Here is a 72,089-nt window from a genome sequence, read left to right on the forward strand (position 1 = left end):
CTGTCCAGATATAGATTCATCACATATAATCCACACTCACTCACACGTTGGAGTATCAACCGACTCATACGCTGGACAGATGCTTAGTAATGACATATATTGATTGGATTCTTGAACGAAGGATGCCATGAAGGTGAAGACGTGGACCGCAGTGTTCACCAGCCAGACCGTGTAAACATGAAAGCATGTAGGTGGATTCAAGCCCGTGTGTGTGTGTGTGTGTGTGTGCATGGGCGTGCGCTTCGACATTTGGATATGCGCGGGTGGGCTGGGTGTCAGAGAAAGACAGAGAAATGGAGAGAGCAGGAGCAGCACTACCATGCATGCATACTGTACCACATGAGTGTACTTGTGTGTTTTTCGCACAATGGGGATTTCTCAGCGCTGATCTCAGCAAATTCTGTTGCGACTCCGGCAGCGTTGGCTACATGAATATGCATGAGGTCCTCTTGTCTTTTGTAAAAGCCTTGTGTTGTTCCTCAGAGGCTGCTAGAGGGGCGGTCAGAGGGGGGTCCAGGCTTTGTGTGCACTGTGCTGAGGTGAATCAATGTTTCATTGCAGGTTCACCTTTTGGCGTCTGGGAGAGCCGGGGGGAGGTCGTGTCAATCAAGGCTGAGTTAAAGTGTGTGTTCCTGTTTCTGTCTCTGTCAAACTCACTTTGTGACACTGAGAAGACATGGACACTGGCAATTGTGTGATCTACATTCCTTACTGGATTTATTTCCCATGTACCTGTATGTGTAATTATCTTCTTTACATTTGTTTAAAAAAGAAAAGCAAACACACCATCTGAATGTGTTGAAAGCCGGCCCTCAAGCTCTCTATTAATGAATAAGTAAATAGAATTTTCTGTCCAGCAGTGGCTCCATTTGCCTCAACCCGGCCCACCGCCTCTAGCTGTTTTTTTCCCCCCTCACATTGTCCTCTCTGACACACACACACACACACACACCTATCACCCCTCAGGCTTAACGGAGCTACTTTCACATCCGGCTGCAACAGCGCCAGTATGCCTGCATCTTCCATTCTTATGCAACCCTCGGAAGGAGGGCAAGCAGAGGAGGCTCGCCCTGTCTTTATGTGCTGGCTTCATTGAGCCTCAGTGATGCCCAGGGGTGCGTGTTAAGCCCCGCAGACTGCGCACTGGAACATTCATAAAGACACTCAGAGCAAAGCGCGGCCCCTTCTACCTGACCCATCCATTCACCCGCATACATGTTTAAAGCGAGAATGAATAGGCAGAAGTGTCAGCGTCTTTTTTTAATAATTTTTTATAAGGAAACGTTCTGTTCCCTTTATCTGTCAGCAAACTAATGCAGGGTGCTGGGGGAAAAAAGGGGGCTTTTATTGTGAAATGGATGCGTCCTTTAATGGGTTGGAGAGGGCGGGAGGGAGAGAGACTACATGAGCAAGAAGATGCAGAGAAAAGAGGGAGGAGGCACTAATGGAATCCACCATCATCCAATCATTTTCAAGTACAAATAATTCCAATAGGCTTTTTTTATAGCGACAAATTTGCTCTGCTTCTGAGACGGTTATAACTGTACATAGACTGATGTAACTATGTCTAATAATGGCATAATAATAATATGAGCGAGAACTTCCAAAAAGGTTGAGAGCTGGATTTTCCTATGGGGTTATTAAGAGTACACCTGCCCTCATTAATATTTCATTGCGTCGGGGTTAACACCAGCATCACCGGAAAATTCCAGCTGGTCTTAAACGCCCAAATGAATACCAGGTATCAGCGCTTAACTGCATCTATATGACAGGTCCTGGGTTCAAACCTCATTGCGGCCTTTCTGTTATGAGTTTGCTTGCACGTGTTCTCCCCCGTGTTCACGTGGGTTTCCTCCAGGTGACAATACAGACAAGCAAGTGAGCTGAATTGGTGCGAGTGTGAATGTTGTGGTTGTGTGTGATTATTGGCAGCAAATGACTGAGTTAATGACCAAAATGATTGATTGTTTCATTTATCAAGCAAAAACACCAAATGTTTGGTGGTTTCAGCTTCTCAAATGTGAGAATTTGCAGATTTCCTCTGTTTTGCATCAAAGTGAAAATCTTTGAGTTTTAGGCAGTTGCTTGGACAAAACAAAAAAATTAAACCCTTGGCAGTGATGGGCCTTTTCACTAATGTCTGACATATATACTAAATGCTTAAGAAATCTATCAAAATAAGATAGATAATTGATAAAGTAAAATAATAGAATAGAATAGTGCTGTTATTGATGAATCTGATGATAATGATTGAAGCATTTACCCAAGTTGACATAATCAAACCAGGGATGTTTTGCTTAAAAATATTATCAAAATTGCTACAGATTCATTTCTAGTTGCTGATCAACTAACTGATTAATTGAATATTTATCGCTGTTCTTTTTTTTGCCACATAAATGAATAGGGCTAAAAGCATTCCTAATTCTGATATGCGTGTAAATGGAATATAAATGTGTTCTTCCACAAATCCCTTTTTTATTTAACAAAAGAAGCCAATGCACTTAAAGGCTAAATGTCTTAACACCAGCAGCTTTACAAGAACATTGCCTAAATAAAATAGTCTAAAATGTGTGATTTAAATCAGGAACGTCTGTATCTGATGAATGAATAGGTAAACAAGAAAGAATCTGACCAGACATTTAATGCTAGCTTTTTGTGCATGACAGTTTGATACTCATTTCATTTCCGTTGGTACCAAAAAAGTATTGAGCTTCAGTACCCAGTTCTACTGCTGTCATGGAGTTTGCTGCTCACTGTACTGTTGGGTCTCATTATCACAATGACCCTGGCCCGGGCTCTGTGTCTGCTGGCCTTTGTTTGCCCCTCTCACTTGTTGCCACTCCCCTGAGGCTAAGCGTGAGCCTCTAAATGTAGCTGCTCCAGCCCTGAACTCAGCTCTTAACCACAGCCCGTTGATTGCACCTGCCCTCACCAGGCTACTGCCCCTCTATTATGCAGCAGCCATCTCCGGTGACCTCTCATAAACACTCTGTTATCATTTAGGATCCAATGTCTCATTAGCGGTCTATTCAGCTTCCTCAAATATTGCTTTTGTGACTTCAGCGGGCTGCCACCCGCTGCCCTCGCCTGACCGATTGATCCTTGGCTGTCTGTCATTCTCCAGCTGGCGCCGCTGAGCTGTTGTGATTGGCCCTCATCAGAGAGGCTGACTACAGGTGCTCTGCCGGAAACTGAAGACGCCAAGGCCGGTGGAGGCAAGTTTCAGCAGGCCACGGCCGTCTTCTCAGGTTTTCATCTTCATAGTCCCCCACAGGTGTCGTTGGTAACCGTGGATGAAGTGCATTTTCTTTCAACCCCTCCCCCAAGTGGCACCAGCTCAGTGGCTTTTAGTAAACAGTCGTGCTGTGTGCGGAGGGATTGAGGTGGACGTGAGTGACAAGTAAGATGTGTACGTAACTCTGTATTAACCCAGAGGAATGTAGAATAAAAAGATATTTTTAGTTGTGTTTAGCCTTTGACCCTCCATTAGCACTGCATTGTCTTCATTGGGACAGACCTTTGTCCACCTATAGGACTCTTGACACTCTAAGTACAGGAGCGCCATTACAAGTTTGCCTGGAGCAAGAAACATGAAAAGCATGGATGTTTTTGTAAAGCCTTGTATGTGTGTGTGTGTGTGTATGTGTGTGTGCGTGTGTTTTTTACTTTTATTCTTTGCAGTTGGCATTAGTTAAGAAAATGGCAAAGTCTATTTTCCTGTCCCAGGAAGACAAAAAAATCTTGTGATATACACAAAACAAATGAAACTGAAGTGACTGAAATTCATTATGAAATGATTATGATTAAGCCTTCTGACCTTTTCCTGTCCTGCTCCTAATAACATTGTACTCACCAAATCAGCTGCTGGGATCTGGAAATGAGGTGACATAGCTAAAAATCAGTCAGATGGAGGCAAGATACAGTTCAGGTGATTCAGCTCTACACGTCTTTTAGCTTGTTGTTTCGGGTTTTATGGCCCACAACTTTACTGTTTAGGTTCACTTCCTTCCTCAGCCCCGCGCCTGGCATTAACAAGCAACTGTTTTCAGCACCAAAAAAAAAACACTGTATGCTACCGGCACAGCAGCAAATGGCACACAGACAGAGTTAGCAACCAGCTGGTGAACATAGCGGAGCGTTTAGCGGCTAAAGAGCCAAATCTTTCCCTTAGGAGTTTGTCAGGGCTAAAAGAGGAGTGAATATTGAACTTTCGCTAGCTGGAAAAAAGTTGCTCCGTGTATGCTGTATGTTGAAATAGGCTACTGTTTGCTCACACTTTCGGTGTGTCCCCAGATCACAACAATTACTTTAGTTTGCAAAAGGTTATCATAATGAAAAGAAATAATGACTGAGCCCTCCCTTTCTAGCAAACAATGATGTTCTGTACAGACAACTGAGCAAGAGGAGGTCTCAAACATACCATGTATTTACACATAAACTCCCGAATGCATGCCCAACCACATTTGATGATTTCCCCCTTCCATTTTGATGTTGGGTGGCACGGCCTTTATTTGTCTCAATGTCGGCTAGGACTGGGCCTTTGTTAGATGCTCTCATCTTTGCCACAGTGTTTTCAAAAAACAAGCCAGAGAGGCTGCTAATTAAGGGCCAGGCTGCTGTTTTTATTTAACGAAAGAATCCTCATTAGTTTGCCAGGCAGTAATTAGAGAGAAAACGAAGAGAGAGTGAGGACTCTGCTCAGCACATGGCGATGTGCTGTAGCCTACATCAGTTAGGGTTTAATGACGACTGTTTGACCGGTTGCCAAATCCACAAGTATGTATCTAAGGTGTAAAATTGACCTGAATATTGATCGTTACACCTTTTTGATCCCATTTATGACAAGAAATTGAGTATATTATTCGTAGGAATGACAATAATAGTCTTAACTGAGCATTTACTAGCAACAAAACAGGACATACAGTGTTTTAAGTCACTCAATAATAAAAAAAAAAAAGGAAAAAGAATTTAAGAGATTAGAAGACCTGAATTCATTAAAGAGCTCTGACCGAGAGTGCTCGGTCTCCTTTTGTCTAGACAGTCGAACAGACAGAAGCACTTTGCCCAAGGACTTCAGTAGGCTGCCCAACAGAACATGATGTATTTTTAAATAAATGAAAATTAATAAATGAAAATAAAAAAACAGGTAGTTTACTTATATAATAAGTATAATAAAAAGTCATCTTAGCAAAGCAAACAGCAAGCTCTACTTTGAAAGACTATATATTTGCAGATAAATTCACAAATGTACAATATAGAGGTGCATAGAGAATGTGTGCTTGTATAAACATACAGACAAGAATGCTTCTTTCATTTTCAGTCCTTCACTAATGCTTTTTATGTCTCCACGACAGCCATGGCTGGAGGCAGTAAGTTTTCGGGCTGTTCGTTCGTCCCATTCTTCTGAACACGATATCTCAGCAACACCTTGAGGGAATTTCTTCACATTTGGCACAAACGTCCACTTGGACTGGCTGAACTAATTAGAAGCTGGTGGGTGAAGTTAGAAAACATGTTTTAACTCAAGCATTCATACGCCGATTATGGCAAAATGTCACTCAAACCTCTAATTGGATAAAATTATGAAGTGATGACGTTTGATATCCAAAAGGTCAAAGGTCAACTTCTTTGTGGCATTATATTGTCTTACAAAAAAGATGTTTATTCAACACCATATATCAGGAACAGAAGGGGAGATTGTGATCATATTTCACAGTTGGTAGGTGACACTTTTGACTCAGAAGTCAAAGGTCAGAGTGACCTCAAAACAGGCCAGATTTCACACACATGTTAACTATCAGAAATCAAAAAATACTTTATTGATCCCCGAGGGGAAATTCTTTTGTCGCAATTGCACACTTGTAAAGGTAGATAGATAAAGAGTATATAAATATAAGAGAATAAATATAAAATAACTAGCACGGTACGGGCTTTCCTCCATCTCGTCCATTCTGCATTTCACTTCCTGCCTCATTCTGAATTTCAAGTGTCATCAGAATCACATAACGGCAAATGGCGTATTGGAGTGCGTCTAGCAAATCGCGTCCTGTAAATGAGTGAGTTAGCTTCGCATCTAAAAACGGCAGGAAAAAACAAAAGCACCGCATTTTGTGTAGCTATATTTGAATATATAAGAATCCATCTTTACTTAGTAATCAAGTACATGTTTTTGTACTTGTTTAGCCAATATGTCAATGAGAATCCTTCAGTTCAGTTTAACAATGTAAATTCACTGGAATCATACATAATATGTATCATCAAATTAGTCACTTACATTTAGCCAAATAATAAACTACCTTTTATTCAATTCCTTCCAAGTATTCACTACATATAATATATGAGACTTGAGTGGTTGGCGGAGGCACACAACCGTAGGGTGATAGTTCTAGTTCTGTTTTCACAGGAGTGTTCAGGCTGGTAAAAAGCCTGATTAATCACTTTCTATGATGTGAACCACTTAGGGAGGTGTTTTAATGCTGCCCTTTGTGATTGTTTTTAACACCACTGATTTCCATTTACATTAACCACATCTGTTTCCGTTTGCTTGAACGGTACAAGAATGAGCCACGGTCTGACAGGCCTCGCTCACGATGACTAACATCACAACATTTCTGGAAATTCCTAACCATCGCTATAAATTCTCATCGAAGGCTCATCAAAGGAGAGTGATGGCATAACTATTAATATCAAGGTATTTCTCTGTTCTAAATCAGCCCCTGCTCATCACTTCGGCAGGGGTATGAAGAGATGGAAATCGTCTTCTTTTGGCTGGGAAAACCATGCTCTCGCTGTTTCCCGTGGACAGGCGGCCTCAGCTGGCCAATGAGAGTGGACTGCCAGCCGCCCACCTGGTGACTAGTCCTCTGTGTGGGTGGACACGGCGGAGAGGACACTGCTGCTTTCCTGCCTCGTCCCTGTGGTTGCATGTACAGACACACATTCACTTCCATATGCATAAGGCGGTACAAAGATGGGATTCATAATTTATTATATTATTGTAGTAGACTCTATTACATTGTGCAGATGTACTTTTAAATTTTAAACCAGGAACTAACTGACCATGTTGATTATCTTTCCATTATGTGTTGGTGTTCTCTGTTATATTTTTGGATTCCATAAACTATCCAATACATAATATTTTCAGTATTCGATCATTTAGAACTTTATCTTTCGAGTCAGATTTGAGATTACTGTAGAGGGTCATGTGAGGTCTTGACCACATCCTAACATGGAAAAAGTCACCTCCCATCGCTGCTTCAGGCTTCATATGGGCCACGTGTTCATGCAGGGTGATGCTATTGTGATGCTATTGTGCAGAAAAGCCTTAGTGTGGTGTTGAGAACAAGGCTTTTTCACTTCACTTGCTGACGGTGCCCCCTGTCAGTCAACACAGCTCTGGATTAGCCTGCGCTGACGGTTGGCTGACCGACCCATCCTGGGAACGATTGCTCTGCCCTTCCCTCACTGTCGCCTGTCAGCATCTTTCACATACAATATTATACAAATGCAGAGCCTCTCCATCCCCATCACACTTTTCCCCGCTGTCTCTTCCAACTACCCCTTGACAGCAGGTTTTTTTTCTTTTAAATGTTTTTTTTTTACCCCCACAGCACAAAATGTGGCCCTCGGCTCGTCACAGCAGGACAGAAAAAGTCTGAGTCGGCTAGTTGCCTCAGCTTTCTTGGCACACTGATATACTGTCAATGCAGGAAGAAGTGACAGAAAGACAGGGAGGTGGTTGGGGCTGTGGGGTTCTACAATTATACAAACATGACGAACAAATAAGGGATCTAAGCATAAACCAGGCTGTCACAACGTGTTGTCTGGCTAATTGAATTGTTCCTGGCAGCCCTGAGAGGGCGCACACCATTTTAAGCTTAGCTTTATTGAATTATTAAATCAGAAAATGAGGACGTTAACGTTTAAGGGAACATTCTCCAGACTTGTTCGTTGAGGGAAGAGGGAATGGGGTTACGAGTCCCTGACTGTACGCAGTCTGACAAGACTTGAAAAAAGGATCACTTCTGAAAATCGTATTACTCCGAACTGCGTCAACATAGATTGCCATGTCTGCATTACCTAAACCCCAGTCCATTTCAAGTAATGACTTCTTTTGTGTGAAGGTACATTTGATCCGTTTGTGTTTTGTTCAGACGTTGCGTACATTGTTAATGAATAATTGAACAGTTGGGCACGTGTGTAGATTTTTATGAGAGTGTGCGCCGGAGCTGATGAATGTTTATGTGCGGGCTCAGACGAGGCAGGGGTAGATGTTGGATATGATGCCGTGTCAATTAAATCTGACGTCTGAGACTGCAGGACAAGCTCTGGCCATTCTCACTTTCATTTGTAGCTACTGTTGCACATTTCCATTGCATAGAAATATGTAATTCATAGTATATGTCCATCATGATCAAGGATGCATTTCAAGAATCATTCCCTGTGCCCATGAGGGCTGGGAGGAACAGACTTCCCTTGGACGTCCTTGCCCTGTCTCATCTGCAATGCTTCCCCCAGCACCACTGCATTATGTTGCATTTGCATCGTGTTGCCTCTGCATTGCCTCTGCAAGACCCGGCCCCCTTTTCACTAGCCCCCCCCCTTTACTCTTGCCCTTTTATATCCCCCCTGTCATCCAGTGTCAAGTTTGTGCCAATCAGCAGGGGCTAGTTGGCAGTGAATTGTTGTGCAGACATGGGCAGGACTGGGCAGGTCATGGATCAGTAGGTCTGCAGCAGGAGGAGTAGTGTTTGAAATAAAGGTAGCATCGGGCAAAGAATATGCAATGAGCCCAGGAAAGATTACATTGCGGTTTAAAAACAAATAAGGGGGGGGGGCATCAGAGGGAGGAAATCCCTAGCAGGAGGATCCCAGCTCTGCGCTTTCTCTCTGATACCCCTCTCCCCCTCCTCCTCATTCCCACTTCTGCATCTCTTTCTTGTCTCTTTCGATTGGTCTCTCAGCATTGATCTTTTTTTTCCAGTCCGGGGGGTTTTATCCCCATTGGAAGTGCTGCTGATGCAATCCAGTCCCATTTAAATGTGTTGTGTGTGCATCACAAGGTCGGGGATATCCAGAGTACAAGCAGGGGAAAATAAAGCTTTACTGACCCTCTCCCCTTCACAAGAACAACGTCTCTCGTCCCTGCTTGTACAATATAAATATTAAGAAAGATTGTCCTCACAATGCTGATAATATTGACTGTTATGTACATAAGCCCTGCGGTGAAAGTCCCCACGTAGCAAGCAGGTCCGTGGGTGCTGGTGCCTTCACCCACAGGGCCCCATGCTGATGTACGGGGTCTCTCAGCCTCTGGCCACAACCAGCCAACTGCACTCCTGAAGCTCAATAGGGAGCAGGCTGTTCTGCCAGGCCATTATTAAAGGACTGTTTGTATTGCCTGCTGTTTTTTTTTCATTAGCAGGAATCTTATATCATCGCCTCTGAATATTGCATGAGGTTCACCGAGGCTTGGTTGTCGTGACACCACCATAATATTTCACAACAATCAAAGATGGATGAGCCTATTCTACTAGGTAAATAGAGGGAGGCCTGGCACCGATGAGGAAAAGCCCAAAGACGGTGACGGTGACAGGGCTGTAGGTTGAAGAAGACTGTGAGGGAAATAAACTAGAAGAGTGATTGGAGTCCATAAAAATGAAAATGCACTGTAAGACAAATGGAGCAGGCAGAGACGAGAGAGCAAGGTAAATGAGGGGGAAAGAGGGAGGGAGACGGAGAGAGAAATCAAGACAGAGGGAATGACAGAGTGAGGAGGATAAAAAAGCGAGAGATGGTGCTATTAGAGGTTGAGAGAAAGAGTTAGTGAGAGACCCACGCTGCTCCCAGTAATTGAAAAGGCACCAGGACTGATTTAGAGGGTAGCTTAGCTGGGTTTGTTGGGATGGTGGTGGTGGATGGTGGGTGGAGGGTGGCACACTGCATTGCAGAGTACAAGGAGCAAGAACAGCCAAACCCCCTGCGGAGCTTTGCTCCACCACCTCTACAGTTGTCATTAGCACAACACGGTGAAAACGACCCACTAAGGCCCATAATAAGCAGTGAGGCTGCAAAAACATCATGGCTAAATCCATACAAGCTAATTACTGGAGGTGTCTCTGCTTTTTGGCATGAATAATACAGTGAAATAAAGAATAGGAAAGGAAAAACATAAAATACAGTAATTAAGTGGGAGGAAAGTTCTTCTGTTGCCCAAGGTAAGGCCCATACAACACGAAACTTTCAAGATTAGCGTGCATTTGTATGCTCAGGTGTGTCCATGCACAGCATGAGTGCAAAAATGTAAAGATCAAGCCATTAGTAAAGGTCGTCTCTGCAGTTCTTTATTACAGTCGTACACTGTACCTTTAACTTGACCGACAATTGGCCCATTCTTTTTAAAATGTTGCCACCAGAAAGACAAATATGCTTGTTTAGCCGAATATAACAACACCCAAAACACATTAAGCTGGTGCTAATGGACTTCCACCACTGTGTGTGTGTGTGTTAAAGTGTGACCATATTGATGTTGTCCCTGGCTCAGCTCACCACCACCACTCATCCACTTCCTTAACTTGCTAATACAGCTGGACACTACATGGGTTCCATGTCGCCGCACACATGACCTGTCTGCACCCGCCCACACACACATGGTCCTGCTGTATGTCATGGGCCTGTCTCATAAGTGCGCCTGTTCTTTCCAAGGGCGCTGATACGTGATATCTCTGCCCAGTCAATCCTTCTCGCGTTACTGCCTCCGCAGTGTGCTGCTTCATTTACACGTGAAATATTGATGCTCTTAATTTAACCCCCAGGGTGCTCAAGTGTCCCATCCTCCCCTTAGAGGGAGGGGAGTCCTTTTTCAGGGAACCTGCAGGCTCAACAGTGAAACCACGCCCTTTCTGTCTTGGGAATGGTTGACAGGGGCGTTTAGCTTTGCTTCATTAGTTAGTTGGCGGGTAGAGTGGCAGCACAAAGTCATATCCTATTTGGTTTGTCTTCTGTTGGGTGACCCACCTGCTCTGCGCGTGTACTTGTGTTTGCAGGGTTGATGTACTTATACCATATGCCTGTCAGAGTGTGTCTAATGTGAGTGAGTTAATGCTGTAGGTGTGGGGTGTTAAGTACAACAACTATATGAAAACTGGCATCTCTCAAGCCAAATTGATTTCTGGTCTGCAAAAGAATATTGAACTCAATATTAAGTAAATAAGTAAATCATTATAAATTAAGTGAAATTAAGTGTGAAACATAAATGAGCCAATAAATTCCAAAATTATTGCAGAAATTATTCAACTCATGTAACATGTTTTAATGTCATTTTATTTTTTCATCTTGTGGTCAAGTGTGACCTGTGCCTGCTCCCTCACCTTTCAGTCAGTCCCAGACAAACATGTCTGTCTTAGTGAGCTAGTCCTTGTTAGCTAGAGCAACAATAAATAATTCCATATAAACAGTACAAAGACACAATGAACTCTGCTTTAATTTAACAAGGCTACACATGCTACAAATTAGCAAGGTTGGATTGTAAGCTTATACTTGGCATCAAACTTAAGTGCCAATGTTAACAGCTGGAGGTAGCTGGCAACTTGCCATAGTGTCGATTCAAAATGTGTTCCTCAGAAAGATACACAACTTTGTAAAGAAGGAAAAGACTTTCTCGTTTGTTTCTCATCGGCCACCTAGACCTTTGTAGCTAGCGAGGTCTAGGTGGCCGAACATTGAGAGAAGGCACTTCAATTTCAAAAGTGACATTATGAAATAGTGACATGAAATAAGTGTCACTGGGGAAAATTCCATTATGAAAAAAAATAGACATTCTGAAATGAGAATAAAGTAACACTTCACTTTAGTTTGAATATTTTGCTTAATTTAATTCAGAATTTCTTGGTTAATTTATCGATTTAACTTTATTTATTCAACACTTCAACTTAATTTCATAATGCTGTATTGATTTTCTAAATGTTGAACACATTGGAGCTCTGCTATTTTTCTTCTAATGTAAATCATGGTCAAGGATTTAGCACCTGACTGAAGTAACCTAGAACAGCAGAACTTCAGTCTCAGCCGTCGATCAAGGGCAGTTCCAATTGGCTTGGCTGCTTTTGCAGGGAGGAGCGAGGAAGGCTGAGTGCATTAGTTTGCCTGGTTTTCTTCAAAATAAACCACCATGGCTGTAATTAGGGGATGATGGACATAACTTCCCACTTACTGGCACAATTTGGGCAGGGTTTCTCATCCTGTTTCTTGTTACCCACCCTTTCCTTCACTGAACTTCAGTTCATCTGATTAAGGCTGACAAGGCTCATTCCACAGTGGCTAAATGGTATCTAATTTAAAACAGATCTACAGAGATAATGAGTGTATGAGGAATGCAGATAATGTTCTGTGGTTTTCCCTTGAAAGCAGAACCCATCTCCATCTCTGTTTAAAAAAGAATAAGGTGTGTATACTCCTGTGTGTAAGGGTATGATGAAGGGACATGCTCGCTTCATGCAGTAGGTGGGTGGAGAGCTGTCTCAGCCCATCTTTGCTCCTTTCCAAACATGGTCAAATTACAGTCCAAATATAGTAAAACAATGCATCCCTTACTTGACTTTTTAGACAATTAGGTAGTACAGTGTCAGAAGCAGAGACCTTCCTGCCTGTCCTCTGTGTGTGCTGTTTAAAAAGAGCACACGGCTGTTGTGGCCTGGTTTGCCTTACTAGGACAAGCCAACATGGAGTCATCGGCAGAAGCAGGAGGGTTTATTCAAACTCCCACTTGCCTTTTCAAAAACCCCCAACATCCCAGTTACAGCATGTCCCTGTTGCCTAGCAACCAGCTGGGTCTTGAGAGAGAAGAGAGGCATCATAGATGTGTATGTATATCCACGGCTGAGCGCGAGAGCAAACACTCTATGCTGCCTCTCCCTCCCCCTGTGAGCAACTCACTCTCTCCACAACCTCACTGCTGTGTAATAGAGTCCTGCCTCTGCTGAACATCACCCAATGACACTGCACATGGAGCATGGAGAAAACAATGCTTATAATCATTTATTATTGACACATTTGTCTAGCCGGTAAACAACGTACAGATGCTCAAGTATCAAGAAAAATGACATAAGACATAATAAAGTTCATGGTCTTTTATTTGAAAAAAAAAAAAGACTAGCATGTACAACTTGGAATGAATGTAAACTGAACTCAGATGAAGAGTTGCGAAGACTGGTGCACAGACACTCCTAACAGCATGCGCTGCGAACACAGTACACCCCTCACTATGCTCTTGTCCGAGTCGAGAAACAGAAGAAGAAAAAGAAAAGTGAAGGCCAGTGATTCTCTCTTGCAAGAAAAGAGGACAGACACTCCATCTCAGCGAAAAAAAGAAAAGAAAAGAAAATAGAAAGCTCACCGTAAGACTCTTTAAGTCCCCCCTCCTTTAAAAGGGCAGGACGCACAACTACTAAAATGGCTGTCCAAATAACATAACAAAAACAAAAAAACATGCCAAACATTTGAAAATGTATTTTTTGTACATTGTTTTTTTTCTCGTTTTATCTAGCATACAATTAAGTCCCATTCCACTTTTACGCTTGAGTTAGAACTTGGTATATTCTCTCATCTTAACAGTACAGGGTTCCTTTCCAAATACAAAAAACTGTACCAAACCAACAAGAGGACAGCTTATAGTGGAATCAGCACGCTCTGGTAGCCCGGAGGAGGGATGGGGGGGCGGAAGGGGGTTAGTGCTCCGGTCTCAAGCTGCATGCATGAAGAACAGAAAACAGAGAGAGAAAGAAGAGATGGCCAGCCCAGACATTTACCACTAGCAAATGGAACTGGAAGGAGTTCACCAAATGCTTTTGCTTTAGTCTGAAGGTAGTAGTTACAGGGTTTGTTGTTATTATTTTTACTTGTTAAGTACTGATGCTAAACTGATCTCCAGGGGGAGGGAACAGGATCACTAACCATCATTTTCATGCAGATATTTTTTGTATGTTTTTATATTTTTCCTGTGTGGACAGAAGGATATTTTATTTCAACATTCAATTATTTTCTATACAGAAACAGTATGAATAAATGAACATTTTTTTTCTCCAAGAGGTAAGTAAAACATTTTGATTTTTTTTTTTCCTTTTTTTTTTCTTCTAAGAGGGGACAGGACGGGGCGGGCAAGCTTCACTTTGCAGTCATCATCTGTACAAACTCTGCAGAGAAGGAAAGAGGACAAAAGACAATGAGGACATTAGGTTTAAGGCTTTGGCACAGCCTGTTGCCAGTAAGAGCAGTCACCTGCTAAATTGTTAAATGCTATATTAATTTTTTAATCAAGTTGAGCAGGTTCAGAACACACATCCTAATTAGTGTCCCCTTTCCAAACGGCTTCCGCGTTCATCTCATTAAACCCATTTGATTAAAAAGCTCTTGCATTGTGCTCACAGTTGTAGAGCAATGCGATGGCGACATGAATCCAAAATACATCCTAAATAAAAAGTAAATAAATAAATAAATAAGAAGGCTTTCATTGTCTGTAGAGTACATATTCTGTCCATGGTACAATTGGAGGGGAGAAGTAGGGCACTTTTTAGGCAAGACTTATGGACTGTTCATAATATATCAACAGCCTTCTAGAAAATGAGCGCAGTCTCTCGTGTAATGTGCCAAGGGACCAATCGCAGGGGGAGGGGAGAAAAAAGGAGAGAGGCAGCAAGAAGAAAAAAAGAGTGAAAAGGCTCCTGGCACACTCATGATGATTCAGATGGATGGCTTTCTCCCATCTCTGTTTCAGCAGGCTCCATCTATAGCCCCTATCTAATAACTAATATTATGTGTGGCTGGCTTGTCTTACAGTCGCCCTCAGAGAAATACACAGCTTGGAAGATCAAGTGCTCTGGCCCCCCTGTCTAATAAAAGCTTACACCACGGCCTAGAAACTGAAGCTATGTGTGCACCATGGCATTTTAGTATGTGCTTCCTTTACAACCATCCTGTTTATTTTACCTTCGTAGTTGACCTGTCCGTCTCCGTCAATGTCTGCTTCTCTGATCATCTCGTCCACCTCCTCGTCCGTTAGCTTCTCTCCCAGGTTCGTCATGACGTGACGGAGCTCTGCGGCGCTGATGTAGCCATTTCCGTCCTGGAAACATGCGGCACGGGATCAAATGTTTGAAACATGAAAAATCCCACAGGCTAACATTGTCTAACGATCTGGTGGGAGAGAATTCCCACCAGATCGATTAATGAGCAGACATAGGTGCAGGTGTTAAGCGAGCAGGGAGTCGGAAACTCATGACTTTGTTTTCCACTGGGTAAACTTTACTTACTGCTAGTACTGGTTAGTCATCAAGCTTATTTAAACAGATTCTCATATAACTTGACTACTTGCCCCAACATAAAATAACAGTGCGAAAATTAAACTAAAACTTGTCTAGCTTGCCAAGCATGGAAACCGTTATTTCCCTCATTCTGCTCTTTGAGCATTGACCTTATTTACCTTGTCAAATACCCGGAAAGCCTCGCGGATCTCCTCCTCGCTGTCTGTGTCCTTCATTTTTCTGGCCATCATGGTCAGGAACTCCGGGAAGTCAATGGTTCCATTACCTGGAATGGGTGATCAATGAGGCACATTTAATCAGCAAAAATTGCAATTACTTAAAAGCAATCTCAGATACATAGAGATAATATAACCCAGCATTTAGCTGATGAAATGCACCCAAATAAAGACATTAATTTAGTCCTCTCTTTTTTTCCTCCCTGTGTACGATACGAGCATTTACATTATCGTATGGGCCACAACCTCCAGTGACAGTGCAAGTTGAGACATGAGTGACTATAGAGAGGGGAGCAGCCCTCAAATCATTTTATAATACACTATCCTCCCTGTGATAAACACAGGTACGGCAGGCTGGGAGGAGGGGAGGGGGGGGGGGGTTGTGTATAAGTGACTTTGTGTGTATTTCCCTTTCTTCCTCAGGGAAGTCCTGGGAAGATGTTGCGTTTGTTATACACAGTGCAGCAGTACTGCATGGGGGTGGGGGGTCCTGGCCAGTCATCCATAATGTAGACACAAAGTACATTGTGCAGCTTGGCCTTCAAGGAGCCTGGATAAAGCAAAGGCTCATCTCTTGTGGTGGCCCTGTCGGAAACCCTGGCTGGAAGAGAAGGATGAGAGGGGGGTGGGAAGCTTCAGTCCAGACACTCAACCCCTCCTGTCCAATTGTATCTGCCCTAAAGTAATTTTTTTGTTCTCCTTTTTCAATATATGTATCCATGTGTTCATGGGTCATCCAAAGGCTCAAGAACTGAGATAGAGGAATCAGTGCTTTTGTTTCAGGTGCTGTTAATAGCAGCCGCTGTGCTGGTGGCACACATATGCAACAGGCTCAATAGGATCAGACCCTGTTGACAGGGGAAGGATCTATGAGGAGCTCAGCAGCTCACCAACTGCAACCACAGGAGGGTGCATGTTGGTGGTGAATCTAATGGTAGTGGTAAGGCTTTCTTTTATGTAGACCTCAAGATGTTGGGAGCATGTGTGTGTGTTATAATTAAAAATGGACAAAATTAAATAAACTGTCAGGGGATTGAAGTGAAGGCCGGGGACACCAAGGGCAAAGTACCCAGGAGGATTAGCCCTGGGTGGGACAGATGAGGTGGGGGGATTGTACGAAGATTAACGAATGATAGAGCACGCCTCAGAGAGCGAGATGGAGAGAACAAGAGAATGGAGAGCGAGAATAAACGTTGTGTATGTGTGGAACGAAAAGGGATGCAGTAATGTGATGGGGCAGATGGTGATCTCATGGCCCGGGGTAACAATCTAAGGACCTGTTATCTAACACAGAGAGACGGCCAGCAGTACTGAGGGAACACATGCTGCCACTGGGGGCTGGGGGGGGCGGCCGAGGCTCCAAGACTGTCTTGGAGAAGGACAGGACTGCAACTGGAAAACCATCATCTGAGGGGGACAAGGACTAGAGAAGCAGTGCAGCCCTGGAGTCACATCTGCTCAACTGCACCTCAAGCCAGCTGCTGCGGTGGAAGAGGAAGAAAGTGAGGCAGGGAGGGATGGAAGCAAGGAGGGATGAAGATAGGGAGGAAGGCAGGCGGGAGAGAGAAAATGGTGGGAGGGAAAGAGAGCGAAAATAGAGAGGGAGGGAGGGAGTGGGCGGTAGAGAGGGAGATGGAGATGAGGGAGATGTGAAGAGGAGAGAATATAAGGAGTGAACCGAGTGGGAGATGGTGCGATTACACATAAGAGGTGCTGACGCAAACTATAGAAGGCTGCAGCATCTCAGCGCACTTGTATATGTGGTCATCGTTTCCCTGCATCATAAAGCCAACTTCCATCCCTGAGATAAGAAAGAAGGGTAAGGTTGTGTAATGATGATGAGTAATGTGCACAGACTTAAGGTAATATGTTTGTCATACAGTAATTTAATCCATAATTAAATCGTTTTATCTTGTGTCATACATGATGTGATTGTCTTTGTTGACACATGGAAGCCCCTGGATCATTTCAAGCAGGTGTGGTGATCTTGTTTCCTGATCTGTGTGGTTGTAAGATCAACAGGAGCAATTCAGTTTGATACTGTACTGTTCAGAAATTCCAGTTTGGCTTCAGATAGACAAAAGACTATTTCTTTTAGCAGCTCTCCGTCTAGCAAAAGCCTTCCATCTTCTCTTCTCTTCCATTCATCGTAACTCTTTGCCACAGCCTCCTTGTTTGGTAAATAAAGCTGATTTTCAATGGGCCAGCTGACATCCCATGGCTGCCGATGTGGGTACTGGATGTGCAAAGCGCAGAGAGGCCTTATGTAACCACTTTTATTTTCCATTACTAGCTTCATTGCTGTCTGACCTAGATTGCATCAGCCAAGGGAGGCAGAGGCAGAACAAGGGGATGTTAGTGATTGTGTGTGTGTGTGTGTGTGTGTGTGTTTGCTCTTGGGTGTAACTGAGGGGGAGGGGAAGGGGGAGGACGCCGAGGATGGTAGGAGGACGTTTCAATAAAAGGGCAGCCAAGCTGCGGTGCAATTGATTTCTCTTGATCAATACAGTCCCATTTACAAAATCCTATAAGCTGACAGAGCACCACTGAGGTAAAGACCCCGCTGACAACTAACATCCTCCACTCCACTGACAAGGACGCACAGCTTGGGAGCAACTTCTCGGACACCTCTCTCTCTCTTTTTCTGTCTCTCATTCTCTCTAGTACTCTCTTTCAATCACAGCCTTTTGGGAGCCGCTGCAGTGGAGGATAAAGACTCTGTGAACCTCTGTTCATACGGTGAATAGAAGAATCTGTCTGAATTATGGCACTCATCACGGGGCGCCAACACTCAGTCTCAGTTGACACTTCGCCTGTTCTACTCACCAGCACTGAAAGCACCTCCTGCGCATCCATTTCCCTGACTTTGTCAACTATGATGGAGCTGAACACACAGTGACTACACTGCTGACACAGAGGGACACATCATCTGAAAATAAAGCTGGACAGACAGTTGGCTTGGACAGTTGGTTGACAGTTGGTAGGAAAGGGAGGAGGGAGATGGGACATTTTTCCAATGTGTTTAGAGATGGGGCAGTAATGGATGCTCTACCTAATCCCTTATGCATTTGTAACCTGGGCTTTTAGCACTGTAGGCATGCTACAAAATGGTTATATGAAATTATAGTTCTGTTTACCCAAAATGACTGAAATTAATGAATAAATCTCCCAAAGAACTGTGCCACCTTGTATTGAGCTAAAACCGCGGGAGGAGGGAGTAGCGTGGTTTTTACAGTGTTGCAGTTAGGAGCGGCAGTTGCAAGTCATTTCATTGATTAAAAATGGGAGTGGGAGCAGGAAAGGATCAGCTTAACTGCTGATGGGACAGGAATGGCATCACCTTATTAACCTAACTATTAAAACCACTGCCTCTCGCTTACAATACACTTAGTAAAATGTGAGAAAAATTTATGATTTAACTGCTTATTATCCACCTTTTAAATTCATTTCCTCAGCAAATCATACCAGAAGTGTGCACCCAGTGTATGTCTAGTGACATATTTCGCTTGCTTGGATAGAAAATGACTTACAAAATACATGTAAATTCCTGCTGTCTATGCAACGCAGGACATGTCTAGCATCCAGCGATGATTAAGTCCACTCTTCTGTTTAGGATGTTTCAGAAATATGAGGCCCCATTACAGATTTAAATTCTGACCTTTCAAAGAGGAATTTACTAGCTTTATTTCCTTATTTGGCACCTGATATGACCTCTTTAACAGAAAACGTATTTATTACTGGCATATCAGCAATGAGTAACTCACAACTGTTAACGTTGTGGGTAAATCCAGTGTGTATACTGACCGTCAGCGTCCACCTCATTGATCATGTCCTGCAGTTCAGCCTCTGTGGGGTTCTGGCCCAGCGACCTCATGACGGTGCCAAGCTCTTTGGTGGTGATGGTGCCGTCACCGTCTTTGTCAAATAAGGAGAAAGCCTCCTTGAACTCTGTGGGGGGTGGAGAAGTGAGAGTGAGAGGTTAGATTGCTGTCACTTTGTAGTTGCAGAAATGGGTTATGTTAGGGCGCTAGAGTCATGCTTGTCTGTAAGTTGGCCCACACGAGTGTGACATGACAGAAGGGAAGTTGTAAACGTTCGGAGCTGTAAAACCACACAGGGATTCTTATCTCACTGGAAGTTGAAAAAAGCAGACAGATTTTACTGTAAGAGCTTCGATGTCTGCACCAATTCTCTCTTAGTTCGAGCGAGCTTCTTAACTACAGGCCATAAAAAATCCATCCAGGGAAGTGCAGGCAATAATGAGCATTAGCCTTGGAGTCTTAGCACAAGCTAATTAGCCACAGAGAGGGTTTGTCTGAGTAGAGACTGTGCAGCTTCTAGTTTTAGTACCAAAGCCACATAATTTATTTATTAAAAATATCAAGGTACCTTAGTGATTGAAACTACTCATAAGCTCGCCTGGAAAACGGTCTTTTCACTGTGGCCTCATGGGTTTAAGCCCTGACTCATGACATTCTGTAAATGCTTATTCCTGTATTTCCTGTTCATTTTGAGACACTAATGATCTACCAAGGGAGGACGGATGCAAAGTCCTCCAACATTCTGTTCTATTTCACCTTGTCCATAAGTGACGTGGATGCAACCACAAGAGCTAATGAGAGATACTGCATTCCTCAGGTGAAGAAAGGACTTGATAGGAAGTAAAGGAGGAAAAAAAAATAAAAAATACTCTGTTCCTACCTGCAATCTGCTCCTCTGTTAGTTGGTCAGCCTGTGGTTGGAAAAACAGGAGGGAGGAGCGTTACAAACAAAGGAGTGACTCAACAAGGCAATTATTCCAAATCCCAACCTGTTTCGTCATTGCATTCCTCATCATCCCCACACACCAACCTCCACACAAACCTTAACACTGGACGCAGTGTTTAGAGGTCTGTTGGCCCTGGTGGGTGCTAGGCCCTTCCCAAAGGGAATCTGCCAAGATTTACCAATGACAACAACCCATATTAACTCCTAGCCCCATTAGCTAGCACCCAATGCACTGGGGATGGGGTGTTACTCAGTTAGATGACCCGTATCAGTACTTTTGGAGATTTCCTTTATTATCTAAATGACTTTTTCTTCTCTAAGCAGACTTATATCATACTAAACTGATTATGTGCCTGTAAAATTCAAATTCCAAATTGGAGGCCATCTTGACCCCAGTCCGACATTGACTGCCATAAAATTGATAGTGATGCTGGGAATCAGTTATCAGAATTGGCTCACGCTGATAGCAGAGGCTTATCAGGACATCTTTTAAAGGTTGTGTTTGCTTGACAGCTTGCTAAAAAGCTGCCACATATAACACTCTATAAAGGCACCGCACAAAATTACATTTCCAACGGATGAGAGGCCCCATGGGATTGACTTGTGCCATGTTTAAAAAGTAGGCTATACCATGGCGGTCTGCACAAGAGGGACAGCTGGGCAACAGGACACTGTAATAAAATGGATGAAAGGCTGTCTCCAGACCAGGAGAGACCTTTTAGGTGGGTTGTTTCAGGACAGATCAGCATGGGAGTGTTTTCCATGGTCATACCAACAGGGGGAAAAAAGGCCTGCTGGGCTGGCGCGGTTTGGGTCCCCTCCCAGCCTGTTCCCTCCGTTAGCTAGGTCTCTCTAATGGCTGATAGTGACTCACACAAGCTTTTTAAATGGTTTGGAAGCGAGCATCCACTGCCAGGCCTTTTCACATAGATGCATCAAGCTTCTTTGTGAAGGAGCAACTGATTTCAAACAAATACCCTCTGTGGTAAAGTGTGAATACAAAGCTTGAGGTGCAAACAACTCCCACAGGTACCCTTACCATTCCTGCTTTATTAAAAAAAATGTTTTTATTATAATTGTTAACAGACCACACTGACTTTGTGCTTGGCAGCAAAGAAGAAACACACAGACGGCAGTCACAGATGTGCACATATGCAGGCACACTAACATATATGTATGTGTACTCCTGCATGCACACACACACACACACACACACACACACACACACACACACACACACACACACACACACACAGTCCATCCTAATGGCATTCTTCCTCAACACCAATACTTTCCATCCCCGTGCTTCCTGTGAATTGTTCAGAGTAGCCAGTTCTGCCTCAAAACAAATTCCTCCAGCCCATCGGTGTGTTTATGTTTGTACAAGCAATCTATCCTCGGATACAACCAAGCATGTCCGAGCCTTGTTAAGTCAATGTTTGGAGGGGAGGGTATTTTATTTTGTAGCTCATGCCAGTAAATCGAATTTGTTTAATGACAAAATTTGGTTAGACTGGATAAGATTTGGCAGATCACTACACGCTGACCTTTAACTTTTCAAAAACAACAAAAAAGGCCCCTCCTCATGGCTTGAGTAGCAGCAGTCGCAGCAGCCACAGGACGGATTGATCCAGCCAGTGAGGGGTTCATGGATAACTTCAGCAGCGCTCATACGATTAGGTGGCCATGATTCAATAACCTGCCCCGCACACAACTGCTCTTGCTTTTCTTCTCCCTCGCTGCACCCACTTCCTGTGTCCCATTAACATCTGTGAGAATGGGAAATGTCAAGAGACAAAACAGCTCTGCTGATGCAAACATGCCACCCAGCTTGACCAATATTCTCAGTCTCATCTATGTATTTCCTGATGCCATCTTCCTGTCCCTTTCGGCTCTCAGGTTTTTTCCTCGTGTTAATTTCATACTCTTTCTCTGTCGTCTCCCTTCCTATCTTCCCCTAGTCACCCTCTTTGTCGTGCTGTGTCACTCCTGCTGTATCTTTGCTGTCTCTCTCTGTTTCCCGCTGTGTCTCTAAGTGGACTGGGTGTGGAGTTTGGTGACTCAGTGCTATGGATCCTCCCCTGGCATAGGCCCAAGCTGTTGGGACCTCATGGTGCTGTTGCACCACCAGGCCCATCCCTTCCCTTTTGTCTTTCCTCCTCCTTACCCTGGCACTTGGACATCAGCCAATAGCAACTCCTCCTCCTCAAAACCTTTCCCCTCTGTGTTTGTCTTTTTCTCTCTCTGTGTCACATACTGTTCAGAGGAAACTCCCTGTGATTCACCATCCACAGTGTCTTATGGACAAGGCTGTTCACTGCCAGGCTTCCAGTCTTTAATAACAGCTTGTAGAGGAATAGGTGTGCTTGTGGATGGGGGGGCTGCTGGCAGTGGTTCGCTGGCACGAGAGGGTCAACCACTCCCACTGTTGCCCGGGCAGCAGGCCCCAGCAATGCACTCCAAGCAGGACTGTGGGAGACAGGAGGCAGTTCCCTGGGCCAGCAAGGAATATCTTTTGCTCTCAGTTGATGTCATATTACCCTTGTACAAACATACTGCATCACTCCCTGTTCACACTAGGTTTAATTTGACAGGGTATGCAGAATAGTGTAAGAGAACGCCCACGATCTGCTTTAGCAACGCTGTGCACACTTTTGGAATTGCTTATCTGTGACGGTGAGGTGTCCAAACAATTCCTGAAGTGGCTTCTCTATACTCACCAAGTTAAAAGTGCACAACCAGCTGTCACTCTGACAGATGGGAGTGACACACACACACACACACACACACACACACACACTTCCATCCACCCTAACACAAACACAAAGAGTCACTGTGACACACACACACACTCTCTTTCTATAGATGCACTGAGCTCCACAGAGTACTGAATGCCTCTTCTCTTTGAGGCTGGACAAAAGACAGTGAGGCCTCATGGCCGGGCCGTGTCCGGAGGGGAGGAGGGAGAGGGGGTGGGTGTAAACAACAACAGCCTCCCGACACCCTGCGGACAAGGCCGGTCCACCATATGGCCTGGTTGTGGTAGGTGGCTGGGTACTCCGACGCGCCACAGAGAGCACTTTATCGCTCCTAGACGCTGGGAACATGGGACATGGCTAGGTGTTGCCGCCAAGCGTATAAATTATTCAGTGCAGCGGATCAGATGTCCTTCAAGTTACTAAACATGCATCAGCAAACAAGAGCGTAACAAGGAATAGGATAGGGCCTTAGCATGGTCCGACTACTTATTCGATACTTCCACCTCAATGGGGGAGGCTGTTTCCACTTCAATGGGCGTATTGATGCAGACAAGGAGCTTACGCCTCTGAACTTGACTTTTCAGAGATGATGATACGCAGGCTAACTCCATAACAATTCCACTTTGCACTCCAATTACTGCGCCACGCTGCAACGTGAAACTGCATCGCAGCTCGATACCTTGTATGTGATATTTGATCACAGCAGTGGGGGTGGGGGGTGGAGGGGGAGGTCTTCAGCTTCTTCACTCCCTTTATTAAAGATCTATCAAGCTTGGTCATCAACAGATTAGCTTGAAGGCCTCTTTTCCAATCCAGATCATTTCCACTTGGTAACTTCCTCCTTATGTGACGTAGCCAGCGGAGGGGCTCGGTTTCATTAGCTTCTTGCAGATGTCAGTGAGGGTGTGAAATGCCTGTCTCCCAACATCTGGTGAAACTGGTTAGAATGATGTGGTAATGTGCATGCTATTACAGTGTTTTTGCAAGTCACTGAGGCCTGTTTACACATTGTAGTTTCTCAGAATTTCAATTACTTCAGAATACTGCACCTTTTAAAAAATACAGGGCCGAAGAGTCGCACAATAGTCCTGCAATATTCATGTGTCACAATATTTGGTTTAGTGTTGGTTTGGAAAAAGTCTACTAAACTTGACAGTTGTTTATGTTTTGTCATGGCCAGTGCCAGAAAGAGCTTCTTGGACTTCTCAGACGGGTACCACATTTGCATAACATCGAAAATTTGCAAAGAGGCAACCAAATCAGCCGACATAACACAAAAAGATAACATAACCTGAGATAAACCCTCAGAGCCAGCAGTAAGCCGGAACTGCGTCTGGTATCGCTTTTGTAGCCTTTCCAGGCCGGGCGCTATACTGTAGGCTAGCTATAACCTTGTAATTACAGAATATGGTCATTTTCCGTTGCGGAACACTGACGAGATACAACAGTGCCGTTCTCAATCATGGCACGGCTCGGCTCGGCTCGGCTCGAGCAGCAAGATGGTGCAGCGTTGAAAAAGGGGAAGCCAAACGCAGCCGGCTCGTTTTCTTAACGAGAGGAACGTCGTTCGCGGGTTCCCCTCTGTTCAACCGATGTGGACAGCATTACAGGGCATAAAACACAAAATCTCTCTCTAACAAATGTCTTGAAACGTGTCTGCTCCGTTAGAAAAATGTCAGCGTAACGCTCTCGTATGTCTGTAAGGACTTTAGGTAACGTTAGGCTTCACAACACGCCTGAGCTCCTAAGGCGGATTGTAAAATGCACCCTAATGCATTTATGGCTGCAGAATTATGCTGTAATGACCCAGAATAGCTTGCTAGTTATTGCGATACCTTAAATCTATTCCAAGAATTAATTCGAGCTGCACCATGCTGCCGTGAACCATGCTACTTGACCCGATATAGCCGGGTAGCCCAAAACGCTCAATGAATTGCGCAGTTATGGGGAAATACGGTCCCATATGTTGAAGGTGAACATCATTTCAGACATAAATCCGCATAGACGAATATAGACGGTCCATAATGTGGCTTCACATTATCCCGTGCATTAAGCTTGCTAAAACATATCAAAGGGCGTTTTCCGTCTCCTCGTTACAGCTTATCAGAGGAATCAATGACTGATTATAGCAAATAGCATACAGGAACGGAAAAGCAATAAGCTACGCCGGGTTTACACTTGTAGTAACCGGGCACACAATTAAAACGCGTTTTCTTGCGACTACACAGAATGAATGACAATACATACCATGTCGGATGGGTTGTGTGCTTGCTGGTCTGTGGAGGCAGACTAGGAGTGTGGTCGTTCCTTAGATGGAGTTCCACTGGCGGGTTAGGAGTCTGTATATTGGCCGTGGCCAGAATGGGGATTGCCTATGTATCCCTCCGCCACACTAGCACTGATCACTCACTTCCTTATTTCAATTCAGGGCTGCTGCAGCAGGCCTTTCGCAGAAGACATGCCAATCACCGGGGCTCAAACGCCTGCAGTGCATTGAGAGCATCCTTGCATTCATATTAAACTAAATGACTGGGGATGCAGTGGATATTAAGTTAAATAATTGCTAAACCCATCTGTGCAGGGTGGTGTTTTTAAGTTTGTGCAGACTGTTGCCTATGTAACATCACTGGATACATAAAACACAGTATATACAAGGGTATCGAACCTCCAACAGTTAATATGGCATTGCTGTGGTTCTCTTCATGTAAGGAGAAGGTCCTGTAAGGACAGCCCGAATGGTAGTTTTTTTTAAATGCTGTTACTTTTAATAATGTGGATGTTTACTCTATGATCACCTACTGGAGGCCATATTTCTGACACTTTTTGAGATATTTCCTTGTTTTGTGCACTATATGCTGGAGACTAGCATACCTTACAAGAAGCAATATTTTATGGTCCTTTGGGAGCTTTTAGGCCAAGCTAGGCAAAGTAGCAATAAAGAGGCAAATTAGTTAAACCCAAATAGTTACTGAGGCTGTATGAACTTTAGTAGGCCAAACAAAACTAGTTTAACTGAGCCATCGTCATCCTTATCACTATTGTACTTGTTAAGAATATAATCTCATATGTAAATGGGCAGGGTAGCTACACTAACTTGTTTGTCTGGATTTTTTCTAATTGTCTCTTATCTAGAATGACTCAAAATACTGTCAACCTCTCCTTACGTGCCACTGCCTGATAATGATCACAAGTCATTATAATATTAGGATAGTCCCTATTATGGCAAAAGAAACCAAGAAAGAAAAAGTTACTGATGTGGAGGAGGGGGGGCATTTGGCAAAATGACTATAATTACAAATATGAGACAAAATAAGTCTATGGCTCCAAAATAAAGTTTAAGTCTAGCAATTATAGATTAATCCACTAATGACATATTTATTAATTTATTTGTAATTGCATTGTCATATGTTGCAATTTTTAACGCCATAATCAAACTCATAGGGGGAAAATGCAGACTGTGCCTTTAAATTGGAGCAGGTTATTGTGAGACCTCTCAACTCCACTGAATATATATATATATGATGAAGTTTATATCATAAACATTAAATCCCCGGTGGTGCATTATAAAGCTACATCTATTCACGTGGCTTCATATTACTCCAGAAAGAGCGTTAGATTCTCCCAACTCAGGGTACTAATTCGCAGCCGCGGAAGGATACCGCTAGTGTAGGAAGCGGCCCGGTTGACACTGGAGAATTTGCTGTGCCGGTGTGTGATAGCGTTTCTGATTGGCCGCTGCAGACCTGCAATATTATACTCCATGTGTCGGCCGCATCGATTGGCTACACGGGACCTGCATTGCACCAGGCAGTGGCACTTGATGTAAATATAATAAATATAAATACAGCAAAGTTAAAAAGCAATACACCTTTCAGCGCCGCGTTAAATCAGCTTTATTAGTGTCTATAATTATTTAGATGTGTCTGGTGGAGATGGAAGGAAAATGCGACAGGTCGTCACTGGTGCGGGGTAAATGTTTGATAGGCTCGATATGGGAAGTGCGCAGACTTACTATTGGCTACAACAAACCGTGGTAGGCCTACGTGAAATTAACAATGAAGCATGGCGGGGTTGCTGCGTGTTGATTTAGGCAGCACACGGCCGCGGTGTGTTATATGTCGTGAGAAAAAAAAGAAAGAGGCGAGCTTCTCGTGTCATTTACTCGAACGAACACATGCCTGCCTCGTGAACACAACACACTAAACCTAAAGGTAGAATGACGACGCAGAAAATTTGGCTGAGCTGATAGTATCGCTGTGTTGTCATAATACACACACACACACACACACACACACACAAACACACACACAACAACAACAAGTCCTCCAGCCTGTTTGAGTGTGTGAAGTGTGCCTGACACAAGCGCCACCCAGTGGACAAAGTGTAGAAATCATCAACAGTTAGCAGCAGGGCGGAAGGAAGAGGAGTCATGTTGGATCATTTAGTGTCTGTCAGATACCAACTTAAGAAATGTATGATGAGTCATAGACAGATTTAAGGTTGTTTGGCCTGATGCATGGTCTTATTGTTTATTGCAACAAGAATACAATGAGCAAGTGCATTGGACTTTATTATGGTACAGACTTGTGGTGTTCCTTGTTTTACTTAATTGCCTGTTTTTATGTGTAGGCTATGTATATGTTTTTATGTATGTCATGAATCACAGGCTATAAACCCGCCCCCTCGTAGACCACAGGAAGAGTAGCGTTTGCACTGGTTACAGTTAAATGTGGATCCAAGTAAATACACAAGAAAACCAAACCGGCGCTCATTCATTTTCCCCATGTTAATTCGTTAAAGATCTCCGTGAACATTTGAGCGCAACAGCAGCATATCCCTGCAGTTCAGTCAGAGTCCAGGCTGTTTGCGCTCCCCTCCATCAGGCCAAGTAACTCTAACTCATGTTGAGCTGCTTCACGTGTTAATCTACTGGAACTAATCGGGACTTCTCACTGAATTTGTTCAGTGTTTTGCCCTGTTTAACAGGAGAAATAGCTGTTACATAAGCATATCTAAGTCTTTCCCACTGCTTCGCGTCTCCCAGTCCCCACCTCACAGAAACACATATTTCTTTCTTCTTTTTTTTGCTACGCTCTTTGCAGTCACAGGCATTCACAATGAAGAGCAGAGGTGAGGATACGTGTTCATTTCGACTACATTTCCTAGACAGTGGAAATGGCAATAGTTTGTTTTTCTCATCTTAAACCCCTTGTTGCCCTTTAACACAGCTGAATAACATAAGGCCCGGGGTATTTGGTAAGAATTAGTCAGTGCCCACACACAAGGCTGAGCCAGTATATTAATGTTTGTATGATTTGTAAAGCAAGTACACTTTAAAAGGACATTTATCCTAAGTTGATTTTTGCAGTATTTCCAAGCAACTTTTACCAACTGTAAGCACATCTAAAAATGTTGCTTGACAGTAATATTTGAGCCAGTGTTTGGTTTATTGAAGCTTTTTTTTGTTGAAGGTCCTTATCACTTCATGTTTGGGAACTTTCTTTTATCATCAAAACAAGGCTTTTATGCAGAGCAGTTATGTAGAGCACAATCCGTACACATCTTGAATGAACAATGTGAATGTGACATTTCAGAGAATGCCAGCACCATGATCAGCTGTTATCATCCCCCCCCATCAGCATCTGTGCGCTCACGGGGGCGGTTTAGAAAAACCCAGCCCAGAGTTTGCCTTGAGCTGACAGGGCAAATGCCTGATTAGAGCGCACACCCCTCTTCTTGTAACCCTCCCGGCCTCTCCGGCCCAACACGCCACACTTTGATTTAAATGGTTTGGAGGGTGGGGGGGTGTTTACCCCCTCCTCTCCTTTCTTCCATTTGCTGAATGCGCTGCGATGTTTGAGCTGCAGCTGAAATGCGTGACTGATTTAATAAGGAGAGTATGTTTCCGAGGAGGGGGCTGCAGCAGGAGCTCAGTTCTCACTCGAGCCCAGAGATGGCCCTGTAAAGTGGTTCGATGCCTGCTGCATGGGGCCACATTCTGCTGAGCACTGAGTTACACATGGCACCACATCAAGAGGAATTAAATCAACGCTGCTGTTCGCCGCATGTCAGACTGCAGCACGGGGGAGCTTAGCTGGATTTACTTAACCGTGCTGTAATAACGTAAAGGCCAATTTGAATAGAAGACTGCAAAATCAAATCAGACTGCACTCATCCCTCTGCCAGATATATTATCATGCGCAGGGACCCAATCATGCACCAGAATACACTAGGACCTCTCTCTTTTGCTAAGCAAGAATCCCTTTAAACACTTTGGAGTGAAGCATTAGCGCAATGACATTCTGCTGTTCCTGGAGGCAACATTCAAGTAAAATGCTATACTCAGGGTGTTTTATCTCATTCTGTAACCCCAAGATTTAATTATGTGCATTTGCAGTTGTCAAGTATGTGCGAGTCGTATGGAATATTCTAGTAATTAGCCAAGAATGTCTTTTAAAGGAGGGGATGGGCCATTCCTTCAAGTCTTTTCCTTGTCTGTGGTCTCTTGCCCGGGTATTGTCATCCTCAGAAAGTCTGGGAGACACAAGTAAGGAAAAAGAGCCTGACTTTGCATATTGATACGACTGATTACCTTCATGGCACCAAGGGGCTACAACACAGAGACTGAGCTAATTGAATTATTCATGTGATTAATTATCACAAGATATTACAGCACAGCGATGAACTCAATATACAGGAATCCAATAATAAGCAGACGTCAACAGATGCTGCCTCTGTATAAACAAGATTTCAGAGGGTGCTGCAAGCCAGAATGTCCCGGCAAAATAAATGGATAAAACAGATGACTAACACACACACTTAGCCTTTCTTTTTTTGTTGTCCTTTTATTTATTGTCTTTACACATAACGGTAACAGGAGAGTGGGAGAAACCAGACATGACATGCACAAAATATATCAAAACTCTGGGGAGACAGGCAACTCAACAGCTGCCTCCGTTCTTTCACACAGCGGTAGATAGAGAAGGGGTGAGGGTGAGAGAAATACAAATGTTTGAAGGTTAGAGGTAAAGCCCCTCCGGTGTGCCCTCCTGTTTCTTGTACAGGACGTTTTCCTTGGACTTCTTGAAGTCTTCGTTGGTGACTTTCATACGGCGCTCCCGTAAAGCCATGAGGCCTGCTTCAGTGCAGATGGCCTGGAGGACACAGGGAGAGGAGATGAATTCAAACGGAGGGAAACAAGCAGCAATTTAAGCTTTGTTTCTGTAAAAGAAAATAAGTCATATTGCACTCTGCAGAAATATAGTAAGAATGGGTGTGGAAGCTCATTTTAATACTGCAAAATAAAGCAGCAGTGACAATACTCTGTTTTGTGCCTTTAATTTTTAACTATGTGTGTTTAGCTTTTTAGTGTAACAGGTTAAACTAGTACCATATGCAAAAAACAAAAACTACGGAGGGAAACTAGTGAAATGTGGAAACAGCATATTTGTATATATAATATAAATACAAACACTACTTTTCATTTATTTGACAATACAATTAACTTGTCTAAGTTAAATCATTTAAACTGACCACAGTTCAGACCAAAATATGAACTTTAACAGCCTCGTGTGCCTGAGAGGTGGCTGTTGACAATAAGAAGTTCTCACTTTAAAAGCATAAACATTGGTTCACATAAAGTTCTTGAACACTGACAGTGTCCGGTATCAGAAGAGCTGCTGAACTATTTTATGCTAAAACCAGCTACTGTAAATGACTAACATCATTTATATGATAATGTTGATGATGTCAAAGACCAAAGTAACGAAGTATCATAAAACCAGTCAGTGTAATTCTGTCAGCTTCCACATGAGGGCAGCAGAGATGAGTCAGTGAGAGGTAAAGATCTGAAAGCACAGTCAACACTTGGGATTGGATCTTTCTGACGTAACACAGTTAAATAAGTGTTGATGTTACAACAATTTAGAAAATCAGTCCTTGTGGCTACCCTTCAGACTGCGTCGTCTTGTTTCCTTCGTTCTGCTGAGCCGCTGTTTGAACGGGCTCACTGCCAAGAACTTACACAATCCATAAATGGCTGCAGTCAGAGAACCAGGCCGGAGCAAATTAAGAAAACAGACAATGCATCTGCAGTGATAGGACGCCGTTCGATTGGACACAACCCCTACAATGATGTTTAAACCCCTCCAAAGTGGGGGAAAAAACTCACTGGAAACATAATTCCTAGCCATCACGTTTTTATTGGTCTAACCGATATTTATAAGACCCTTTCTATTCTAAAGAACAATGCAGCAGAGAGAAACCCAGTTTGCAGCTGTTACTTGTCAGTCTCACTCTTACCTTTATGTCTGCTCCTGACAGGTCGTCCTTAGCCAGGATGAGGTCATCAAGGGTGACATCATCTGCTACCGTCATGCGGCTCGTGTGGATCTGGAAGATCCTCCTTTTGGTCTTCTCGTCTGGAAGGGGAAACTCGATCTTACGGTCGATTCTCCCTGAAGAGCAAACAAAGACATGATCAACTGCTGCTGTAAAGAGCTTCCTACAGTTTTGCCAATTTCAACTCTTCTGACATTGTATTCATTAGACCAAACAAATCCGATTAATCCCCACAGCAGTGCGCCATTTTGTCAAATACTGATCAAATTTGGTTAATTTATCAAATATCAATCATTTAAGCAAGCCAATAAGGAAGCTCCTTTGCCTATGATGATTCTAACCATTTTATTTTTAAAGTACAGTTTATAGTAAAGCATTTTAATAGCAGATATGAGTCAGTGATCAGCTGATTATACTGTTAAGTGTAAGTAAATTCATTTCTGATAAACAAGTGACCACCTTTAGCATCAATCTATGTTTTGAAGTGGGGTTGCCAAAGAGAAAGAAAATATCATTCATTCATTCTAAAAGCAGAAAATAAATATGACATAATTTCCAGTTTGTGCCATGACTCTGCAGAAGACAAATGTCTATAAACTTTACTGTAGATATGCAAGCGGTCAGAGTCAGTGACAAATAGAGGCAGAATCAGACTACTGACCAGGTCTGATGAGGGCTGGGTCCAGTGTTTCTATCCGATTGGTGGCCATGATAACTTTCACATCTCCCCGCGAGTCGAAGCCGTCCAACTGGTTGAGCAGCTCCAGCATGGTCCTCTGGATTTCCCTTTCACCGCCAGAGTTCGAGTCATACCTACACATCACGAATAGGAAGCATTTATCTATCACGATCCACTATATTGCCCTACATCCTCAGACTCCAAGGACTTGTCCATCCTGCAGTCTTGCTATCACTAACCCATTTACCTTTGTGTTTTGCTGTCTTTTCCAAGTGAGGTAAAACAACTGGCCCCCCTCTACAAACTCAGTTATTATTTAAGTGAGTCAACATCCAACCAAAGTCACATACAGGCTCATTCATTTAAGTCAGCCAATAAGTCCTACCTAACAGTGTTAGTATCTTTTTACATTTTGCTGCAAACAGTGACGCAAGACCGACAAATAAAGCCTTTGATTTGGTGTTAATTTCTCTGTTAACAGTCCTCTGTAGAGATGCAGCGATTTCACTACTGTGCTTTAAAATGTCACGGTTAAGTAATCGCAAAGGCTCCAGTACACAAGTGTTTCTGTTGCAGGGAAAGGAACTGTTGCAACTTGCACAAAACGAAAACAAAAAGTTAAACAAGAGGCAGACAAGCTTATAGTGCCGAGTTTATCAGAGACGTAGCGGATACTACTGTACCCTGGCTAAACTATGGTAGAGGGACCAAACTGTGAAGCTTTATTTCCACCAAAGAATCGGCTGAAGTCGGCAGTATGGGAGCATTTCGGGTACACCAAGACTGTTCAGGGCGTTAGTGAAGATGACAGATCACCTGTTCAAAAACATGCCGTTAAAAGGTTGCTGCTAAAGGAGTGAATAACTACATCAAATTTGATGCAGTACCTGCAGATCAACACCCAGCTTTGCACGCTCAAGTAAAGGTAATACATAATAACTGAGTTAAATAACGTAAGTTGGTAGGGAAATAAATATAAACGTGTCACTTACAATCGATGCTGTAGTGGTGAGAGTCGAGCTTTAGGTGCAACGTAAACAAACAAAGAAGCATGTAACTTTTCAGACCCACGACAACGACAGCGCCGCTGCACTGTGAAACCCGTTATTTTCAATGGCTTGTTGCCACATCAAGCAACATGCACCGCGTCGCTTGGAGAGCTCGTGTGCACGCCACTGTCAAAGTAGTTGATCTTACGCAGGCCTTTATGGATGACAGTCACTTAACATTTAACATTACATCCTGTTGCCTCCTCCTGTCTGTGGTGAGAAAATGTTAGCTTTGTATTTTAATATGCCAGGTGTAAAACACTAACTAGGGTTGGGCCGATAGACGATGCCATCGTCCATGGCTGACAGATGGTCAATGGTTGAGCAGGTATTGTGATTGTAAAACCCCGCTCCCCTTTCCCCTGGGGGCTAAATAAGTTAATATTCATCTTATATTAATAATACTACTTAAATGTTTTAGACACATTGTTAATGTAATTAAATATTAAAATCAACTTAATTACTAGTGTTGTTAAATTAATTATTGCATAATAATTGTGATACCGTGATCATTCCTCTGACAATAATTGTACCAACATGTAATCGTTGCATCCCTAGTCCTCTTTATCAGTCAGAGAGGGAAGAAGTTACAGCTACTGCATGACATCATGCCCACCTGAAAAACAAAGTGTGATGTGCGCACAGGCAAAGCCAGTTATCACACTTTCTAATAACCTTGTCATCCATCTCTGACTCTTCAACACCATAAGCGTTATGTTTTCACTACTCTCATGTTCTCAGTCTGAAATAGCTTTCATGAGGCGCCTGTGTACCTCTTAGTGCCGATGGCATCAATCTCATCGATGAAGACGATGGAGGGCGCGTGCTCCTCTGCCACCCTGAAGAGCTCTCGGACCAGCTTGGGCCCATCTCCCAGGTACTTCTGGATCAGCTCTGAGCCCACCACACGCAGGAAGGTGGCTGATGTCTGATTGGCAACGGCCTTGGCGAGCAGCGTCTTACCTGTAACAGTTCAAGAATACCTTTGGCATGAGAACACAATAATGAGATCACTGTAGCACCATTAGTTAAGTTAGTTAAGAGGTTCCCAACATCAACATTTGAGACCTTGTTCACTACTGGTTTTATTCTAGCTGCTGAACATCCAGGTGAATATAATCATTTATTGGTAGGGAAGAATAGCAACAGATGTTACAGACACTTAAATTCATCTGCAATATATCAATTTAGAGACATTTTCAGTAAAAGGGTATGATGAAGAGCTTCTGAGGTTTTCTGGAAAACAAAAATATCACATGGTGCCCAAGTGCACATAAAACCATTCATAAAAAGATCACACACACAATTGTTGTCTTATTGCCTAGTTTTGATCTAGATATATTAAAACACTCTCCAATTTGAAGAGACAGACAAGTCAAAATTATTGAGGAAAATATCAAGAAGCGGTAAAATGTAAGAAGTAGAGCTGAATGATTAATCGTTTTCAAATCAAAATTGCAATTTAAAAGACGAAGCTAAGAATTTAGCTAATCGTGAAGACGGTGATTAAAATGCTGACTTGTTCAGATTTTGCTTATTTGTTCAGTTGTCCTTGATTTTTGTCACTATGTGGTTATACTGTTTCTTTTTTTTAAATCCGTTTTAACTGTGTTTATTGTCAATGTACTTTGGGGAACCTGAGAAGGGTGTTTTATTTTAAAAATTGACCGGAATCTCAATGCCGTTCTGTGTCTGACTTCCTGCCTGGTTCATCTGCTCTGTGCTGCTTGACGTGGCTTCAGTCAAAAATAGACTGGCGGTGAATAATGAACTTTAGCAAAACTTGAATAAAATAAAACAATCGCAAATCGAATCGTAATCGCAATATCTGGCAGAAAAATCGCAATTAGATTTTTTCCCCCCCTAATCAGAAGGAAAGCATTCTTTATTTTTGTAGTAAATCTTTTAACCAGGCACCACTAGTGGTGGTCAATAATCACTAAAAATATGTCCGTGTATTTATTGTTTTACCCTTGACAAAAACAACTGAGTGATGATCTATGTTTTATTATTTCATAAACCAAACGGTTTAAAGGTTCGAAACAAAGCAGCAGACCGGGAACTCCATAACTTTTCTATTTTTTTTCAAATTTGTTGTCAGTAACCATAATCATTCATCAGGGGTGCTGAGAGAAGGTCAGTCTATATAATGATGTCATGCTGTATGGTGTGTGATAGTCATGTTTTTGTATTCATTTGAATGGCCAGGATAACTTATATCTACTAGTTATTAAGAAATTTACCACAATTTGAGACCGTTTCACACCTCAGCAGACAGCAAACTTGAACATCAACGTACTGCATGTTTAAACAGCCACAGCAACTACAGAGTCAACAACAGGAACTAATGCATGAGAACTGCAGAGAGAGGAAGGAGAGACAGTGCCTGGACGAGAGAGAGTGTGACCCATCATAGTCTATAAAAATGCAGCACAGTGAGGATACAGACGTTTGATACAAGCGTACTAACCAATATAAACGCAGCTGTTTGTCAGAAACTCCAGTCTGCATACACAAACCGCAGAACTGCAGAGTAACATCAGGCTTCATCATCAAATAAAGGTTAATATCGACACCATATTCACGCTCCCTCTATCTCACTTGTCCACTCTAGCTCTCTTGCTCGACATTGACAAGCGCATTGACTTCACGAAAAGTTAAACATGTTTCAGCAAAAGGCACCTTATACAGGTGAACAGCCAGCCAGACACAAACCTTGCTTCTCTTATTAACGCATCTCTCTCACTCTTGTTTGTGCTGCTCAAGCTGCCCACAGAGTCACGCAGTGCTCCTGATGGCCAATCCGACAATGGTTTCTTGTTTTGTTCGTCAGCTCATTTGATCTCAGAAGTTCACTCAGTCACAGCTTTGCAGCATTGACACATCAGTTCGATTAAGTCTCCTGGCTGGTTTATGTCAAACCATAGTCATAATTAGCCCATTTTTCCAGCTGTTCATACCAGGCTCTAAATCCAAACCAAGAATCACAACTTTTGTCCTTCTACAGTGATTACACACACACACCTATTGTGTCTGAAAAGTTCTCATAACTCTCCCCATATACAAACAATACACACGTTATCGCTGCGCATAGTTTCCAAAGATAGAAAAAAAAATGCTCAATAACTATTCTCCTCCCTGCCCGAGTGGAAATTAAACTTTCTATCTACTTCTAAGAGTGATGATGTGTAGATCTTCATGAATGCACAATGAAGGATGTAGAGTTGTACTGAAACAGCCAAGTTAAAATGAAGTGCACTGCACTTAACCTTTTCTTCCTTTATTAATGAGATCTCGTTCAGTGAAGAACAGATTTGATTTGTAATGATGTGTAAAATTACTATTTTAATGCTGCACACTGTGGCCGAAGTTGACAACGTTCACAAAGGCAATCTAAGTGATATTAATTAAAGTGCTTTGATGAAACGATTCAAGTCATAATAACCATATTTCATACAATTGCTGACGGTACAGTTTTATTGTGTTGTCCTGAATCCTTAAAACAGTGTAACACTGAGTGTAAAGCACTTTTATCTGTGTCAGTACAGAGAGGCTGCAGGAGGTCAGTGACACTTTCTCACCTTCCCTTTTGTGGTGCCCTTTACAAAAGGTCCCTAATGGTCAATTGGAATTTGATAGAGACGTCAAACTGGGTAACAAAACCTTCATCTCTGGATTTCATTTAAAAATCCTTCATACTAATATAACTGAACTGGGAAATCAAAGATTAGGGTTTATGTGTATATGTAATTCTGGTACAACATATTTGTAAAACTTAACGTCAGCTCCCCTTGCACTGGGTTAACATGCCTGCTGGTCATTATATTTACTCTTGTCAGCTCGTGTGTGTGTGTTATGGGCTCATTGATATCTCAGCCAACCTGTCTCTTTGTGCTTCACATTGTTTTAATACCTATTTTTTGGATTAATAAAGGTTTAGATTTTAATATAATTGCTTCCCAGTCTTGCCTTCAGGGTGCTAGGGACCTTTTGTTTGTGACTACAAGGGGGGCCTACACTATCTTCCTAGCTGTCCATCAATTGTATTTCACCTATTTAACCAAGAATGATAAAGCTAGAGATTGATGTAATGAATTTCTTGGGACCACTGGGTAGTGAGATTATGGTAGTTTGTTCTTAGGGTTTTCTGTACGTAGGTCAGAAATTATACTATAGCTTGCATGTGTTTCATTTATTTGTAGTACTTCAAATATATATATTTGCTTAGTGTTTGGGCCCCTACGTACAAGCTTCAGATAGCTTAAAAAGGGTGTCCCTTTTCACAAATCTGCATTATTTCTAATGATTGTACTTGTATTTTAATGTTTTGTGAATAAGTAAACTGAACTGACATTGGCATCCTGCAGCCACAAAGACTAAAATTAAAACTAAAACTAGGCATTTTCAAAAATTAAATAAATAAACTAGCAAACCCACGTTAAAAACTAATTAAAACTAAGCTGAAATTGAAAACAAAAAGTCAAAATGAAATAAAAACTAATGAAAAATCCAAAACTATAAGAACCTAGATTGGTAGTAGATCACTTTATGATAATTATGAGTTCAGCCTTAATGAATTGTTCTTATTTCTCTACAACATGGAGTAAGGGACGCTGGCTGAACTGTGGGTTACAGGTTAGAACAATGACAGCCCTCTGAAAAAGTCCATTCTGCAGGAGTTTTACGAGTTTGAAAACTGCTGATGGTAAAATATTTGATGGAAGCACTTACCTGTGCCAGGAGGTCCATATAAGATGACACCTTTGGGGGGCTTAATGCCCATCTCTTCATAATACTCTGGATGTGTGAGAGGCAACTCCACTGACTCCTGTATAGAACAACAAAAACCTGCACAGTCAGCCTCAGTGTCTAACGAAAAAGATGATTAACCAATACAAGCTAACAGCACAACCATTCAACCATACAGTTGTGTCGAGACTTTGGATGTACTATTACCCCTCTTTAAATTCATAGTGTTACACAGTTTTCTCTTAATTTAATATGATTAACAAATAAATCCTTTCTGTGCTCTGATTTTTTGACATGGCAGGTTTAAATGTTTGTATGATATACTTTTATCTCCTGGATCTGATTGTCCAGTCCTCCGATGTCAGCGTAGGTTTCTTGTGGGGCCTTCTCCACCTTCATGACTGTCACCAAGGGATCAGTGTCGTCCATCAGCACCCCAATCACAGCATGAACCTACAGGAGATGCACAAAACAGGACAATTATTAAGAAATAAGAGGGGTGGCTGAAATTCTCAAAACTTTTTTTTTTTTTTTTTTAAGTATTCCAAAGATATCTCCATTAAAATGAAAACAGCTAAACCTAGACTTACGATACTCACTGATTATTACTAATATTACCTTGTGGTTGAGCAGGACAGAGCAGCCTGGCTCCAGCAGATCCTTATCCACAAAGGACAGGATGCTGACATAGTGCTCTGATCCCACTGAGGTGGAAACGATGGCGTGGTTGTCATCAATGATTTCCTCTAGAGTGCCCACAGACATTGGGGTCCCGCGCAGGTCGTCCACCTTTGACCTCTCCTCCTGTAAAGCAGATAGGACCAGGATTATTGTAAGATGAAAACTCTGGTCTGTTTTGTTTTATTCTGTAATATGACCAAAGTTCAGTAAAAAAAAAAAAATACTCAAAAAAAACCAAAACAAGAACAAGGTGAAAAAACAGGATTGTTGTATCTACCTAAATATCCAGCGCAAAACCTAGTGAGGCACATACGGTATGTAACAAGGACTGACCTCCTGTTTCTCCTCCAGAGGCTTCATCTGCTCCTGGTTCCTGATGAACTCCTCCTCCATCAGTAGGTAGTCTTTGATCCGCTCCTGCTTCAGCAGCTTTAGACGGCACTGAGTATGAGGGGTGACTGAAAGGCAAACACAGTCCAGCATATGTAAAGTGTACATTAAAAAATTACAATTATATAAAAATCCATTTGATCACTTTGTTTCACAGACTTTGCTTTCCCTCTTAAACATAAAGGCTGTCAATATCATGCTTCCCCCTTCACTATTCACACTCATCTGATATCTTTACTTTCTCTTACATTCACTTTTTATTAAATAATGATCAATAAGGAGTTTAAATAGCATTCATGGTTCAACATAAGCAATGGCCTGGGGCTAGTAAAAATGTATGTAGGGCAAGTCGATTGGCCAGGCACTGGCCCGTTCACAACAGTTGCTCTGTCTAAATCGGAAGACAGCTGCCTTGCTTGCTATGTCCTATGCTGTCTCCAAAGGCACTGTAACTGTTGGGTGTCTTAAAGTTCACCATGTCCACCGGCTGCTCTGGCACAACTCTCTGTGATTTACAGAGTTTGCTGATGAACAGATAGCATTACTAGTTGAGTCAGCCCGAACTGGGAGCCTGGAGCACCCGGGGTGTTTATTGACACCTCTACTCAAGCACTGGAGGTTTTCAGGTGGGGAACCCAGCAGGGAATGATGGCGGGGAGCAGCGCCGGATTGGGCACTAGTACCGGAGGTGGGAGAGCGGGCCACAAAACCACGCTCAGCAGCCTCCCAGTGAACTTGGCCTAAACAGGTCCAAACACAGCCTCAAAGACCAACAGGGAATACAGTACTGAGGTGATTTACAGAGTTTCTTGATGGACAGATAGCAGTTTAGCAAAAAGAAAAGCTAACTGTATCTGTCTTATCTGTTAGCTCAGTTAGCTGTGCAGCTAACAATCGTATTAGCCAAGTCAGCCCCAGGGTGCCAAGAGGCAAACCTAGCAAGAAAACCACCTAGGTATTGTATTCCCAGCGGTCTGGCCTCTGTTGGTCTAGGATGCTGTGTTCGGTAGCGGTCGTCTTATGTGCATGTGTTCACTCGCACAGACTTCACTGGTAAAAAACTTTGTAGCCCATGACGTTACAAGTCGCCGTGGATATTTTATAAGCACGGACCAGGTAAACAGCAGTGAACACACAGGGTGCAGATGTTTGTTTCGGTTGTTTGATAGGCTGGGTCATTAACAAGCAGACATGCGGCTCACCTGCTGCCGTCATAACGGATTGTGTGTGGAAAAATACGGGAAAAAGACGCGTTCTGTGTCTTTTAGGCCACTTTATAAAACATACTGCTGATGGAGAAAGCAGACGGAGGGGGGAGAGACAGAGAGAGGTGGGGCAAGCCGGTGTGTTTGCAGTTAGATACCACAGGTGTAAGGTTAGTGTGGGGAGAAGAGAAGTCTGAAACAGGTGCAAAGCAGGTTTATTTAAAAATAATAAAATTCTTGGGGATTAAAACCTGCTTTCGCTTTCACAGGGCAGTATAATGTGAACAATTTAGATTTATTTGTTGCAGGCAGCTTTACAATCACGATGGTGACTCACGATGGCATCTTCTATCAGCCTAACCCTAATTACAATGTATATACAATTAATAAAGTATCAGTGTTATGGATGGTGTTAGTTTTTTTTTTTACAGGGCCAATAAAATTACGCAAGGGGACAGTGGGGGGATGGAGATGTTACATTGGACACTGGTATTGCTCTCTACTGTACAGATAAACAGCATCCTTAAATGTATCAGATTAGCTCAAATAAAGCTAGAGGGGAGACTTAAAAATTGAAAATTTATCATATATTAACCAACTGCAAAAACTGAGAAGAACTATCAGACAGATAAAACATGACTTCCCAACTATCTGCTTTTTCAGTTCCTTACCCAATGGTAGTTTGCTAGCAGCATCTGGTCCCTTGGTCTTCTTCTTTCTCTTGCCAACTCTAGTGGGAATTGGAGGCTCATACTTCTTTTTCTTATCCTTCAATTGGCACAAAGTGGAGTAACATACATCAGAAAAGGTAAAAGTCATAAAATACAGAGTTTCTTTTTCACAAACCCTCAAATATTAAACAAAAATATTAATTTTTGTAACATAATTAGACAAATTTAGCAAATACTTCCTTGTTTGTTACCTTGGCAAACAGCCCTGCAAGATATTAGCCTACTTGTGGAATATAGTATAGAAGCTTTTTTTGCTCTCAACATATGTTTAACAAACAGCATGTGTGGCTGGCTGATTAAATAGTGAGATGAAAGAAGCCAAAGCAGACAAAATATCTTAGAATACTATATAGAATAAATATGTGGTAATTACTAGAAGATGTAATACCTATTGTAGCCCTCACTGTCAAACAACACCATCCTAATACGCAATAATTTGTGCCAATAATAAATAGGTTTATTTCAGAGGCCCCTTAAAAGAATAACATTAACATTCGGTTACCAATACAAGCAAGTCCAGACATTAGCTGGCAGGAGCTGTGTCATTCTCACCTTGTCATCCTTCTTGCCTCCACCTGGACCGTGGCCTCCACTCTGGCTTTGACCCTAGAAGAATATCAGACATTTGTTACAATAGTTACCCGTTTATTCTGACCGTTATATAACGTTAGAGTGGTTTCCCTTCCAAAACAGCTAGTTAGCGGAGCAGCTGACATTAACATTAAGTCGCCGTTACCTACGTGTATAGCTAAATTCAACACGTTAACTTCGCTTGTATTACTGAAAAGACAAACTCTGTGACACTAATGCCATCCGCGAAGAAATATGATACACGCAAATATAAAGAAAAACTGCCTCAAATATCAATGACTTTGCTAATAAGAGCTAGGAAAACGACTGCTGCCAAGAGAGAAAAAAGCTAATGTAACTTAGCTAGCCTTCGGCTAGTAAGCTCTTACCTACTACTAATTCTGTTGTTACTTCCCAAATAAGACATAAAACCGCCTGAGGCTACATGGTAGCACGAATGTTGACGTTTCAATCGCTATACGTAATGTTTTATTAGTGAATAATACGTTTTAGTAAGATAAATAGACGAGCCGCAGAGAAAATTGCTTGCTCACTTACCATTGTTACTTGTCGCTCTGAAGTGACGTCAGAGAGTACGGAAACTCAGTAGGACAAATGAACGCACAAACATGCGTACTATACAATACTGTACAGTTGAGGCTAAAATTGTTTTAAAGGTACAAATTAGTATGTTTTTATCCAAATATTGACTTTAGGTAGTTCTGCCTTTTTGTATACATACTTCAGCCATGGATTATACTTTACAAGTAAACAGCAAAGAGACAAGAAAGAATAATGGAACAGCTTGGACCTCTATGGTGATGTTACTGGGACATTTCATGCCCATGAAAAAACACAACATATTTATGCTCCACTAAACTGTTTGCCATTGGACTATCTTTAAAAAAAATATAACTTCATGACATCATACCCTCATAGAAACCTTTGCTACTGTTGAGAGTTATAAGATTGGAGCTTGCAGCCCTTTGTTGCACTGCTGGGCAGAAAGAATCAGACCCCTACTGTTAAGATGCCATAAAATGGGCAGCATCAATGTGAAAAACAAAAGCCTATGATTTCCAGTTTAGCTTAGTTGTCTGCATATGTAGGCCATATATACAGACTTAACTGTCTCAACTCATGAGAATAACACACTGTGTTTTTGTTTTCATGAAGGTACTCATTTTAACTTATTGCACCTTCAGGGCCATCATTAGAGCAAGAAAAGAAACAAACTCTGCTGATTCCTGTACTTTCAACAAGACAAAAAGTGAGTTTATTGTATGTCATGAAGATTAACAAAATGACCAACGTGGTTAATGAACATGTTAACACTTAGGTGAAAGACACAAACTCAGCAAGACAAGGTAGGCTTTGATGTATGCGTGTAAGGACAGCATGCTCAATACTGCACAAGGTCTTTACGTTGGAGCTCAACATTTAGAGGATGGAATAAAGCTGCAGAAATAATGTCTTACATTTGCTTCTGAACAAAAGCATTGTTCACTGTGCATATTTTTGAGTAGCGCCATGTGTCACCTGGATCTCAGCCTTGGTTTTCACAGTGACTATTTAATTGGCTTATGCTACCCTCCCCTGTCACACTCGTGCACACAACAAATCAGTAATTATGCACACAACACTGACAATGCATCCCACCGATCCTTATTAAGTCATTAAGGTAATTAGAAAATTGTGCAGGGCTATCACTATTTGTGTTGTGTAGCTAATCCCACTGGTCAAACATGTCAGTATATGTGCAAAGCCATTTCTTGACAGCCACTGGCCCTAATTGGGTCCAGCATCAGTGTGCTTATTGACTAAAAGCTTTTTTTATGATTGCATATATTACACATTATATAATGTATAACACCTAAATAACAGATTTTCCCCCAACATTTTTCAAATAGCCGCCATCTCTGTGTCTGCGGTGTCTGTAACTCTCTGGGAGTTGTCATGTCTCATAACAGAGCTTTAACAAAGAGTCTTTGTATGTCTGCATCTGTCCACCTGTAGCACACACGCACACATGCATTTGTGCACACACAAACAGACAGGAACACATAGGTATTTGTTCAAAGCTATTATTATACGTGTGAGCTGCGCACAGATTATCTGACATATTCTCTGATATTCTATTAAGCTATTAAAGTGCATGATTTTGTGTGAGTGTGTGCAGTGTGCATGTCCATGAACACTGGCAATGGCAAAGCAACATCTTTGCAGTTTGTGTGTCAGATTATTCTATTTGAGGGTGAGATTGTCTCCATAGCAAAGAGTGGAGGCTGCTAGATTCAAGTTATTTTTGGCAGTTTTATTATTCAGTATAGGATATTGGATTTCAGTATTTAGGGATTTGTTCATATCTGTGTTGTTTTCTCCCTCTCTACTGTTAATTAACTTGCTGAATATGTAGCTGACATCTCAGTTCTAGTATTGATCAGAGCAAAATGTTCAAACATAGGTTAAGGTGACCAGATTTCTCAAATGAAAACCAGGGACATTTTTGGTTTGGTGGTCAGTATGTCATCAAAAAATATAATGTTATTTATTATATATGGATTAAAAATGGGGACAATTTTGGTTTTGTAATCTGTCAAATATAACTCTTCTGAATGAAATCAGGTCATTTTGAGACAGAAACTACCTTTCAGTCAATAAGTAGAAGCTGCAGTCACTTTCTGGCAAGTGGAATACTGCATTACATGGGTTGTATTGGCCATTTAAAAGGTATTTTAACAGGTAAAAAGGACTACATTGGATTGGATCTTTATTTTATGTATAACTCAGCAGTAAGTCATGTTAATAAAGTCTACAGTCCGTTTTCCAAATATAAACAAGGATATTAGATAAAGACCTACCAAACATAATCCATCGGCAACAACAGGCTTCTATTATTGCCTATTATCACGTATATCTCATGCCCGGTTATGTTAGAAACTGCAAACACCAATTCCGCCACAATTGTGATTATTCCGTTAAAAGAAACGTTCAAGTATCACAAAGACATAGACAAAGTGATGTTTATTTGCAGGTTATGTCTGCTTTAACGTTCCCGCGAATGGCAATCACTTTTCGGCACTACATCTGTATGCTCTGCTGTCCAGTCCTTCTGGTTACGTAAAATTAGTTTTCAGGTCTGTTAACACCTTATACAGTCTATGATTAACACACAGTTAAAAACGTGGATAGTTGCGGAGACATCTCCAGACTGGGACAGGACACCAAAACAGCGGGCTGCCCCCGGGAAACGGGGACGTCTGGTCACCCTCACATAGGTTAAATAGGTACATAAAGACAAGGTGTACTTTGATTCGTGTCTTCACCTTACAATGGATGAATTGGATGAAATGGATGAATTAAAGCTGCAGCAATTGACTAACTTAGCTGGTGAACCTTGATTTCATATGCCGAAATGACAGCTGTCTGTTGGAAGAACAGCTATAGCTAGCTAACTAAGATAATGTTAACCCCCGAGAGATGTTTGACAATTCTGTCACCGGCAGACTTTGCGTTTTTAGAATAAAAAAAAAAATAAAAATCTTGCATAAGATTGCAATTTATGGTTACAGACATGATATTGGGCTAAAAGACTGAGGCAAAAGCTGGAGTAGGGCAGATGTGCTAACGTTACCCTAAACTCTGATAGCATCCAGGAGCATGCAGTGGGAAAATCCAACACAGTGGATAAGCTACTGCTAGTCAGTGCTTATGATGTGCTCTTCGGAGTTACTACTGTAAGCTAGTTAGGCGGACATGCTAATACGTTAGAGCAGATAAACACTGTCTTACACTTTTGCTTGTTTTGTTTTTTTTTGGATTTGTAAAGGCTACAAGAAGACAGTGTCCTCTAAACACACTGCAGTTTTCTTGTAATTACAGCCCCATGCACTCAGCTTCAACTTGTTTGCAGCATGACGGGCCTGCTGTGCCTAGTTATGGTTCCAATCTCGATTGGAATATCACTGTTTGGGGTAGGGGTTTAGCAAATGGTCAATTACATTGTGTTTATTTCTTTTTATACAAATACATTCTTTATTCTGCATGCGTTTTAACAATGCTGTGTGGATCTCACCCTCTTCTGAGTTTGTGCTATGAACTGAAAAGATTTTGCAACAGACAACTCACAAATATATTATTCATACAATCATTGGAAATCATCCTTTTAAAAAATCACAAAGACCCTGTACAAAAATATCATAGCACATTCTTTCTTTGTTGTCATTTTATCAAAGATGTGTCTTTGTCTGCTCTTGTTCTCTGGAAAACAGACACACTTAAGTCAGGTTTATCAAAGCTCAGCTGGTGACGTGGGAAGTGGAGCTTGGAGGATTCTCACCCTGTAATTTTCTCCCTTAATCGAGCATGACATAGATTCCAGTGTCCACAAGGCGTTCTCCCTCTTGGCTGCTTGCAGTTTTCACAAGAGTGAATCCCTCCGCAGGAATGTAATGATACAACTTGTCTTTCTGTCTTTTGTCCTTTTTGTATACTGCACTTTCTGTGATTCCAGACTACAGGGAAAACATGAACCTAACACTGCTGAGCTAAAATCATATAATCATTTATATCAATACCACCCACCTACTGGCCTGGACAGCACCAATGTGTGAAAATAGGGTGCTTGGATAATGTGCAGCAGGCCCCAAAGTAAACAGCAGTCTCAAATTAATATAATAATACTATTTGCTGTAGTAATTGATGAAAGCAGTGCAGAAGATAGAGGCTATTGAATGGCATTTATTATAGCATTGAAACGTTTATCAAAAATGATGTGAACGACTGTCATTGATCGTCCAATTGTTATATTATTCTGCACCGAAGGCAAACATTCAATTATCCGTGATTATGGTTAAGTTTCATCCATGACATCCAGTTTTATGTAATAACTACTGTTAGACACAAACCAAGAGACACCCATTTTTATTAAAGCTATTTTTTTCTCATTAATGTCCTTTACAGTGATAGATACAGTATGGACGTGGGTCATAGTGAGAATTACTATGTACTGCAGATGAGTGGAAGTAGCATGTAGTCCGTCAGGTCTTTAAGGCTTGGATACAAAGGCTCTAAGCAGGCTTTTTTTTATCACCATGGAAACTGAATACCTTACAGGGGGCACATGCCTGCACACTGAGCCCGATCCAGATGTGAGACTCCAGCAAACTGTCATGCATCATTCATGTAGCCATGTTCTTGACAGGATAGTGGGCTGACAGGGTTTGATTGTAGCTGCTGGGGGGGTCAGCTTGCTTGTCGATGGAAAGGATGTATTACGTTGTCATGAATTCAGTGTTGGACACCACCCAAATCTTTTTCAGTTTTTCAGGAAGGCAGTCCTCAGTGTCAGTCTGTCCTTTCTCAACTCGCCCTCTCAGTCTTTTGTATCCTTTGAAAAGGATTCATGCTGTTTCCCCTATCTATCCACACTAGTTTCTGCCAGTCGGTTGTTCATGATGCCAAGGGCGCCAACCCCTCCTGAGAATCCATTCTGACGTGAATTGGAGCTGGATTGGCGCGGGTGCCCTATGGCCATCTCTGAAAGCTGCTTCTGCATAATAGCCAGATTCACCTGCAGGAAGGGAAAGACAAAAAAAAAATGAACAGACAAGGGGTACGTGCAACCTGTGAAGCCTTGTGAAATGAGAACATAATAGAATGTGTTGGCGGCAGCCATGTACATCTGATTTCACAGGTGTGATATAAGGCTACCAGATGGTGTTCTTTCCTCTCTTTTGGTGTTTGAACAAAGACAACAAATACTGAATAAGTGTGATTGACAGAAACCAGATATTTACTCTTTCACACACCAACCATTCCTTTTCATTTTTTCCTCTACAAAGAAATGTGTAATGCTGTTTTAAATGTGTTGGGTCAATATTCAGTCAAATGGAAAGGAGATGTTTTACACACAATTTTGTGCAGTTTTGGTCAAGCCTGCGGCATGACTCTAGGGATGTTGGTCTGTCGGTCGATCACTTTGATCTGAAATATCTCAACAACTGTTGGATGGATTTCCATAAATTTTATACAGAGATACATAGTCTCCAGTGGGTGAAGCCTACTTACTTTGGTGTCCCCCTGACTTTTACTCTAGCGCCACTTTGAGATTGACATTATACATTTTTAGTGTCTGCAAAAATTGGATGGATTGCCATGAAACATGGTACAGACATTCATGTCCCCTTGCTAAAACATTGTGTGGAAATAAAAGGAGTTAAAATTGAATGGACTACAATGTAATTTAATCCCATAAAGGTCTGACATCACTCAAGCTCCAGTGTTGTTATGTTGAACTATTTTATTTATCTCAATAAATGTACCTGTCCGAGGATGGCCCTGAACCCCTGACCTTTTCATACCGAGTGAAAGCAGTGGTAGAAATGGGGGTGGGGGTACAGGAACGCCATTCCAGGAGGAAAAGTCAGGAGAGAACAGGGTCAAATTTCTAAAATATATTCATTGTTTTTCAGTACACCACAAATCCAGCTCCTGCCTATACCGCCAATGGAAAGGCGTGACATTGCAGGGTCCCTGGAACCAGTCCCCAAAGTAGCATTTCTGTGCCAGCGTGTCATCACTACTGGCTCCAGGTGTGCTGGAAGCTGCAGTGATGTTGATAGATATTTTAAATAACAGATTTTTAACAAAACACTTTTAGTAATGAAGTAATGAATGAGAACCAATAAATGATAAAGAACCCAACTGATAAAAGTAGTAGTATAGATAAAATTCTAATGATACTCATCCCTAAACACAAGTTTAACAATACAATTTGTCAAAAAACACATTTTAATGGGGACACACTTAATTTCCATGGGAAATGAATATTCAAATGACCACCTGTGTGTCCCGAGGACTCCTCCCTTTCTTGTCTCTCATTTCTCCTTTCAAAAGTACAATTTGTACAAAACCAGTTTCTCAGACTTTACAGGTGTCTTTTTAGAGTGAATGCCAGACAGACTAACCCAATATTCAGATGGTAATGCCACCTTGTTTCACTTCATTCCTTCATATATTATTATCCAGTATGGTGCACAAGTTGCTTTTTTGTTGTTGTAAATATAATGTTAAAAGATTATATTTATCAATTAACAAAATACAAAGTTAGTAACCAAAAGAAAAATCTAAATCAAATGAATCTTTGGAGTGACAAACCTTTGCCTTCAAAACTGCATCAATTCATCAAGAACACTTGCACATCAATCCGTTCTCATCTCAGGTGTGAAATCCTGATGCTTTGAGACAGCGTAAAAGGTACCCTTCAGCGTACACACGAAACTTCTCTGCAAGTTATTCAGTAAAATGTAAAAAATGCCTAAACATTTGAAAACATTAGGAAGTATAGCCTACAACATATACTGGTTTTCATTAAAACGGTCATAATTTTAATTAACACCAAGGACAGTGCTGAGGGTGCAATTGGGATTAGAGTTTGTCACGGTCAGCCATGGTTTTCGTTCACTTTGGGTGTCAGGCACCACCATGCACCTGGAACGCTTTGAGGTTGCAAGTCAGATATTTCAACTTTCCAAAGTTCCCAGTTCCGAGCTGTCTGGAACTGTCTTCAGCAACCTCACCTTGTCAGCTGAGTTTGGCTGTTCCTCGCCCGGTTGTATTCCTCCTACACAGCTGTTTCTGTTTCAGTTAATGATTGTGTTTCAACCTACATTTTGATTTGGTGATCAGCAGCACCTGTATAATTGTTAAATCATGCACCTGACGATATGCCAACAAAATGTAACGACAATTTATGCTGTTTTGAATGCCAAATATTGATTCTATTTAGAAATTTCTACTGTTCGGTCACTCTGCATTTTGTTAATTGATTAACATGTCTATTTATGAAAGCCTTCTTTCTTTATAGCATGTCCACACCTGCCTTAATCTTTTCAGTACAGATTTTATGAATTCCTGAATAAATCAATAGGCTGCAATCCAAGGATCTGAAACCAGGCATTCATATTGACAGGGCAATACCAGACAACTTTGCTGTTAATCACTGTAACATGAATTCCTATTCCAGACATCTTGCTATTCGTGTTGGCCTCTGATGTTATTATCCAGAATCAAACTCTGAACAAGGTGTTATTTTATTTCAAAGGGGGAAAACCACATTGTGTTAGATTTTGTAGGTATTATAAATGTGAAATTGTTTTTAATGCGTATGCTGTGAAAAACAACAACCCTGGTGGTGATGGCGCAATGGATAAGTTGCATGCCTTTGGTGGGAGAGACCCAGATTCAACTCCCCTCTGTGACACATCCACCAATGTGTCCCCGAGAAAGACACTTGAACCCTAGTTACTCCAGAGGTGTGTGACCTCTGACATAAATAGCAATTGTAAGTCGCTTTGGATAAAAGCGGTAGCTAAATGTAATGTCAGCAACATGCTAACATTCTGATGTTTAACAGGTATAATGTTCACATGTTAACATTTGCCAATTAGCACTAAACACAAAGTACAACTGATGGGAACATCATTAGTTTTGCAAGTATTGGACAATTTGACATTTTGACCTGGGGTCTCATTTATAAATGCTGCGTACATGCAAAACAGGGCTGAAAAGGTTCATACGCCACTTCCCAAGTAAAGGTTGTGATCTATTAAAAACAAACTTGACAGGAGAATGTGTGGTCCTGTAAGTAAACTCTGAACCATGCGTACGCACATAAAGAGGAGAAATGAGAAATGGCGACTCACATGGCAGAAGGATGAAACGGTTTGAAATGAATAGGACTACTGTTTTATAAAATAAATTGAAATATTACCTCTGAGTATTGTAGGCTTAAAGCCTTTCTGCATAAACAAACACCCATTCGATTGACATTCCCTGAAGTTCGAATCTGACCTGCAGCTTATTTGCTGCATCTCTCTCTCTTTCATTTCCAGTCATCTTTAATAAAGGCATAATCACCCTAAAATAGAATTGATTATTATTAATCTGAAAATTCACATTTTGTTTTGGATCTAGTTTGGAACAATTCTGGGATGAGTAAGCATGGTTTTGACATTCACCAACTCACGCTGTTCATTCCTCTTGCGTGAGAAGAAGGGTAGCAATTATGGAAATGTATGGACAATTGACACCTCTGAGTGGCTACAAGGGCTGTTGGAGGGGTGATAGCAATGGAGTATAGTAGGAGGCCATTGGTATTCAGAGAAATGTTACATATAAAATATATCAGTAAGAAGTATGCATAGGTAGTGATAGCCTATTAAATGTGACATAGATGTTACAGTTCATAAGATAAATTGAGCAGGAAAGATGCAATGGTGCATTCAGTTCAGCTTATGATGAGGGAGATGACTGAGAGCAGGGTGTATAATTAGTTAATGACAGCAATAAACACAACTACAGGGAAACACGATTATTGACTAAATGTTCTTTCTGCTATTGATGTGAGCAGTTTAATCAAATTACTCGTAGAATTATATATATATATGTACAGTATATTTAATCTCTTGCATGTAACAACACGTGTTGACAAAAAACAGGTGGAATATCACACAAGATGTCAGCCACAATAACCTGCTCCAGCACAGAAGCTCTCACCTTGTTGGCTGCTAGAAAGTCCCTCATGGAGATCATCTCCCCCGACATCCTGCGCCCAGTGTCAGTCTCACTTTCATTTATGGCGTCTGTCTCGATGGAGGGGTCTCTGCGGGCACGCAGGTGACCCGGGGCCACTACGTTCCGTCGTGGGTGTCTGTGTGGGTGGCGACCCCTCCTGGGGAAACAGCAGCGGCAGGGGCCCTCCAGCCTCCTCAGCAGCCAGTTGAGGACCTGCTTGATGACGATGGAGATGACGTTGAAGAGGGAGTAGATGCAGCAGACGCCGGTCAGGATGAAGAAGAAATTGCCCAGCCGATATGCGGCCGTGGCGTGGCCCTCGTAGATGACCCGCTGGCTGCTCACCATGTCTCCAAAACCGATAGTGCTGAAGGCCACAAAGCAGAAGTATAGCGAGTCCAGGTAGTCCCAGCCTTCAGCCGCCGAGTACATGAGCGAAGCGCAGCAGGAGACCAAGATGGCTGCCGCCCCTAGAATGAGCATGACACAGTAGACCGAAGGCTTCCAGCCAGCCAGATCCTGTCCTTTTCCTCCTCCACTTGCCCCAGCGCCACCTGCTTGGTTTCCCTTAGAGACTCGCCTGCCATTTTGTGAGAGCGCTGCTTTGTTATGGCGTCGTTCATGACAAGACTTGAGGACGACGGCAATCACGGTGATGACACGCTCCAGGAAAAGGTTGAAGAAGAGGATGGTTGCTGCGCAGCCGAGCAGCCCGTAGAACATCAGGAAGACTTTTCCTCCAATGGTGGCAGGAGTGGTCATCCCAAACCCTGGGATCCACACAAAAACATTATGTAATAAGAAGAAATCTACATAGTAATACTGGTATTATATAAGATGAGAAGAAAGCTAGGACAAGTAGTTGAACTGTAATTCTCTAATTTCTTCACATAGTATGTTTAAGTGTCTCAGAATTCTTTCACGTAAAAGCCTTACCTTCACTTGAAAAGTGCTAGTCTTACTCACTGCCCCCATTTTCATTCACACACACAAACAAATTAAGCCCAGTGCTCTCAGTAAATAAATTGATAGTTGTAAAGAAGATGAGTGCGGCCATTCCCTCCAGCGTGTTGACTTACCTTTGAAATCAAACACATCCTATCTGTCATTAACAAAGATGGCTAATTACTGATCTCATCTTCTTCTAAGTGAAAATTCACATGATGGCCTCATTCCACTGGGTTGCCATTGGTGATGCGCTCTCCCTCTCTCTCTATCTGTCTGTGTCCCTCAACTCACTTTAAAACCTGAGTTTTTTTCAGTCCAAGCACATCGCTGCAATCTGTCCCAAAGTGTCGGTTTATCTAACATTGCACAGTATTCCCTACACTTATTTGGCAACTGAAAGACCCGCTGGAGCCACTTCACATCTCAATTTTATAATTGTCTCATATTTTTAAAGCTTCGAACCCATTTAACTGGTTTTAACCTGAGGGGAACTGAGACGCTGTTTGTGTGTGACTTCTCCTTTGTCTCTTGTGAACTGGCAGATGAACAAAATGGGAGTCAAATTGAGAGGTCTTTCTATCGATTGCACCAAGCTCAGTGATGTCTCTCTTTCATCCCTCATTTAACACCGAAAGCTCAATGACGCATTGCTTGTTTGTCTGTCTGTCTTTCTGTTCTCAATTTTTCAGTTTATTACATTCATAACATTGAAAAGCTGAACACTTACTGTAATTTTTATGGTGATTATACAGTTACATGCACCGTTTTTTGTGGTGTGACAAGCTGATTGTTTACAGGTACAGCAGCTGTAAATTCTTACATCATGAAAGCCTGATTCACTAGAATAACAATGGCAAATGTTACTGTATCTCATGTCATGAAAAAGACGCTCTGCGATGTGACTAATTGCCACTGTGCCAGACGCAGGTTTCTTGTGGAGGATTTGATTGCCTCCACATTCAGATTCTTTCTCGAGGTGCTAATTGGGCAGGAGAATCCTTCCAAACGCACCAATAAAGCCAAATGTGCTGGATTTAATAGATGTGTTTTTCTTTCCTTTTTGTTTCGTAAGCTTGGTTAAATGGGATGTTTATGAGTCAGTTGACCTGTTTAATAATGTATACAGTACATGAAATAAATTAGAGAGAAAACTGTGTCAGAATGACCTTTGTGTCACAATGACAGTCTTGCACAAAAGCTCTGAACATGGTGTTAATGGGGGCGCTGGGGTTGTGTTACTGACTTTTTCCTTGCTCACTAAAGAAAAACATTTAAAGCAATAGTTTGTCCTTTTTGGGAAGTACTCCTTTTCACTTTATTGCTGAGAGTTAGATGAGAAGATCAATACCACTCTCATGGGTTGTTAAATATGAAGCTAACAGTTAGCAGTTGGTTAGCTTAGCTTAGCACCAAGACCAGAAACGGGGAAACAGCTAGCTTACCTCTGTCTGAAGATAACAATATCACCACCAACACCTTTAAAGCTCACTAATTAACACATTTTTATCCTCCTGAAGTCTTGTCTTCACTTTTAGGACTCAACAAAGTTACTGGCCAAAGCAGTCCAGCACCTGACCTCCTGCAAAACCACTTGTTGTTTTTACACTTACATTTTTGTATGGATTAAACAAACTGGAAATAATGTGTTAATTAGGGAGGTTTAGGTGTGCTGGTAGAGTTTGTTACTTTTAGACAAACCCGGTTAGCATTTTTCCCATTTGAAAGCATTTGAAAGTAAAACAATCTATGCACAATGTTAACATATATTCAAATATATAGCCAAACAAAATGTTATCATCACAATCTAAGAATAAAATGTTTTCTGCCTTTCACTGAAGCATCTACCTAAGTAGAACTGTAACTAGAAGGACTTTTATGTGCATATGTTTTGAACATGCATTACAAGATAATCAATAGATACAATGCTCTTTCGTACTCTTCTGTGTATTCATTCAAACACTCACAGTATTCTCCTTGACTATGTAGTAATGATGTGTTTGTGAAGGGCTTTCCCTTAAGCTATATTCGTACTCCAAAAACTGAGATGAGAGTGTTAGATAAAAAAAGAAGATGGAAAGCATAAAGACTGATCGCTTCAAATGATAAGAGTTGACATAAATGAAATATAAAAAATCTCTGTGACTGTACTACTTCAGACAACTGGATTCGGAGTATCAAGCGGGATATCACAGCACACAGTCTCTTTGCAGGAGGTTACAGCAATGATGACATGAAATGATTTTATGATGACGTCATTTTTAAGATTAGAGATAGCATGCAGTCTCCTTACTTATAGCTCAGCGGGTACATTACTTACACTGTTACAATCTACAACTGGACCTTGCACTCATACAGTTAATTTTACTTTATTTCTTTAATTTAAATTTTACTTTAACAGGGGATACAGACAGGGACCTGCATCTCTTTTTAGGCTGTGCCCTGTATAACCATGTTCACATGTACAGCAGACAAACAAACAAGCAAATATGTAAAAATTCATTAAAACCGCCTGTGCCCTGTGTAAACATATTAATAAGGACAGTGGTCAAGCAAACAAACAAGTGAATATACAAAAAATCAGTGAAACATACAAAAACCAATTCAAGTGATTGAGGAACCATATGTCAAAGCATTTTGAAGCTGTCTGCGTTCCTTATTTCATGTCGCACAGAACAATGATGCTTCTTCTCTCTACCTGAATGCTACTTGATGAAATATGTGGTGAAGACTTTACTACTCTGCCAGAGGTACCAGGGAAAGTGCAGAAGGAAAGCTATTTCTATGAAATGGGCATCTAGAAAATTGTCAGTGGCTTCAGGAATCATGGGAAAATGAGGGGATCAATCTTGCGATCGGATCAGCTTTCTTTTAAGGCCACCATCAATCAGGAAAACCGGTCTAAAAACACAGGAAATGAAGTTGAATGAAGGGAGTATCTCATGAGAAAATGTGCCCTTCACTTGGTCCTTCATCACCATAACTCATTTAAATGGTGATGGCCTATGCCAGTCATCTAATCGGGGGGCGTGTCAAACTGTCAGTCATCATGAATCAACTCACTCCAATCAAAGATGTTGAAATGGCAATACCCCTCAGGTACTGAGAAGAAAAAACAAAATTAGAACAGAATGGCAACACAAGATCAATAATGTTTGTCACTGTGTAACAGTGCTTTTGGTTAGAGGGATGGCTCTGTTTTTCTACTCTCCTACTGTCTGCCATAGAGACCCTGATACCTCTGGCATCTTAGACAGTCAGCCTGTCAAACTATCAATCAAACATTGATAACTGGTTGTAAGGGACAAATCTTGCACTGATGCAGGCATTGAAGTTACCTTTTTTTTCTCAGTCTAGTTTTGTTGATGATCTATGAATCAAATCGCAAGTACTAAGTCACGATTAAGAAATGCTGCACGGCTTATGTTACTTTTAAAATTGCATGAAGTGGATCTCTTAACGGTAAACGGATACAACAAAAGAGCATGTCCTACTTGAATACAGACATCATCTTGTAACTGAATTTTGACTTGACAAGCACAGGTGAAAATAAGAACATTAATTATGGCTTCATTTCATTCTAGTAGTGTGGCTCACTGCATGGCTTACCAGTACAACTAAATGAACCAGAGTCATCATTAATGCTGCCCCTTTGAACATTTTCATGTTTAAAAAGTATTTTGCATACACTATTGTGCAGGTGACTAGGTGCCATCTACAATCTGTGTTTAGTTTGATTAGACTTAACCCTTTCAAAACAAAATACAGTGAGGACATTAAAATAATATTGTCATTTTGGCTCATGAAAAGGGAGTAATGGCCTTGATATAGGAAGAGTGTCTGCAAAGGAAGGAAAACTATGCAAGACACCAATGGTGATAAAGCATTTACACACAAGTTAATGACTGATGATGACAAAGAGAGGTTTAATGGTTTTAAATGCCCGTTTCTCCATCTCACCAATGGTTGATACCACAGTTCCCACGAAGTAAAAAGCGCCGGGGAAGTCCCATCGAGGTCTGATAGTGTCCACACGGATACCCGCTACGTTCGCCTCCTCGTAGTTCCTGAGGAAGTTATTCAGGTCTTTCTTACTCAGATTGTACTTCTGGCTGAAATGCTCGAACCTCTGCACCCAGCGCTCCTTCGCCTCTCGCTCCTTTGGCTGCTCCAGCGCTGAGAAGACAGCGGCCCCACAGAGGAGATAGAGGATGATGAACAATGCCAGCAGCAGGAACCTCGCGTTATCCTCGTTTATTGGACCGGAGCCGCAGCAGCAACCGCTCCTACATGCCATTATGTTGCTGTTGTCACCGTGGTGCAGTTGCAGTGTGAGACCTGTGGCATGGTGGTCTCAAATAAAATGCACAGTCCTCGGAAGACAAGTTGAACTGATGTTTTACGACAAAAAAGTCAGGCAGATTATAATTAATCGAGTTGCCCATCGCTGTGTATTTGGCATTTTGCTCGTGAGCTTCTATGAGCTATCCAAGTCTAAACCGTTCAGCCAAACAAGAATTCTAAAGACTCCTCAGTTCATCTTCACCGGCTGCACTCTTGGACCTGCACTGCAAAGATGCTGAGAGAGGAGCAGAGAGCAACCTGTGGATGCAGAGAGTCGTGCTGTTGCGCTTTCCGGTCCTGCCTCTCCAAAGAAGTCCCCACCCCTGAGCGCGCGTTTTACGCACCGCCGATAGACGACCAACATACGTTGAACTCGCAGCCTCTTTTTCATTCTTTACTATATGCGAAGTCTATTTAGTCAGATCTGCTAAATTACATGGTCAATTCCTAATTTTAGGATGTAAAAGGCACCACGAGAGCCGAATCTGATGACGAGTATGGATATGGAACTTCCATGAAAGTGTGCTACCTGATCCCAACCTTGGAGGGTTGATTCTGACAGTGTAGAGCGCGTTTGCATAGTGAGATCAATAACACTTGCCCTTTCCGGGTTCTGACGAGGGATTCATGCTCCAGCCCATGCTTACCCGGGGACGAAGTGAGCAAATGTCAGAACGAGAGGACGGTTCGAAATAAATTATTCAGTATCACAGGGACAACAAAAGAGCTATTTCTGTAAAATTGGGAATTTAACACGATGACGCATCCAATGCCACTGTATGGACAGAGCAGCAGCCTTTCTAGGTCATACTTAACTAAGTCGTCTTAATGTGGTAAACATACAGCATGTGGGCTACAGCAAAAATGAAACATACACGAAGCAATCTGAAAGTGTTCATTGGGCCCATACATGACACATACAACAGCTTAGGTTATTGCAATATTTTCTCTTTGCAGTCTTACAAAGTGAGTAATAGAAAACCTGTGCATTACTGAAAGTCTACTTCTTAAAAATTATGAGCATGTAATAAAGCAGTATTTTGAAGTAAAAGAAATACATTCATACATTGTATATAGTTTAAGACTGCTATAGATTTTAACACATCAAACTTATACAACTGTGTTAATTTGAAACAATAATAGATTACCAAATTAAACATTTTTGCAAATCCCCTCCCACAAGATGATGGCAAATGGTGAATATTATCATTGGCAACATTAAAATACAATATTAATAGCTAAGTAATTAGCTAAGTTGATTATGATTGTCTTTATACCTTATTAATGTTAAAAACACATTGGTTCATGATTCTACACTTCCTAAGACTTCCTAACAAACAGCAAAGTAGCCTATATATATTTCACTGGCAATTATTTGGAGATTAGTAGCCTACTGTTTCTCCCCTCATAGCAACTCCTAGGGGTCTGGCTGGCTGTTAAAAGTGATCATGTGTGCAGGACACTGAGACGAAATGGGAACAGTGTTGTTTTTACACACTTCCATCCATCATCAACCGCTTAGCCTGTGTACAGGGTCGCGGGGGGCTGGAGTCTATCCCAGCTGACATTGGGCAAAAGGCGGGGTACTGTTGAAGAAATATTGTGACTCAGGTTCAGGGGTGAGGAAGTGGTTTCGGAGACTGATGAAGACTTAACATATCAAGACTGAGACTCGTCTGAGGAGATACAGTGTCAGCATCCAACTCCTCCCTTGATAAGGGAGCTGATGAACACGCAGACTGATTCACATTTTATTTAGCCAAATTTTCATAGTTACATAATGTGATGCAGGTGAAAAAAGGTGGTCCTTGTTTGTCTTATATGGGAGCTAAAGGACATGTCCAAATCAATAACTCAAACATTCTTTACAGTGGTGTTGGATGCCATCCAGAGTAATTATACCTTTAGATAATGCGTCTCGGAGGTGCTTGGGGTCAAGTACAATAACTTTGTTTTGTCTGAGTTTAACATCAGAAAATTACAGTTCATCCAGGTTTTTAAGTCCTTAAGGCCTGCTTAAGTTTAGCTGATTTATTGGTTTCATCTGGGTTGATCAATGGATAAAATTGGGCATCATTTATGAATAACAATGACAGTTTATTTCTCCATATAATGCTAAACGACACTATACATCACCGCACTGTACTGAACTGTCAACATAGAATTCAACTCCAGATTCAGTATTCCTCAATAATGACCATAATATTGCCTATTTATCTCTATTTATTGAGCTGATGTCCCATTCAAACACTATTAGCTTTTGCCTGATGTTCTCAAAAAATGAAAAAAAGTGAAGGTGTGTAGCTTTTTTAAATCAAACTGTCTCTCTTAGATATCTAATTGTTGAGGTTTTAAAAGCAGTGAAAAATGTCCAGTATATCCTTTGAAATGTGAATTGTGTCACACTGGAATGTACAAACAGGCCACACTGAAGCTGTTTCTTTCCTACAGCACCAAAGCAAGACCTGCGTTATTTTGTTCATTTTCACCATGGGGACTGGGATACTGAATATGGTCTGTTACCTCTAAAGATTTGTGTTTCATGTTGCTGACTGTGGAAGCTGTAAGCTGTACTGCACCTCTTTACATAGGTTCCTTTGAATGAAAACATCGCCTGATTCTGAGGACAGCCAAACTGACTGGTTCCCTCCTATCGCTCTTGTTGTCAATTATACTAAACAGTTGCTGCTTTAGTATTGTTTAACTTCCCAAAAAGTGCTAACGCAAGTAGAAGTTACAGAGCTCAGATGAAAATCAGCAAAATGCATTCCCCTGGTTTGTGTTTATCTTCTTATCCACACCTGTCTCTGTGCACCTTGCACTTAAAGACAACCTTATTTCTTTTTAAATATACTAATATGACTTTGTTTAGACTTAGTATTACTTATAGCAAGCTGTATGCTGCATATAAATATTACATTTATCATTCTGTTCTTATTTCATAAAGGACTGGAGATTATAGGGCTGTGGAGGCTTTATAAATAATAAAAATAGTATGCCCATAGTAGATGGGCAGATGGGTATTGAGTCAGCACCCATTACATTTGTAAAGCTTCCCTCTTATTCTGTGTTCCCTGCAGATAGAGGTCAGATAATTTCAGTTCAAGCAGTAAATGTTTTATTAGGAGACCATGATTTGTTTCAGTACAAATTTGCTTAATGAACAAAACCAAAGTCCCGCCCTTCCTCAGACTGATTAAAGTGATTGTAGTTTGATGAACCGGCATAAAATGTAAATTTATCAACACTGTGATTACTAACAGGACTCAATGTACACACACTATGCATTCATGTTTATGCATACTGTATGGCCTTAATTGTAGGTCATGAGTTGTGACAGATTCTGGGCATTCATAATCATGGATGCAGGTGTGAATGCACGTCATTTGCTTATTTATGCATGCACAGAGACACAACTTTACACATACATAAATCTTGCCTGTATATGTGGCTTTGATGCTGTCGCCTGCAGTAGCTGTGTCTTTCTTTGCAAGTTTTTAAAGCTATACATGGCCTCATTTTGTCCACAATTTTCTAGTTCACATAATTTTGCCAATCTTCTCCACAAAATTGCCACATTTAGAGGCATATAATTTGAGTTTAATTTAGCTGTAGGGGTGCTCATTTTCTTACTTGTAGTGATGCATATTTCCCACTGTATATTGTGTGGTAAGGAGCATGCCACTCTGGGGTGATTTCATAGTCGGTTCTTATCTTTTACGTGTCTGACAATTAGCTTAACCGAGCATAATAGCAGGGGGAAACAGCTAGATTGGCTCTATCTAGCATTCAAAATTACGAAAAAGACAACAAAAGAGGTATAACATGTTATTTAGTGAGCTTTTGAAGTTCTAGTAGACATATTTTTGATATTTGAGAGCCAAGATGGCTCCTTGTTCCAGCTTCGAATTCAATACACAGACATGAGAGCGGTCAATGTTTTCATCTAACTTTTGACAAGAAAGCAAATAAGCAAATTCTGCAAAATGTCATAATCATCATTTAAGTTCAAGCCAAACCTATTTAAAAGCAATCAAAAACATATTTAAGATGTGACAAAACAAAAGCTCTGCACTATAATGTAAGCTGGTGAAGCACCAGCTAATATTTTGATAGCACACAGTAAGTGTGTTTCCATCCATCTGTTTTTCTGTGCATGAACAATGATCAAAATGCTAGAAATTCGGAAAACAACTTTATATATTGCAAAAAAGTGTTTATGCTTGGCTGAGTTGGAAAAGTTGGGACAAAGTGCAATGGAAAGCCACATTTCTATAACTTTTTCTACGTTGTTATCCACCTTTGAGGTTTGAAAGCCACTTTCATTTATGTCATGTTGCTGCTGTGCCATCTTCTTCTGTAATGGTTTAATGGCCTCCAACTGTTCATTAGATTAGATTCAACTTTATTACCATTGAGTACAAGCAAATCCTGTTAAAATATGTGCTACAGTTTAACGAAACCTGGCTGTTAAAGTGTTGAAACCTAATTAGGTTTCAACAGTTAGTTAGTTAGTTAGTCTTAGTGACACATCCTGTCAGAACACAAGACACAAAAGATGACTCTATTTGTAAGAAGAGTAATATTCTGAATAAGACCAATATCTAAGATGGTTTTTCACAACTGTCCATAAACCTATGCACAGTGACAAATGTGCTGAAGTATACAAAGAACTAAATCTGTGAGTATCACTTTGTGGGGCACATTAATTTATATTGGATGCTGAAGCATGTAATCACTTTATTTAATTTACCGTTTTCTGGTAGTTATGAGATCTGTTTCCATGGAAATACATTGGGAATATTCAAATAAGGATTGAGCTGGGCATTAAGACATTTTGTAACCACAGTAACAACCCTGCTGTAACCTAATAACAATCTTCTTTGTCTTTTTTATTTTATTCATAATGCATGTGTCTAATGTCTGGATGATACTGATGTGATGACACTGTTGCAGCTTCACTACTGTCTATATGACTCCACCATTACCATGTAGTCTGCCAAGGTCGAAGCCATTTGTCATCAGCCTCTACAACTGTAAGTGGACACTTCACCTCATTTTGTCCTGGTTTTTAAGCAGCATCATTAGGGTAGTGCTCTAATGATTTCCACAAAAGACACTGGATTTGAACAACGCCGTAGGGTCCAGGGTAGTTGTTCTGTAGCTGATCTTGACCTTTGACCTCCCTGCGGAGGGTTGCAAGAAAAAAGAGAAGTGCTTGTTGGATTCAGGTCAGTAGGCTCTATTAAAAAATTTAGACGGTAACACAAAAGATCACAATAGAAAATCCTGGTCTGCAGCTGGTCTAGCTCACCTTATTTAGGACTATTGTCACATCTCTTATAAACAATATACCACCATTTAAAATCCCTCAACAGTAGAGAAACACTAATTTTAGTTCAGTAACTTAAATACACAAAACATACTGTATATAAAACAACTTAAGATGATCAAATAAAAACAATTGTCAATTGACAAGTCCAGAAAATTGTCTATATTTAATCATGAACAATATGGTCATGTTCCAACATTTTCAGGCACTTTGGCTGTTGTATACTGAGGCTTTAATGTTCCCTCGTCTGTGCCTATAAATAGTGAATTAAGATCTCAAAATGTACTTGGATCTCATACTAGCGCCATACAAGCACTGGTGTTGTACTACTCCATGCTCCTACTTCATTTCACAGCCTGTGTAATGACAGATGGAACCGTGTAGTTAAGTGATCTTCAATATTTACTGTTTACATACAAGCAAATGGGCAGTTACTGTAATTCAGTAACACATGTATTATTATTATGAAGTATTAAAGATACAATACCACTATTCAATTTTAGATGGTTATTGTGCCAGTATTCTGCACCGCTGGTTCTGTATCTCTGCCTTTGGATCTTTTTACGACTTGTCAGCGTGGATGTTTTCTTTGCTTCTTCTTTTTTTTTGACTGGATGAAGACAAAGCAAAAGAATCTTATTCCACTTCATCTAAATCACAAGATTCAACTGGATTTTGGCAAATGCATTCCCAGTGCACAACTCTCTCAATCTCTCTCTCTCTCTCTCTCTCTCTCTCTCTCTCTCTCTGATAGGGAGAGACCTATCTGCTGAGCACGAGCATGAAGTAACCATAGTAACTAGAAACTGGGTTACAAAGTACTGTATATAAACAGTAAAGTGCACAAGAGCGTATAGTGCACTGTGTCAGACAACAGTCAGTCAATATTCTATCAACAAGATGTTCCAGAGAAAAATGTTGAATGTCAAGACCATAATGCCCAAACCTTCGTTTGTCTCCCTCAGTCTGTCTCTATTCTGTACCTGACTCTCCATGACACACACTCTCACAGTTTCATTAAATGGGATTCAGGCACATTGTATCATTAAAGTACTCAAGTGTCATTCCTCAAGTGTTCTGTGTGTACAGTGACAGTCCCCAATTTATAGACTACATTAGGCTCTGAATTTGACACTGTGGTCTTCTTTTAAACACTGAAAATAAATATGTTGCAAAACATAAATTGATAATTGGTCACTTCAAGCATAGGTGTACGAGGTACAAGGTAGATTTATTTGTCACAACAGGATGTAGAGTGAAATTGAGTTTGTAACTCCCTGCTACGTAGCAGACAATAAAGAGTAAAAAGCAATTACAAAAATGGTAAACAGAAATAAACTATATTCAGTGGAGCATTGCTAAGGCTGAATTTGAGTCTGATAGCTTGGGGGGGAAAGCTGCTCTGCAGTCTGGTGGTGCGACAGCAGAAACTTCTATATCTTTTCCCAGAAGCAGGCTGAACAGGCTGTGGCTGGGGTGGATACTATCCTTTAGTATTCTTTGTGGTCTGCTATATCACTGATGCTCAGTAGATGGGTACCAATGATCTTCTGAGCGGTTTTAATCCCCCGCTGCAGAGCCCTCCGGTCCTGGATAAGGATGCTTTCTATTGCTCCTCTGTAAAAGCTGACAAGAGCTTGGCATGGGAATTAATAATAATAAAAATACATTTTATGTATAGGAGCCTTTCAGAACACTCACCTCACCTCACAACAACAGTATAGCAAGAAATCGATAAAATTAAAAACAACTAGTGCATAAAATCAGGGGATAAACAATTGGAAACAAAAGATTGCTGTGACCAGATAAACAGTGATTACGTTGGATATGCCAGTTTAAAAAGATGTGTTTTCAGGGGGGATTTAAAAATGGAAAGCGAGTCAATGTTATGGATGTCTGGTGGAAGAGACGAGGGGCAGAGCTGCTGAAGGCTCTAAATCCCATGGTGGTCAAACGAACAGGAGGTACAGTGAGATGAATAGACAAAGAAGATCTAAGAATTTGGCCTTCTTTAGCTTCTTTAAGAAATACAGGTGCTTCTGAGCTTTCTTCAACAGAGTGGAGAGGTGAGACGACCATGTCAGGTTCTCTGTGATGCTGATTCCCAGGAACTTGAAACTGTTCACCTGCTCCACCTCAGCACCACTGATGTAGACAGGAGTGTGTGTCTTTATCTCCTTCTTCCTAAAATCAACGAAGATATGTTTGAAATCTGGCCGATGATGGTGGTGTCGTCCGCAAACTTCACAACAGAGTCCTCTTCATGTCGGGGGATGCAGTCATGGGTGTACAGCGTGAACAGGAAGGGGCTGAGCACACAGCCCTGGGGGGCTCCGGTGTTGAGCACAAGAGTGGAGGAGGTGTGTCCGCCAATCTGAACTGACTGGGGTCTGTTTGTGAGGAAGTCCAATTTGCAGAGTGTTGTATTTAAACCCAGAGTGCTGAGTTTGCTGATCAGTTTAATGGGGGAGAGATTGTGTTGAATGCTGAGCTGAAATCCACAAACAGCATTCTGATGTAGGCGTTGTTTTTCTCAAGGTGTGTGAGGGCTGAGTGGAGGTCAGTGGAGATGGCATGTTGGTTCTGAAAGCAAACTGGTAAGGGTCCAGGTTGGCTGGGATGTTGTTCTTTATGTGCTGAAGAACCAGTTTCTCAAAGCACTTCATCAAAATTATGGGAGGAAGATTTCACTGCCTACTGAAACAAGTTAACAGAAAATCATGTAGTCCACACAGACCGCATATTTTCATTCCAGTTTTTTTTCACAACGCCTCTTTCCCCCAATAACCATTTTATTTTAAAATAGGACTTTTCATCACAAAGTCTTTGTCTCTTGGGAAAAATAGGGTGGAGCCGTTATGTGACTGGATGTTGCTTTGGAGTACATTACATTATTGCCTCTGCCATGTTTGTCTTCACTGACAGACAAATGAATATTTATTTAATATAGAATACTTTGGATCTCCATAATAGAGCTCTAAACTATTATAAAACCAACGATCAACCACAGTGTTGTACTGGATAATATGTTCCTTCATTAACACAAATGTGGGCACTGTAGTTTATTTTAAATCAATCCCACATACACTGCTCTGCTGTAAATACACACTAGGGAAACAAATGTGTAATAATCGCATCTAAAAACAGTTCCCAACAGCTGTTTGACTGATGTTTGCTCAAAACAAGCTTTAGAAAACGCTGGTACGTAGTTTTATTTAAAAATGGGACTATATATTTGTGACCTGATTCAAAGAGTCACATCTTCAACAGGAAACAATGGGCTGTACTTCCACATAAAGGCTGAGAAGTCAGAAAGCACTGAGAGAGCGAGTAACACATTGTTGATTTTGATGTTGGCATGGGATTTGTTTACGAGAAGAAAAATATAGAATAACACCCGACTTATGCTTTAAGCCTCAGATCTTAAATTAAAGGAAAAATAACACATAGCACATTTAACACTTGTTCACCCAGATTTGCTTTACAAACGAAGTTAATATTAAAATGCATGAAATGTATTGGTTTAAGAATAGAATGTATTTGTCCAGATCATCTAACAGACTGAAGCTAGAGGTGTATGAGGAAATTCAGGTGATGGCTTTAATTTTCACTGAGGCAAACTCTCCTTCACTTTCACCTTTTCTCATGTAAATGACAAAATGTATTTCTCTAGAACATACTCTGTCTTTGCTACTTAGTCCATTGTATTGGACTAAAAGAAGTAGGCTTACTCTCTATTGCACAGGAGTCGTATCTACAGACACACAGCGCTGGGATTACTTTTGAGCCAATTAACTGTTTTAGGCACCATGGCTGCTTTCTGTGTGTGTCGCTGTGGGGAAAAGCACATATGCACACATGGTTCCGTTCACATCTTTACATATTAATGTGTTTGTGTATCCATGAGAGGCCTTCTTTGAGGGAGTCTGTCCGGATGTGTGTGTGTGTGTGTTTGTGAGACTGTGTGCAAGTTTGGGTGTTAGCGTGTGCGTGGAAGGCCTTCATCTCCAGCTCCTTTGATGCTCACAGCCTTTTTCACAGTCTTTTTTGAGACACGGGGGGATAGCACTGTGGCACGTTACCGTCCAGAGCCAGTAGATACCGTAGCCTCTTAAGCCCACTTTAATTGGTCGGGGAGGGATAATGAGCTTGCTCCATTTAAGGAGGTGTAATCGGCTGCAAAACAGGGGAGCTGTAATAACAAAGCCAAATTGGAAAGACCTGTCCTTCATTCTGGCCCCACGCTATCAACAATGTCAAAGAAATCATTTGTCATTCCCTGGAAGGTGATGACAGTTGATTTGTGGTCATCTCCCTGACTGATGTAGCGTCTCCCACCTCTGCTGGAGAAACTTCTAATGCAAGAAACAGATCTGTTCAATATCTTGAGCCTGTCAGTATCCCAGGCAGGACCAGTGTTCTTTGCTGTGAGCACCCTATTTTTATGAACAGAACTCTACTGGCAGTATTTGGTTATTGAACTACTCATGGGTTTTGGATGAATTGATTGTAATTGTCAGGTTTATGGCCAGGATTGACTTAGGATAGTTATGTGTACTTGTTAGGCGCTTGTGGTGTGGCTCTAGGGATCGCAGTGTTGGTCTGTCGGATAGCTCAACAACTATTGGATGGATTTGCCTTTATATTTAATGCAAATACCCATGATGGCTGGAGGATGAATCCTAAAGACTTTGGTGATCCTATGACTTTTCCTCTAGCACCACTATAAAGTTGATATTTGTAGTTTTGACTGAAATGTTAAAAGACAACTATTGGATGGATTGCCATGAAATTTGGAACAGATATCAAGTCAAATTCGTGATTTGTCCAATACTTTGGTTGATGACTAAATGCCCCTCAGTACTGATTGTCAAATATTAGGCTGCTAAGACACTACGCTAAGATGGTGTGCCAAGCAATCGGTATCAGTGGTTATAAATGACAATTAAAAAAGAAACGGAGTGATGGAAGATGGATCCTTCAATCCCTTAATGTTACAAGCGTTGTCTTTGCATACTTTGACCGCCAGTCGCACTCTGCAACTCCCCTGTTGGCAACACAGGTGTTTTAACATAAATCCAAACAAGTACATTTAATGCCACAAATCCACCACAGAACACAGCAATCAGCTGACATAATCGTCCGTACTTTTGTTTTTAAACTGCATGGTATGTTATCTTGGTGTGGTCTCATAACTACACATAACAAATGTTAGACATAATCTTTATTAAAGGGGTATTATGGAGTTTTCAGCGGCCACTAGCGGTGCGGTTTAAAGATTGCAACCAGGTGTGTGCTCATACACGTGCTCGCTTGAACTCATTAGCGAGCATAATCCAAAACACAACCGCTTTCATACAGAGATTCTGCAATTAACGCAGAAACAACAGCATGCTGGCTGTGGCTTTTCAGTCAGACATGTTCAGGCTCTGTTACTTCAACGTTCCCAGTTCAGAGGCAGATTAACACCGGCTTCATTCAGCACAGCGAGCCACATATCGGCACAATACTCCTGAAAAAAGGCAGAGTGACAGCAGCTATAGACAGACGCATCACACAACATGCTGGAAACTCAGGTAAACTCCCACTGCAATGTTATATTTTTATCAGCTGCAGGTTGAACTAATCCATAGTCGTTACATGATAACGGTAGATTTACTGAATTTAGCTGACGTACTACATTGTTAGCTCACCTGTTTGCTTTTCAGTAACTATCTGTCTATCTTTCACCTGAGGCTCAGCAATGTGAGCACAACTAAAAATTGGATGATAACGAAACGGGTAATATTATAACAAGATTGCGTCACACTTTAAAACAGTTAGACCGCAGTAAGTAACTTTACTGTAGTGTTAGTGGATGGCTCCTCTTCTGTGTTGTTGTCGCCGTTTTGTTGCAGTGTTTTATGTTATGTGGGTCATATTAGTTACAGAGACTAAGAGGTGGAGAAGATGTGTACCTGAGTATCGGTAAAACAACAATAAATTTAAATTGAATGTTACAAAGCAAACAGCATTAGGTCCGAGCTAATGTAGCGTTAGCTGGCTGGTCCTGGCTGCATCACTACAGGCTAGTAAACAAATCGCTCCACTTTAGTTTTTTACAGTTTCTTCCTTTCCTGCAGACTAAATCTACAGTTTGACATGGGTTGCGTTAGCTGGTGAAGTAATGTGGAAAGCCATACAACGTTGCACCGGATGTTAGAAACTTGAAACGCGATGTTAGCCGGTGAGCTAACGTAACTCTCTCCGTGTTTCTCCAGCTTTTGCCATGTTCACTGTGTTTTACTCAACATCATCTGAATCTGTTTGGTTTGGTAGGCTTCAACCCTAACCCTAACCCCTAACCCATAAACATTTGTTGTTGTTTGTATCTTTACCTGGAGTCTGCGTTTTGCTGGGAGCCGGTTGTTTTCTGGTGTTAGTGGACTGCATGTCGTTAGCTGCAGTGTTGTCACTGTATTCTGAAAGAGGCTCGGGAGCGCCCACAGAGCTGAATCCAACCCGGTGTCCTCACATTTATAGTAGAATAGTGGCTGATGCAAGCAACAGAGAAAACAGGTGAGTGCTTCATTTCTAAGTGAGTTTTAGCCCACTCATAATAAGGCAATGAAAATTTGATTTATTAATGAAAATAGAATTTAATTGAAAAACACCATATATCACCTTTAATGTTTTGTGTTTCTGAAAAGAAGAAAAAAACAATATCGGAAATATCAGAAATATTGGATTTTAAAATCCTCAACTATCAAAATTGGTATCGGTCTTAAATATCACACATCAGTCAGGCTTATCATCAGTGTGTTAACATTGACATTGTGAGTAGCATAGATAGATTACAGAGCTTTCGAGCTGGATTTAAACGTCCTCGTTCAGGGGTTACGCTATGGTCGTAACTACATAATGGGGCTACGTTGGTGACAAAGATGCCACGTGGGGACCCTGTGATTGGTCAGCATGGGCTGCTTGTGTTTTCCTGTTGCCAGTGGAGATTATTGAGAGTGAAAACAACATTAAGGACATTAAAGACTTTCAGTAGTCATCTCCCTTTCGGAAACTGTATTTGTGTGGCCCGGCGGCACAGATTAAATGAAAAACTTACTGTTGGAAATATAATTGAAGCACAGTACGGCCTGATCATATACTATACAAGACTCCAGTGTTGTGCTATCAACAGGTAAAATTTGACACTCAAGAGTAAAACTTGTTGTATGCCATAGGTATTATAATTATAATAATAATAATTGTTATTATTATTATTATTATTATTATTATTATTGCATCAACTATAAATCCAGCTTCAGTCATGTTCTCATGTGTTGGATACAGCAGGCTCTGGTGTCTTTGAGTTTCACTGCTCTTTTGTACTGTAGCACTTTAATCACATGGAAATCTGTTGGTAACAGTTGCCATCAAAGAACATTTCCTTCTAAACTTACCTTCTGAGATTTTGCCCTTTCTGTGCCTCTCAATATCCTCTCCGAAATGGCTTCTTAAACTGCTCCTGCTGCCAGTTTTAATCATTTTTGCCCTCAGGGATTTTTACAGTAGATGCTCCACAGTGTGGATCCCATCACATCTGAGATATGCGGGTTATCAACATGTGGCAGAGTTACTGACAAGCTTACCTTTTAACACAGACACAACAAGAACTTGCACAACTCATTATATGCTGATAAACATATAATGAAGCAATTACATTACGTGCAGTTATTCAGTCAGTGATTGCTGCAGCGGGGGGGGGGGGGGGGAGGCCTGCACGACCATTTACATGAATGCAATTTGCCAGACATTCCCATTTAGAGCAACTAAAAGTACCTCTTAGTATTCATACTTCAGGGACCCAGTTGGGGTTTTTTTGCTTGTTTTTTGCTCAAAACACATTTTCCAAACCCTAGCCTTTAAAATCTGTTTCCCTCTTGCCCTTATTGTAAAATTAATTTAACAAAAAAGTTTGGAAATTGTGTGTATTTTCTTACATTTAGTAATAAATAAAAATGTTGTTTGTAGTTAAAACTAAGACCAAATTCACATTTGTCTTTGTTCATTTTTGTTGCTTTTGTATTCTGCATCTGAATAACATCTGACCTTTAAGAATGAGATGCCTGAGTGTCCTTGAATGCACCAGCAACTTCACTTAAGTGGTTGAATTTCAAAATAGGTGCAACGCTTATCAGCATAAAAAAACACACAATCAACACACGCCATCTAATTTGCTTATGCATGACCAACGCTAAAGCTTTACCTTCACCTACACTATTATGCTTCCCTCTCTCAGTGCCAGAGAGCATACAGCCTTCTTTACGCAATATGTTGCATCTTTGCTGTATATCTTGCACAAAGACACTTGAGCATGGCAGGTGGGTGCTTGCAGACACAGGAACACTGTTTCATCTGTTAGAAGGTATCTTTCTATTGTATGATTTTGTACATTTAGTTCTTAGTATTTGATTAGAGAATCAAAGACTATGAATACGATGATTTCCTGAGTGTGTCACCAGAAAATAAGGATCTTTACAGATGGCCTTTTTATCTGCCTTGGTACTACTATCCTAATATAAAATCAATTACATTTCAACAGGGTTGTAATACATTTTTAACAAGCATTTTATATGTGATGAAACAAAGTTCAAAGGGTTTCGTGTTCAACACCTCCCTCTACTTTTCCTTATCTTTCCCAGTAAAAGACATATCATAAAATTTCCTAAAAGACCGCACACAGTGTTTTTGACCTCTGTGGCAATGTCATGGTGAGGCAGACTTGTTGCCATGGCTATTTCCAGTGGCTGGCCCTTTGATGTGTCATTGCAGCTTTTCCCGCCTATGTTGTGACACACTGCCCACTTTGGCCAACCAATCAGATCTGACTGGTCCTTTAATGTTTCATCTAGCCATGGCACCCTGCTGGAAATCAGAATCATTCATATGGGACCGATGCAAGTTTTTCAATCACTTGTACGCAAATTATGTTTGGCTGAGCGAACTGTAGGATACTGTGAGATGGTCTTCATGGCAAGTAATCCCTAACAGGAAAAAGCTTTTTGAAATTAGTCAGCAATTAGAAGCTTCAATTTTATTTTTGTTCATTTCTTTTTTTGGACTTTGTTTTTTGCCTTTTATTTTTGGAAAGAACAGCTGAAGAGCGACAGGAAATGTGGGAAAGAGAGAGAGTATGGATATTAATTTTGTACATATGGGGCGTGAGCTAACAGCCCCTAGTCAAGCTTCCATTGACAAAAACACGTCTAATCATCATCATACCTACATGAAATTGTCGTTGTCTAGTTTTTGCGAGACAAAAATCATACAGAGAGTTTGTTGATAGTGACTACAGAAAGGTAGACGTTGTTTAGTTTGGTTCTACCTTTGACATTTGAATTGTGAGTGGAACTGGGGGATGGGAAGTAGAGCTGTTCTAACATGATATACAGTGTAGATGAATGACTGGCTGGGCGGATAAATGGATGGTAACCATAAGATGAGGATGTCAAAGGAAGTAAATAGCATCACATTTGGATCCAGAAATATAAGCATGAGTTATGCTCTTGGCAATATGATGTTTGACACAACATCCCGATAATAAATACCATCACCATGGTTTCAGGGTAAAGTTCATACACAGAAGGAGGTGTTGAAAAGTTCCTAAGTGTTGGAAACTGAAACTGTTCCTTTTCAAATAATTTAAAGGTAGCAGATTGTTCTTTTAAAGTGAGCTGTGTGAAAGGCATTGCAATATGGACACTATTAAAGCAGCCATCAGTGTGCGTTTTGTGTTTTTGTTTGCATGACATGTATTACTTTTCATTTTCTACATGCATTGTCATGTGTGTGTGTGTTTTTGAGTATCTAAAATAGGTTGTTTGTTATTAATGTCAGTATCAGTTCAGTATCAGAGACCACACTGCAACCATAGAAATAAAATAAGAAAGAAACAAAAATAGAAAACGTGGACCAAAACCAAATCACATACACAGAAACCGAGACCAAGTCATGGCCAAGACCAGAGTAAATTCAGACAGAGACAAGTCTTTGAGGGGTTGAGACCAAGTCGAGTTGGACCAGTGCCCCGCACTACATAACACAGGATAAAATAAAATATTTATCTGACAGATCCACATTCCTATAAAAACAACCACATGCAAACACTAAGAACTGAAATCAACTCAACTATCTTTATCCAACACACCTTTTCCATCTTTTACAATCCACCTAACAGGTTGGCTGCGGGCTATTGTTCATATTTACAGTCCTTAAGAGCAAAACTCGAGATTCTAGTATGGTGCCCTAATAGCAATTTTAATAGCAAACTATTGATGCATGCTATTTCTAAATTACTTACATTTATTATTGAAGTTCCACAAATCTTTGTGCCATTGACGTATTTAAAATGTAAAGATTGGAAAGTTCACATTACAAAATACATTTTTGAGAGAGTCCTAAAAA

General features: G+C 41.3%; 3 protein-coding genes across 3 annotated transcripts; all 3 read right to left on the minus strand.

Annotated features, from left to right (window-relative positions):
* Window positions 1–13,112: 13,112 nt before the first annotated feature.
* calm1b (calmodulin 1b) lies at window positions 13,113–25,435 on the minus strand. Its single transcript, XM_038727516.1, has 6 exons — window positions 25,306–25,435; window positions 20,234–20,264; window positions 19,337–19,480; window positions 15,476–15,582; window positions 14,983–15,118; window positions 13,113–14,189 (listed from the first exon to the last, which is right to left on the minus strand). Exons 1-6 carry the CDS (start codon window positions 25,306–25,308, stop codon window positions 14,161–14,163), a joined length of 450 nt encoding a protein of 149 aa, XP_038583444.1. The 5' UTR covers window positions 25,309–25,435; the 3' UTR covers window positions 13,113–14,160.
* A 4,442-nt stretch (window positions 25,436–29,877) lies between these two features.
* On the minus strand, window positions 29,878–42,052 carry psmc1b (proteasome 26S subunit, ATPase 1b). Its single transcript, XM_038727517.1, has 11 exons — window positions 42,011–42,052; window positions 41,435–41,488; window positions 40,823–40,919; window positions 38,890–39,014; window positions 38,494–38,679; window positions 38,200–38,328; window positions 37,858–37,954; window positions 33,900–34,089; window positions 32,060–32,211; window positions 31,360–31,514; window positions 29,878–30,212 (listed from the first exon to the last, which is right to left on the minus strand). The coding sequence occupies exons 1-11, from the start codon at window positions 42,011–42,013 to the stop codon at window positions 30,078–30,080; spliced, it is 1,323 nt and encodes a 440-aa protein (XP_038583445.1). The 5' UTR covers window positions 42,014–42,052; the 3' UTR covers window positions 29,878–30,077.
* Window positions 42,053–46,359: 4,307 nt separating this feature from the next.
* kcnk13b (potassium channel, subfamily K, member 13b) lies at window positions 46,360–56,559 on the minus strand. The gene is made up of 3 exons (XM_038726119.1): window positions 55,934–56,559; window positions 51,011–51,798; window positions 46,360–47,024 (listed from the first exon to the last, which is right to left on the minus strand). The coding sequence occupies exons 1-3, from the start codon at window positions 56,268–56,270 to the stop codon at window positions 46,869–46,871; spliced, it is 1,281 nt and encodes a 426-aa protein (XP_038582047.1). The 5' UTR covers window positions 56,271–56,559; the 3' UTR covers window positions 46,360–46,868.
* Between the last annotated feature and the right edge of the window lie 15,530 nt (window positions 56,560–72,089).

Source organism: Micropterus salmoides, unplaced genomic scaffold, assembly GCF_014851395.1.
Source record: "Micropterus salmoides isolate LMB-PRFRI ecotype aquatic unplaced genomic scaffold, ASM1485139v1 Ms_hic_scaffold_18, whole genome shotgun sequence".
NCBI lineage: Eukaryota > Metazoa > Chordata > Actinopteri > Centrarchiformes > Centrarchidae > Micropterus > Micropterus salmoides.

Coding starts and splice junctions, on each gene's coding strand:
- kcnk13b (XM_038726119.1), bottom strand. CDS start 56,270: ATGGCATGTAGGAGCGGTTGCTGCTGCGGCTCCGGTCCAATAAACGAG. Junction 51,799..55,933: donor AACTGTGGTATCAACCATTG/GTGAGATGGAGA, acceptor TGTGGATCCCAG/GGTTTGGGATGACCACTCCT. Junction 47,025..51,010: donor ACTTTCTAGCAGCCAACAAG/GTGAGAGCTTCT, acceptor CCCTTCCTGCAG/GTGAATCTGGCTATTATGCA.
- calm1b (XM_038727516.1), bottom strand. Junction 15,583..19,336: donor CAATGAGGTGGACGCTGACG/GTCAGTATACAC, acceptor CACCCATTCCAG/GTAATGGAACCATTGACTTC. Junction 15,119..15,475: donor CTTTCCGGGTATTTGACAAG/GTAAATAAGGTC, acceptor GCATGTTTCCAG/GACGGAAATGGCTACATCAG.
- psmc1b (XM_038727517.1), bottom strand. Junction 39,015..40,822: donor TGCTAGCAAACTACCATTGG/GTAAGGAACTGA, acceptor TTTGCCTTTCAG/TCACCCCTCATACTCAGTGC. Junction 34,090..37,857: donor ATATGGACCTCCTGGCACAG/GTAAGTGCTTCC, acceptor GAACTGTTACAG/GTAAGACGCTGCTCGCCAAG.